This window comes from Lotus japonicus, chromosome 4 (genome assembly GCF_012489685.1).
Source record: "Lotus japonicus ecotype B-129 chromosome 4, LjGifu_v1.2".
Classification (NCBI taxonomy): domain Eukaryota; kingdom Viridiplantae; phylum Streptophyta; class Magnoliopsida; order Fabales; family Fabaceae; genus Lotus; species Lotus japonicus.
Genome location: NC_080044.1, coordinates 16,918,326 through 16,988,667, shown reverse-complemented (window position 1 = coordinate 16,988,667; position 70,342 = coordinate 16,918,326). Strand labels below are relative to the sequence as shown.

The following is a 70,342-nucleotide window of genomic DNA, read 5'->3' as shown; positions in this document are numbered from 1 at the left end:
TTGGTGGAGCTGCAAGCAATTTTGTTCCCAGTGTAACATCGAACGCTTAGAACAACTGACACAAATTGTTAAGATTAAATAAAAGGTTAGAGTCCTTATGATACTTAAATCTTTAATAGGAAGAGTTTTACGTCCCATACTCACTGCGCTTACCCAACATTAGACTTGGGTTTAAAATAGACAAGAACAAACATGGGTGGAAAAATTAACTATCCCTTACAGAATTATTATGAACATTACATATATCCACTATTAAACAAAAATAAAATCATTGCATTATAGTCCACTAAACTATTATAACAATAACAAATTGAACAAGAAGAAGAAATGTGGCGGAGGAGTTTCAGCAGCGTCGCCGCACTGAAGGACAAGAAATGGGACGCCCTCATCATCGGCGGCGGCGTACCTCGCCCGCGGGGGCCTCTCAGTTGCCGTTCTCGAGCGCCGTCATGTGATCGGCGGCGCCGCCGTGACGGAGGAGCTGGTTCCGGGGTTCAAGTTCTCCCGGTGCAGCTACCTCCAGAGCCTTCTCCGGCCGGCAGTGATCAATGAACTGGAGCTGGGGAGTAAGCACGGGTTGAAGCTTCTGAAGAGGAATCCGTCGTCGTTTACGCCTTGTCTCGATGGTCGCTACCTTCTCCTGGGTCCTGACAAGGATCTCAACCATTCTGAGATTTCCAAATTCTCACAAAAAGATGCTGAAGCTTATCCAAGGTCTCTCTCTATTCTATTCTATTCTTCATTCTTTGTCTCATGAAATTGATATTGATATTTTCAGTTCAAAGTATATTTGGGATTGGATGATAAAATGAATAGCACAACACCTTTGAATGCCAGCACAGTAGAGTAGAAATGTAGAATAATGATTTAGAAGCTTTGAGTGTGCAGTAAGAAAAAATTAAAATCTGGTTTGTTTAGTTGAAAATGTATGTATTTCACGAAATTTACTCGGAAATATATTGGTGTTCTTCATTCAGTCTGTGCATTGGCCTTTTGATGATGTGAATTTGACCAACCTTTATTTTCAAGCTGCATTGGTTGTATCATAATCGTAATTTAGCAAGACTTGTGTGTCTGTTAACCGTTCTGTCTCTTGCATTTTTTTGAAGAACTTCATTATTTTTATCATTCAGATATGAGGGTCAGCTTGAGAAGTTCTGTAAATTCATGGATATAGTGCTGGATTCGCCTCCGCCTGAATCTTTGAAGCATAAGTCGTCGCTTAATGAAAACCTGAAGAATAAAATACAGAACTCGGTATTTTGGGCGAGTTGTCTACGGCAGGCATCCTCCTTGGAACAAAAGGATATGGTGTAAGTCTGTGTTTCTTTCTCAGGAATTTGTTTTTTTATAAGCAATACATTGCCTTTACTGTGAATGCTAAGCAGTAAAGGGTGCATGATAACTAGTAATTTGAAATTGTGAATTGAAGCATCAATCTACATGATGTCTGTTTATTTATTTGGCAGGGACTTTTTGGACCTTTTGTTGTCCCCAGCTTCTAAAGTTTTGAACAACTGGTTTGAGGTAATCTTATGGTCTCTAGTCTAATCTAAAGTGAACAACTGTTTTGAAGTAATCTGAAGTTTTGACGAATTGGTTTTGACTTTTGAACATTCTAATATCTTTTCGTTTAGCCCTTCAACATCATACTCTCTGACTAGGCCTTTCAACTTTGAACACATATTTTCTTATTTCTTTGAAATTTCACTTTGATTGTGTTCATATGTAGTGTCTTAGAAATTCGTTGTACATCATTTTATTTTTATTCCCTTTGAAAGATAAGTTCTACAAGAGACTGGCTGCATATTAGAATAATGAATTTCATAAATTAAATTTGCACATTATCTTATTTTCTTCTTTCCATTCATAACATACTCCATCTCATAGTTCTTCCTCAACCCCTTGACATCTATTCCCTTGTTCTATGGTCGTAAGACCCCCACATTGACTCGATAATAGGCAAAGTACCCTTTGCATATGCGCGACTCTCCACCCTTGAACTAGGTTTTGAGTTGAGTTAGGTCTAGTTCACTCTCATCAATTCTCCTATGGAATTAGAGCCTATTTCAGTTCCAATTGTTAGAATATAATATAAAACCATTAAAGTTATCCTTACCCAACAGCTTAAGCTTTTGGGATAAAGTGGTTGTTTGACATGGTATCAGAGCCTCTATGATCAAGAGGTCTAGAGTTCGATCCTTGCTCCCCTCACTTTCTAATTAAAAAAGTGGAATTTAATTAAGCACATGGTAGGTGGGCCTGTGCAGTAATCCACGCTTCAAGCCCAAAGGGCTCTTGCGTGAGGGGGCGTGTTAGAATATAATATAAAACCATTAAAGTGATCCTTACCCAACAGCTTAAGCTTTTGGGATAAAGTGGTTATTTGACACCAATGTAGTGCCACCCGCAGATGTCCTGTCATATGAAATGCTTCACATATTGAGTCTTGAGGGCAGGGGGTGTGTTTAGATGCCGTATTGGCTGGATATTTGGACAAATTACCCGCTTATAATGACCTGAGATAGCTTTTAAGGTTGAGTTAGACACTTTCTGTTCTTAATTCTAATACATTGTTTAATTATCCATGCAAATAAATTTCGAAAGTTAGCTTACTAGTGGTGTAATCTTCAGATTTATTTGATACTATTTATGCAGGCAGATGTTCTGAAGGCAACCCTTGCAACTGATGCTGTGATAGGAAGTACAGTAAGAACAGTTATATTTGGTGTAAAAATGCACTATATTTAAAAAACATTTTCAGATAAAATATATCTGAATTTCTTTATACTTCTTTGTGAGAGAAGTTGACAATAATGGTGCAATTGTGCCACTGAGTTTTCTCTGATGTAAATAGAATAATTGTTTCATCTTTCATCTCATATTGTATTACTAAATCTGTAATGCAGGCCAGCGTCCACACCCCAGGAAGTGGTTATGTTCTACTACATCATGTGATGGGAGAATCTGATGGAGATCGTGGAGTTTGGTCGTGTGTATCTCTATTGCTAATTTGATATCTATATCATGCATCACATGAATGGAATACTGCTATTTGCCAAAAATATTTTTCCTATGCTTTTACTAGTACTTTTTGGGCTATGTTACACCAGTATTGATTCTGAAAAGTTACTGCTGTATGGTGAGTCAAAGGATTTTAGAATACAGAAGATAACACATAAATAGTACACCATATTATTAACAATTTTATTCTAGTACAGCTTGCACTGTTGTAAGGGACTGAATGCTGAGTGGTAATTGAAATATGACAGTAAGTTCTGTGTTACAGAGATGAGAATGTTACAATGATGAACAGTCAAACAAGACAGAGTAGGATTAGGAATGAAAGCATTATTAGATAGAAAATCAAAGTAGCACTTAATGTAGAAAAAGTGATATAGTCTCTTCTGAGGTAGTTTAAACATAACATGTGAAGAAAACACACTAAAGCACTAATAAAAAGGGTAGACCAAATGGAGGGTAGCCTAACAGTTAGAGGTAGTTTGAGTTGCTTCGTTTACATTTTCAAAGTTTTAAAGTATATGAGCAACTTTTCACACCCCCCTCCCTCCCTCCCCCCCAAAAAAAAGACAAGAAACACAAAAAGTTGCGCAAATGTATATTTTTAAAAATTATAATGTGACTGGCAGTTCTATCTCAAGATAAAATAAATTTCCTTACCAATGATTTCTTCATTTTATAGTTGAGTGATTAGCATGTCATTATTCCATGTAGATATGTTGAAGGTGGAATGGGCTCAATATCCAAGGCTATTGGCAGTGCTGCTGTGGAAGCTGGAGCACATGTTATAACAAATGCAGAGGTATGTTAGCTTTCAAATTTACACACTGCATAAATAATTCTTCTATTACCTCCCCCCGCACCTTTTATTTCTCTGTTTTTTCCCCTGCTGAGGCTCTAAACAGCATGATATCCTGTATTATTGTAGGTGTCTCAATTGTTGATCGAAAACTCTAGCACTGTCCGTGGGGTTAGTGTTGTTCATGAGTATACTCAATCAAGAAGGTTTTTAGAGGTGGATCGTAGTAATTAAATTTTAAAGATATGGCTTACATATAGGTGATTTTGGCTGATGGTACTGAAGTCCATTCTTCAGTGATTCTGTCTAACGCGACTCCGTATAAAACTTTCATGGTAAATTCTCAAACTAGCTGCAAATACACTTCTCTGGTACCTATATTTGGTGTTGGTGCTAATTTGAAGTATCTGCCAATATGAGCCAGGAATTAGCTCCCAGCAATGTCCTCCCTGATGATTTTGTCCGTGCAATTAAGCATTCTGACTACAGTTCCGTAAGTTAATTCACTACTTTTTTCTCAATTTATTTTTCTTTTTTGATACCCTCAATCTCTAGTACATGTATTACTGAACTAAAATAATAGGTAACATACACAGTGTGCTTTTATTTTATTGTCTGGTAATGAGGAAGAATGCCTAGAATTCATCCACGGGGAAATCATATCTCTGAGAAAAACTTCAAATATTAATCAGTTGCTAGAACAGGGATAAAGTTCTATGCTAGCCGCTGCAACTATCAAGCAAAATACCTGTTAAAGACAAATTTTGATTTGGCACAATAGGGTTTTCTCCCCCTTTTCTTTCTCAAAATTATGGAAATTATGATAGATTTTGAGGAAGTTTTTTTAGTGTTTTTGTCTTCATTAATTGCCTTTCTTTGATTTGTTAATATCTACTGAAACAGGCTACTACAAAAATAAATATAGCAGTTGATAAATTGCCCCAATTTCAATGTTGCAAGCTAAATCATCCTCATGATGGCCCGCAGCATGTTGGCACCATTCATATAGGTTCTGAGAGGTATGTTAAAATTGAATCATTATCTCACCTATTGTGAAATCATGCTGTTTAGTCAGTACGTACATTTTGCTGTAGTCTTATTCAATATGGACCGTTGCAACTTATTTATTTTCAGAGTACTTATATTTTTCTTTGCCGTTGTTAATTTCTATTCAGCATGGAGGAGATTCACTCTGCATGTCAAGATGCGGTGAATGGAGTACCATCAAGAAGACCGGTTATTGAGATGACAATTCCCTCTGTTCTGGACAAAACTATATCTCCTCCTGGTATGTTGCGTTTAAGAATGTGATGATATGTTCTGTTTATGAGAGTCAGTTTAGCTACTTTGATTTCAATGCATTTTCTGCATATATTCATTTTATTTCTCAGCAATTTTTAAGTGATTTTGTTTTGTTTTCAATGTTCCATTGAACTTCTTTAACTCAGACTGTAACTGTAAACATGGATTGTGTTTCAGCAGTCATCTGGTCAATTTATCTGTATTTGATTCCTTCATAATAGTTGAAATATGTTAATAACATCTAGTTGATGAAATCTGTTTTCTTTATAGGTAAGCATGTGATCAACCTGTTTGTGCAGTATACACCCTACAAACCATTGGATGGTGACTGGCAAGATCATGACTACCGAGTAAGTTTGTTTTGGATGTTCTAGTTTCATATTTTTTTGTCTCACCCTCTGTTGTGCTTTTCAATGTCCAGAGTTGTTTTGTTCTTCCATGGTCACGCACTTGTGTTTGCTCGTTGCCACTTAGTGCTAAAGCTACTTGTCGTTGAATACTTTATATTAAATGTGCCTCGTTATATCTCACCTGTTCTGTTCAGGAATCATTTGCACAAAAATGCTTCACATTAATTGATGAATATGCCCCTGGCTTCAGCTCATCAATCATTGGTTATGACATGCTGACTCCTCCAGATCTTGAAAGGGAAATCGGTTTGACAGGTCACTTTGCCTTATTCACTTAAACAAATGCCTTTGCAGTTTATATTTTTACAAGCTAAATGGCTTTTCCTAGGGCACAAAACCTTAATTGAGAAAATAAGTTGTTTTTTTCCTAATAGGCGATAAAAGAAGTTCATTAAACAAAAGGGTACAAAAAGAACAAAGAAAACATGGATGAATCTTAGCATGAGTTGATGTTCTGCTTGAAACCTGATAGAAACCCAAATCCTAGGGTGGGCCTTGGCGGGCCCAAGGCTTGGAAAGTCTACACGAGGAGGAAGGGAAAAGATGCTGCATAATGCTGAGCTGTAGTTAGTTAGTATAAGGGAATATTGGAATGTCTTTTAGGGGACCAATGATTGTTATCTTTCTGTTAGAGGAGAGAGAGTAAGATCTCTTTTGGGGAGAGACCCATTAGTGCTCCTCTTTGGGATTGTTAGAGTTTTCTAGCAATATTTCTATCTTTCATTCTGTAATCGTTTTCTGTCATCAATACTATCATTTCCAGCACCATTTCATCTTATTAATCTTGCAATTCATTCTGTTACCTCATCAATTGGTCCGATCTGCCGGATCATCCCATCCCACGAGAACCAGTGTTGGTAGATGCCACCGAAGATGACTGATCGTATGGAAGCTCTGGAAAACCAAATGGGTACGGTGACCACGACGCTTCAAGAACTTGCTCTTCAACTGCAACAACAGAGTCTGTTGCTGACTGAACTGAGCAAGCAGATGGGAAAGAGAGTGGTTCATGAGGGTGAAGCATCATCTGGGGATTCCAGTCCCGGAGAATCGCGCCTCGCCGGGAAGAAGGTGAAGCTGCCAGTGTTTGAAGGAGATGATCCAGTTGCTTGGATCACTCGAGCTGAGATTTATTTTGATGTACAGGGCACACCTGATGAGTTGAAGGTGAAACTGGCTCGCTTGAGCATGGAAGGATCGACGATCCATTGGTTCAATCTGTTGATGGAGACGGAAGACGAGCTATCCTGGGAAAAACTGAAACGAGCTTTGATTGCGCGTTATGGAGGCCGGCGCCTGGAGAATCCCTTTGAGGAACTATCGACGCTGAGGCAGAACGGTAGCGTTGAGGAGTTTGTGGAGGCTTTCGAGCTGTTATCCTCACAAGTGGGGAGGTTACCAGAGGATCAATACCTGGGCTATTTTATGAGTGGACTCAAGCCACCGATTCGACGACGGGTGCGAACACTGAATCCGAGTACTCGTATGGAGATGATGCGGATCGCGAAGGATGTGGAGGAAGAGTTGAGGGAAGAAGAAGATGACGGTAAACGGGTTGTTAGGAAAAACGGGTTGGAGCGATCGGGTCAAATGAATTGGGCCGGCCCAACCGCCAATAGAAGCGGGTTTTCAAGTAGAGACACAACCCGATTCGTGAAATCCAGTGGGTCAAGTCTGAATCGATCTTCTAGCTCGTATGGGTCGAACGCGCAACCAGCTTCGTCGTTGTCATCGACGGCGAGGAAAACTGACGGCGACCATCGCACCGGCAACTCTGATCGGTGGAGAGGGGTCAGAAGCTTTCAAGCGGATGAGATAGAGAATCGGAGAGCGAAGGGACTATGCTTTAAGTGTGGGGGAAAATATCATCCCACGCTGCACAAGTTTCCTGAGCGAGCACTGCGAGTATTAATTCTGGGTGAAGGAGAAACCATGGGTGAGGATGGTGAGATAGTGATGCTGGAAGGAGAACTTGAAGAGAGTGAAGAAGAAGAACCAGCGGAATGCAAGCTCATGGGTGTTCTGGGTTGTATGGGGGAGTACCAAACCATGAAACTCGCAGCGCAAGTCGATGGTGTGGCTTTACTTATCTTAATTGACTGTGGAGCGAGTCACAATTTTATTTCCCCCAAGATTACCAAGGCTCTGGGACTAGAGATTACCCCTATCTCCTCAAGGGGAATCAAGTTGGGGGATGGCCACAGGGTGACTACTACAGGATTTTGTAGAGGAATTAAGGCTCAGTTAGGGAAGATTGAGATAGTCATTGATGCCTTGGTCTTAGACTTAGGGGGTTTGGACTTGGTGTTGGGAATTTCCTGGCTCAGTACACTAGGGAAAGTGGTGATGGATTGGAAACTTCTGACAATGCAATTTGTCCATGGGGAAGAGATGGTGACCCTGCAAGGAATGAAGGGAAATGATAGCAACCAAAGTAACCTTCACTCCTTCCTAAAGGATACTCAAGGCAGAGAGAATTTGGAGGGGTGGTGGCCTCAATTACAATCAGCAGAAATCACCAGGAAAGTGGCTGATATACCACTGCAACTCAGGGAAGTAATTGAAGAGTTCCCAGAAGTTTTCAGGAAGAAGATTCAATTACCTCCTGAAAGAAGCAAGGTCCACCAAATTACTCTGAGTCCAGAACATGGTCCAATCAATGTGAGGCCATATAGATACCCACATCATCAGAAAGAGGAGATAGAAAAACAAGTGGCGGAGCTAATGGAAGCAGGGATCATCAGGCCTAGTATGAGCGCATTTTCCAGCCCTGTCATCTTGGTGAAGAAAAAAGACAATACTTGGAGGATGTGTGTGGACTACAGAGCTTTGAACAAAGCTACGGTACCAGATAAGTATCCAATCCCTATAGTAGATGAATTATTAGATGAGTTAAATGGTGCAAGCATGTTCTCAAAACTTGATTTAAAATCAGGTTATCATCAGATTAGGGTACATGAAGATGACATTCCTAAAACTGCTTTTAGAACTCACAATGGTCATTATGAGTATTTGGTCATGCCATTTGGCTTAATGAATGCTCCAGCTACTTTTCAAGCTATCATGAATGACATTTTCAGACCTTACCTTAGAAAGTTTGTGTTAGTTTTCTTTGATGACATTTTGATTTATAGTAGAAATCTGTTAGAACACAAGGAGCATTTGCATCTAGTCTTAACTGTGCTGCTGGGAAATTGTTTTGTAGCCAATCAAGCCAAATGCAAATTTGGCTGTGCACAGATAGACTATCTTGGACACATTATCTCAGGGAAGGGAGTAGCAGTGGATCCTGAGAAGGTCCAATGCATTATAGATTGGCCTGAGCCTAAAAATGTCAAAGGGGTGAGAGGTTTTTTGGGACTCACTGGATACTACAGAAAATTCATTAAGGACTATGGAAAAATTGCAAAACCTCTTACTGAGCTCACCAAGAAAGACAATTTTTCTTGGAATCCAGAAGCACTAAAAGCTTTCCAACAGCTCAAGCAGGTTATGACAAGTTCCCCAGTCTTGGCTCTGCCCAATTTTGCCAAGCCCTTTGAAGTAGAGTGTGATGCAGCAGGGAGAGGGATAGGGGCTGTGTTAATGCAGCAAAGGCAACCAATTGCTTTTTTCAGCAAAGCTCTATCTAATGGCAACCTTGCAAAGTCTGTTTATGAAAAAGAACTTATGGCCCTGGTTTTATGCATCCAGCATTGGAGGCATTACTTGTTAGGAAGAGCATTCACTGTGTACACTGACCACAAGAGCTTGAAACACTTCCTTCAACAGAAAGTCTCTTCCCCAGACCAGCAATGTTGGTTAGCCAAGCTCTTAGGCTATCAATTTGAGGTAAAGTATAAGCCAGGGCTGGAGAATAAGGCTGCAGATGCCTTGTCCAGGTGCTATGATGAGGGTGAATTCCACACTCTGGTGTCTTTTCCTTTGTGGAAAGATAGGAAGAAAATTCTGGAGGAGATTGCTAGTGATCCCTACATTCAGAACCTCACTCAGGAAGTCCTGAAATCTCCACAATCTAAGCCAGGGTTTACTGTCCAACAGGGAATTCTATTATACCAAGACAGATTGGTTTTAGCACCTACATCCCCATCAATTCCTTGGCTGTTACAAGAATTCCATGCTTCTCTTTCAGGGGGACACTCGGGGTTTTTGAGGACCTATAGGAGGTTAGCTGACTCTTTATATTGGCTAGGAATGCAGAAAAGGGTTAGGGATTTTGTCAGGGAATGTGATGTGTGCCAACGACAAAAATACAGTGCAGTGTCACCAGGGGGGTTGCTACAGCCTCTACCTATTCCCAATGCAGTGTGGGAAGACTTATCTTTAGATTTCATCACTGGTTTACCAAAATCAAAAGGGTATGAAGCTGTCTTAGTGGTAGTAGACAGGTTATCTAAATACAGCCATTTTATTCTGTTGAAACATCCTTATTCTGCAAAATCCATTGCTGAGGTTTTTGCCAAAGAGATTGTAAGGCTACATGGGATTCCTAATTCAGTTATCAGTGACAGAGACCCTATATTTGTGAGTCATTTCTGGTCGGAGTTGTTCAAACTGCAGGGGACTAGATTGAAGATGAGTTCTTCTTATCATCCAGAAACTGATGGCCAAACAGAGGTCATTAATAGGTGTCTTGAGAGCTATTTGAGATGCTTTGCTTCTGATCATCCCAAAACCTGGTCCCATTGGGTTCCTTGGGCTGAATTCTGGTACAACTCCACTTTCCACAGTTCCATTGGACAAACACCTTTTGAGGTAGTATATGGTAGGAAGGCCCCTCCTGTGGTTAAGTTCCTCACCAATGAAACCAAAGTGGCTGCTGTTGCTGTAGAGTTGAGTGAGAGGGATGAAGCACTAAGGCAGCTCAGGGCACATTTGAAGAGAGCTCAGGAACAAATGGCTAGCTATGCAAATAAGAAGAGAAGGGATTTGAGTTTCATGGTAGGAGAATGGGTATTTCTCAAGCTCAGGCCCCATAGACAACACTCTGTGATTAAGAGAATTAATCAAAAGCTTGCTGCCAGGTTCTATGGTCCTTTTCAGATAGAAGCCAAAGTGGGTGCTGTGGCATATAGACTGAAGCTCCCAGCAGAGTCAAAGATCCATCCAGTTTTTCATGTGTCAGTGCTTAAAAAAGCCATTGGTAACTATCAAGTCCAAGGGGAACTACCTACAGATGGCATAGAGGAATCTGATGATGTATACCCTGAATCCATCCTCGGGATCAGGACTGTTAGGCATGGAGACAGAGAGGTTCAGCAAAGCTTGATCAAATGGAAGCACAAATCTGTAGAAGAAGTCACTTGGGAAGATAATGAGACTCTTGCAGGCCAATTCCCTGAGTTCTGCCTTGAGGACAAGGCTGTTCTTAAGGGAGAAGGAGTTGATAGAAACCCAAATCCTAGGGTGGGCCTTGGCGGGCCCAAGGCTTGGAAAGTCTACACGAGGAGGAAGGGAAAAGATGCTGCATAATGCTGAGCTGTAGTTAGTTAGTATAAGGGAATATTGGAATGTCTTTTAGGGGACCAATGATTGTTATCTTTCTGTTAGAGGAGAGAGAGTAAGATCTCTTTTGGGGAGAGAGCCATTAGTGCTCCTCTTTGGGATTGTTAGAGTTTTCTAGCAATATTTCTATCTTTCATTCTGTAATCGTTTTCTGTCATCAATACTATCATTTCCAGCACCATTTCATCTTATTAATCTTGCAATTCATTCTGTTACCTCATCAAAACCACTAGTTCATCTTCACTATTAACATTTGATCCGTTTTTTTTTTCTTTCAGGAGGGAATATATTTCATGGTGCTATGGGATTGGATTCTCTTTTCCTCATGCGACCTGTAAAAGGATGGTAAAATAAAATTGAAGTGGCCTGTGATTTAATCTGGTTTAGTTTTCTGACATAGAACTGATATCTACATGGTTGTTTACATTGATATGGGGTTTAGGTCAAACTACAAGACTCCGCTTAAAGGGTTATACTTGTGTGGAAGTGGGGCACATCCTGGCGGTGGAGTTATGGGAGCTCCGGGACGCAATGCTGCTCATGTAGTTCTTCAAGATGTTAGAAAAACAACTTAAGTGGTGATACTCGATTGTAGTTCTCGCCCAAGTTGTTAACGAATGCATACAGGCTTGGATAGATAGATCTTTCAGTGGAATCACATGCAGAAACTTCTCCAAATCTTTTAATGGTGCATTGGATGGAAGAATCGCGATAATGATTTACCAAATATGCTGAACATTTGCATAACAAACTTGCAGATGGTACAATTTGGATTTCAGAAAACTAGAACTTGTAATTCCTTGACAATCTAGCAATTGGTCAATGCATTGATTCTAGCAGTTCCTGTTTGGTACAGGATAAAAGCTCATAAGTTAATTACAATGTGTAAGAATGTATTTATACAATGTAAACATTTCAAGTCAATGCAATCAAATTGATTGACCAAAATTGGTATCTGTTGGGAACAATGTGTGGTCAGAGAAGTTGAAAATTGTTTCTTGAAGCCCCTACGTTAAATCAAATCTTATTCGGGTGTCATTCATTGCTTCAATGCTTCAATAAGAAGCACCTACATCAGAAGAAAAATGCATCTAACTGACTTCCCAGTTCCCTCATCAAAGACGCTTCATTTCACATCTCAAACCCCTCGCATGTGGGAGAGCAGATCCTTGCGCATGAAATTAGACTACCGGGACCTCCAATTTGAAACAGATTTTGAAACAAGATTCATGGTATTGGATGCTGCTTCAAGCCTGCATTAAATTTAAAAAATATACAATTTTGATTAGAACCTATTCTCCACAAAATGTAAATGTAAAAAACAATTTTGATTCATCATATCATTTCATCTGCATAAAAAAACGGTTGAGCTTTTATACTGAGTGAAAAATCCCTGGTTACTAGTTTACCAGAACGTAGGGCTTTCTTATTGACCATGATAATGCAAAAAAGTAAAACCATGTTAAAAACAAGAGGAGAGAGAGAGCACTTTGATATTTCTTCAATAGCCTTCAAAACTTCAGTTGAACTTGTCTCCAACACCTGGCCTCCGAAAATAATCTCATCTAGTATAGTATGTATCTGCAGACAAACTCATTTTTCAGGATCACATAAAAATGGAAACTTAAGATGCTTGGTTCTAGGTATTGACACTATCGAGCTACTGAGCAAAAGAGTAATTCATTTTCCCTAAACTGAAGGACATTTTTTCAAAGCAACCCAAAATGAGTGAAAAATAAATGTTTAACTGAATCGTCAATTTTTTTTGAGTAAAGCGGAACAACTTAAGTCAAACACTTCATGTTCGAAATCTAATCAGCAAAACTGGCAGGTTGCAGCAAACTCTAGCAAATCTCCATAGACAGAAGAAAATGTTTTCCCTCAATAATAATTCAGTTTCTAATTCATTTCTTGCAATATAGTAAATTGTTATATAGTCAGTTTGTGCTAAGAATTCATAATGGAGGGCACACAGCATACAACCTTGCTATAGTTGAACACGACATCAAGCTCACAAACATTTCTGAAGCATTTGTCCATCGTTTCAACTAAGACTGAAGGAAGAAAGGCACAAAGTAAGCAAATTGCCAGTAAATAAACAATCACGTATGAGGCAGTAATTAAACTGGTTAGAATAGCTGTATAATCGTCAGGCAGAATATAATGGATAATACATAAAGCAAATACTTATTCCACCAGGATCCTTAGCATAATATGCAATAGAGTTTAGATATCTAAACAAATGACTGTTTTATGGTTAAATAGATCATTAAAACCATTTACCTTCAATGGAAATTCTGAGAACAATGGAGTTCAAAATGTGACAAATTTAAAATGATCTCAAAAACATTTGGCTCAAATAATAATTCAACTAAAGGCTTTTCAAAAAGGGAGGTTTTGTGCCGATTTGTCATTAGATTTTACATCATTTTCCAATATATGTATCAGCGAGAACAAACAACTTGTATAAGATTCCTTTTACCCCTTCAAAAATCTAGAATTAAACTATTGCACAGGAATATTTTTTCACCTGCTTATAGTGTAAACGATAACTAAGCCATATCCTCTGATGTGTGGTCCTCTACATACATGGATCAAATATCATCATTAAGTTCTACCAAAGAACGGAATGATCAATAAAGTATCAACATCAAATGTTCTTTTAATCAGTTTAACCTGTACACTTGATCATACCGTTTGAGTTTTGATCATTGCTAAAATTGTCAGTTAATAACTTTGATTATTTTCAACAGGATGCTGTAGACACTTTTTAACCTCCTAAACTTAAAGGTTCTATAGATTGTATGTAGCAAAGTTTCACCTTTTTGTGCTTTACACAACATATAATCATTTTGTGAGTGTAAAATAGGGGGGTATCCATCATATAAATGGCATCTTGGTGCTATAAAGCTCCTGCTATGAGTGGGGTCTGGGAAGACATTAAACCCACTATGTAAATCTATAGTAGGCAGGGCATTTGCAAAAAAATTACTTCCACAACTCATACCTATGACTTTTAGGTCCCATGGTGACTTTCAACTGTTAAAAGTTAAAACAGGGCTCCCTTACGTATCATTTTATTTTTTACGTAACTTTTGCAGGGAAGAATTTTAGGAATTTTAATTAATTGTTTCAGTTAGTTTAGGGATGATAAAGGTAGGATTAAAGTCCAAGAAGCACATTATATGAGCTAGGAAAATACTTTAAGAGTTTCTTTCTTGTCATCCAAGTTTTGTTATTATACTTGCTATTAAGTTTCCAAGTATTAAATAGGTTATGACTTCAGACCTACGAGGTTCTGAAACCTAAATAGGTTATGACTTCTAGAAGCCACCTTCTTTTGCTGTCTTACCCTACAATATTGAATTACATCCGTAAAAAAAATAAACAGATCTTCTAGATTTCCATACTTCATGCGATGCAATAAAATATTTACGTAATACTGACAATTTCCAATAAATGGACAGTTGTTTAGGAACCTACCTTGTATCAAGTCAAGCATGGCAAGCTCGTTTTCAGAACTATCAAAAATAAACACAAAGTACAAAGTTGCAAAGTGCTTGTAGACAAGGCGAGCATCCTGAAGAAGAATACAACAAATGAATCCATAACTTATTTTTTCAGATAAATAAGATGAAGAAGCTAAAGTTTGACCCAACGAAGACAGGCAGTCAAAAAAGATAACAACACAGCACTAGCTGCCTATCATAACAATAAAATAGTAAAACCACTATATCCACAATATAGACCTAAGAGCGAGCAATTTTTCTCTTTTGGCTCAATACAAGTATCCTCCCCAAGAGGCAACCCTGTTTGTGCTGGGAACATCCACATCATAGTGGGGCTAGCTCTGCCAGCAAGAGTCTTGTCTATTCACAAAACTCAAACCCAAGACCTTGCTTAAGGGAAATCAAGCATGTACCACTTGAACCAAGCACCCATTGGTTTTAACGATTCTTTAGTTCTCAACAAAGTGCACCCTCGCAACTATTTTCATAGTAGTCTTTCATACTTTAGTTTAAAAGCAAGTTAACTGAGTTCTACCTCTTTTCACCACATGCCAACTTAAATCAATACCATAAATTCCTTTTCACATATATTAAACCACCAAAAAACAATGCCAAGAAAAACCCCAATAAGGCAATAATAACACTTGTTTTCAATATAAATTACTCTTTTAACAACTAGAGTACATACATTATGATCAAAACTACAGCAACTAGAACATGGAAGGATAAAATACCGGGCCAAAGAAGGACTCAGCATCCACAAAATTGCTGACATGTTCAGGTCTACTGCATAAGACTGCAAGAAAAACAAACAAAGTTGACAAACAGAGGCAACATAGAAAAGAAAATCAAACACACACAAACAAAATTTCATGGAGTCCAGAGATTAGGGTGAGAAACCAGCAAAGACATTGCGAATAAGTTGTTGCTGCTTCTCCACTGGCTGAGCTACCACAACATGAAACACACAATGTGAAAATTGCATCAAGTAAGCCAAAAATTGAAATGCCCATATGCCGAAGGTTTGAGAGGACCTGATATTCATAGAATTTGGAGAGACGAGGCTTCCCCTGCGTGTTCAGCACCAGCACTGCCCTTATCATTTTGGGTTTTACTGATCAAGAAATCACAGGTGCTGAGATGGAGAAAAGGAAGGCCAAATTGAACCGGAGGCACCAGTTTAACCGCGCCGGAGTAGAGTCTCCGATCAGATCGATCGCCGATGGGTACACAAACTGCGATGGGCGAAGAAGGATTAGCACTGAAATTTTTTAAACGCAGCGTTTTGTCAAATGTTTGAGGAGTTAGCAACTCTGCAGGCAAAGCATTTTTTTTTTGGTTTTTACTTTTTACTCTTTTTTAATCTTCTATTTTTATTATAATGTTTGATTAATTAAATGCCATTCTTTCTTTCTCATGAAGTGCACTATTTGGTTTAATGAGAAAAATAGAAAAGCGTAGCAAAGAAAAGATAGAAGATGAGTAAATAAAAAAAAAGTGAAAAGTAGTGTATTTTGTAGGTTGTTTTGGTTATTATCACCCGCACTGTCGCCTCTACTCCCCACTGTCGATGTCGCCATTGCTATTACCACTGCTACCGCTGCCACCACCTTCCACCGCCGCCATCATTGTCATTGTCATCGCCACTACCACTACATACCGCCAGAAGCCACCACCACCACCACAATCACCTCCCTGCACCGCAACCACCACTACTGTCATTGAAGGTATGAAAAACGATAGAAAGGGGGGGGGGTTTGAATAGCGTTTTCAATTTAAAACTTTTCCCACTTGAGATTTTAACAAATCTCTTCAAACACCGAAGATAAAAGTGCTAAGATAAGAGTTGAGGAAAGCACACAATGATTTTATCCTGGTTCATTTGATAAATCTCTCAAGCTAATCCAGTCCACCCGTTAAGGTGATTTCTTCCTTCTTAGAATGAAGGCAATCCACTAATCAGAGTTTGTTACAACTGCACTTGCAACCTGCAAAGTGACTAACAATACAATGACTTAGCTATCACTAAGATTCACTCTCTTAGTCTTCTCAAGGATCTAACCAACCTTGGTCTCCTTAAGGAAAAAACAAACAACTGTTTGAGAGTTTGGGTTTACAAAGAATTGCTTCTTAGAAAGCTAAAGTAAACACAATAAGTACAGTTTGAAGAAAGATTGCTAAGAGAATATTTGAATATTGCGTGAGCTTGAACAAAGTTTCTTAGGCGGCATCTTTTATCTTCAGCCTCTTTATATACTCAAAGGATTAGGGTTTAGACGTTTGCATGGAATGCTACCGTTGGAGGGCAGATCTGGGTTTTCCAGGTTCTGCTGTGGCTGAATAAGTTAGGTAAGGTCGTCAGGAATAGTACAGTTGCTTTTGTACTTGGATAGCGACTTGACCTTTAACCTAGATGACTTCTGATCAGAGCGACGCTTCATGTTGGAACTTGTGAAGCTTGGTGATCAGAGTCAGAGGGAAGCTTGGATCCTCTGACCTTTGTACATTCTGCTTCTGGACTCAGATGAGAAGTACTTGGTCTTCAGAGCCAGCTTACTCTTGGACTTTAGAGTATTCACTTCTCAGCTTCTGGACCTTCAGAACTTCTAGACCTTTAGAGCCTCTAGACCTTCAGAGCCTCTGGACCTTCAGAGCTTCTGGACCTTCAGAACTTCTGGTCTTCAGAACTTCAAGTGATCTGAATCCATATCAGAGCTTAACTATCTTCAGATCTTCTGAAGCTTATTCTACTGTTCAGATTGAACATAGTGAGTGCGAAAGCGTTGCGTAGGTTACTCTTTGAGCATAGTGCTTCTGATTTATGTGTAATTAGATCAGAGTTAGAGTCTGTCATTAAAACACTCAGAAAACAACGTTAGAGTACCATAATTGTTCATACACAATAGTTAACATGTAATCATCAAAACATAGAGTTGTACTACTTAATCAAAACTTGATCTTACAGTCATCGCCACCATTATCATTATTGTCACTTTTCAATACCACCACCACGTCATGCCACCTCCACTACCCTACAACAGTGTCACCATCACAATACTCTCCACCAACACCATCCACCACCACCACCTTCCACCATCACCACAACCATTGCCTCCATCACTTCCACCACCATCGTATCGCAACCCCACTACCTACCACCATAAACATCTTTCTCCACCGTCGTCAATTGAGCATCACCACTGTCACCTCTACAACCACTACCATAACCATCGCCGCCACTCCCATCCTTACCACTCACTAAACCACTCTTATTTTTATAATATATTTCATTAATCAATATTTCATGAAACATAAGTTTATATTAATTTAAACGAAATGATAAGTGTCCTCAAATGATAGTTCAAGTGGTAAGAGCTAAGGGACATATAGGTTGGGTGTGGGAGGTCCATAGATCAATCCCTGACCGGCGCTATACATATCTTATACCCACTCTGTTCCTTATTATAAGAATCGAATGAGAGATGGACCTTAGTCTTTTTTATAAGAACCAATTTGGAATTTGTGATGGATTAATTATTTTTGTACAAAAATGCCCTTATTTAATTAAACTTTCTCTCTTTCCACTTTTCATATCATTAATGATGCATATAAATAAAGAATAATAGGTGGAGGGTAACTTTAGAAAATTGATATAATTTGAGAACAAATTTAATATAATTTGTTAATTACTTAAATTAATTAAATTTCTTAAAGATGTGAAGTAATCCCTTGTTTCTTGCGATGGAGACACTAATACAAACCTGGATGGCTGGATTGCATATGATCGTCTCTGTTTTCTAAAAATGAAGGAGGCTTTGGCTTTCGTGATTTAAAAACTTTCTATACAACCTTAGAAGCTAAAATTTGGTGGTATATCTACATCAACCCCATTCTTTGTTTAGCAGAATTTTCAAATCACTTCATTCCCTCACATAATTTTCTGTAAGCTAAGAAAGACTACAAGACAAACAAAGACTACTGTATAATAAGACTGCATGAAAAATAAACAAAGTTGACAAACAGAGACCAAATTGAACAACAAAAAAATGTGGCGGAGGACTTTCACCAGCGCCACCGCATTGAAGGACAAGAAATGGGACGCGCTCATAATCGGCGGTGGCCACAACGGCCTGACAGCGGCAGCGTATCTCGCCCGCGGCGGCCTCTCAGTTGCCGTACTCGAGCGCCGTCACGTGATCGGCGGCGCCGCCGTGACGGAAGAGCTGGTTCCGGGGTTTAAATTCTCCCGGTGCAGCTACCTCCAGAGCCTTCTCCGGCCGTCGGTGATGAATGAGCTGGAGCTGGGGAGTAAGCACGGGTTGAAGCTTCTGAGGAGTAATCCGTTGTCGTTTACGCCTTGTCTCGATGGACGCTACCTTCTCTTGGGCACTGACAAGAACCTCAATCATTCTGAGATTTCCAAATTCTCACAAAAAGATGCTGAGGCTTATCCTAGGTTCCACTCTCTCACTCTATGCTCCATTCTTTGTCTCATGAAGTTGATGTTTTCCATTCAAAGCTATTTGGTCCCGTTTGGGAAAACAGTTTAATTAAACACTTATGGTCATAAGCGCTTATTCATAAGCGCTTATTCATAAACTATTTTAAAACATTTATTTAAATAAATTGAAAATAAACTATATATAAACATAAACTCTTTTTCATAAGCTATCCTGAGTATGCCATAAGCTGTTTGAATAAGCTCTGCCAAACACTGACATAAGCGCTTAAGCAATCTGATCACAGCACAGTAGAGTAGAATAATGATTTAAAAGCTTTGAATAATAGGTAATCAGAAAATAATTGAAGTGTTGTTTGTTTAGTTGATAATGCTGGAGTTCTTGTAATTTTACTAGACTTGTGTCTGTTAACCCTTGTGTCCCTAGCATTTTTTTTAAGAAGTTGTTTACTTTTATTATTCAGATATGAGAGTAAGCTTGAGAGTTTCTGTAAATTCATGGATCTAGTGCTGGATTCGCCGCCGCCTGAATCTTTGCAGCATAAATCGTCTCTTAATGAACAACTGAAGAATAAAATACAGAATTCAGTATTTTGGGCAAAATGTCTACGGCAGGCGTCCTCCTTGGGGCAAAAGGATATGGTGTAAGTGTGTTTCTTCCTCAGGATTTTTATTTTTATAAGCAATACATTGGCTTTGCTGTTAATGCTAAGCAGTAAAGGGTGCATGATAACTAGTTAATTGAAATTATACACTGAAGCATCAATCTACATCATGTCTGCTTATTTATTTGGCAGGGACTTTTTGGATCTTTTGTTGTCCCCAGTTTCTAAAGTTTTGAACAACTGGTTTGAGGTAATCTTATGGTCTCTAATCTAAAGTGAACAACTGTTTTGAAGTAATTGAACAATTGGTTTTGACTTTTGAACATTCTAATATCTCTCATTTAGTTTAGCCCTTCAAGGTTGTACTCTCTAACTATGCCTTTCAAATTTGAACACATATCTTCTTATTTCTTTGAAATTTCACTGTTAGAGTCCCACATTGACTAGAGATAAAGTCAATCAAGTGCTTATATATGGTTGTGCAAAGCCAATCAGTCCTAATATGGTATCAGAGCCTATCCTAGATCCATTTGTTGTGGAGACCTCCCATATTTGGGCCACCCGTTTCATTCCACACTCCAGGCCTCCTAGATCCACTTTGTTTGTGCTCATTTCTAATGTCTTAGAAATTCATTGTACTTCCTTTTATTTTTCATTTTTTCAATATAAACACCTTTTGAAAGATAAGCTCTATTAGAGACTGGCTGCATGATAGAATAATGAATTTCATAAATTAAATTTGCACATTATCTTAATTTCTTCTTTCCATGCATAACATGCTCCATCTCATAGCCGTTCTTCCTCAACCCCTTTAATGTAATCTTCAATTTTGTTTGACATTATTTATGCAGGCAGATGTTCTGAAGGCAACCCTTGCAAGTGATGCTGTCATAGGAAGTACAGTAAGAGCAGTTATCTTTGTTGTAAAGAAAAGATATTATTAAAAAAAACTGTTGAATATCTCTTATTAAGATTGAGTTTGTTATTAGTCTTATCTCATAGAAATAGAGAAACCTTATCACTAGTTTGAATGGAAATAGAGCAGAGATGGATTACAAAGGAGAAAAAACCAGAGCTCAGGGCTCCTACCAGAGGGGAAACCCTCCTTTCAGAGAGAAAACTCTCTCCTAAAAAACTAAGCAATTTTCCAGTCTACCTCACACTCACCCCCCTTATCTCTAAATACCTGAGGCTCTGTTGACACCTCATCACTAATTCCCTTGCTCCCCAAACTGTCCCTATTTTCTGTCTTCTAGAACCTTTTAGAGCCTTTTTGACCCAAACATCAGTTGACTATCATTGTTTACAACCCCAAGTGTGTCTACAAGCCCAAGTGTCCTATCAGATAAGAATAATAACAAACTCAATCTTAATAAGAGATATTCAACAAAATCATTTTCAGAATAAAGTAAATATGAATTTCTTAATCCTTCTTTGAGATAGAAACTGACAATAATGGTGCAATTGTGCCACTGAGTTTTCTCTGATAATAAATAGCATAAATGTTTCATCTTTCATCTCATATATAGTATTACTAAATCTGTAATGCAGGCCAGCGTTCATGCCCCAGGAAGTGGTTATGTTCTACTACATCATGTGATGGGAGAATCTGATGGAGATCGTGGAGTTTGGTCGTGTGTATCTCTATTGCTAACTTGATATCCATATCTTGAATCACATGAATGGAATACTGCTATTTACCAAAAACTAATTTTTCCATGCTTTTACTAGTACTTTTTGGCCTTTGTTACACCAGTATTGATTCTGAAAAAGTTACTGCTGTATGGTGAGTCAAAGGATTTTAGAATACAGAAGATAACACATAAATAGTACACTATATTATTAACAATTTTATTCTAGTAGAGCTTGCACTGTTGTAAGGGACTGAATGCTGAGTGGTAAATTTAAAGATGACAGTAAGTTCAGTGTTACAGAGATGAGAATGTTACAATGATGAACAGTCAAACAAGACAAATTAGGATTAGGAATGAAAGCATTAGATAGAAAATCAAAGTAGCACTTGTTGTAGAAAAAGTGATATAGAGTCTTCTGAGGTGGTTCGAACATGTGTGGAGAAAACACACTGAAGCACTAGTAAGAAGGGTAGACCAGATGGAGGGTAGTCTAATCGTTAGAGGTAAGAAAGACTAAATAAGTTATAGGCCAAATTATTAAGGAGGGGTTGGGATTAAATGGTATGTTATTTGATATGATTCATGATAGGGCACTCTGGCTTCATTTAGTCCATGTAATTGTTGAGCCCATTTCACGGGAAAAGACTTTGGTTGTTGTAATCTTATTCTTGAAGCTTTTGCGTTGTATTTGAGAATAGTTGTGTTCTATATGGAAAATATTTAGTTATTGACTCAGTTTCATAATTTAATTTCTTGATCCAGCTTATAAATAATATTTGAGCTGCTTCTTTTACTTTTAAAAGTTTTAAAGTATATGAGCAACCTTCCACCTCCTCCCCCCCCAAAAAAAGAAGAAATAATTTCACTGGCATTTCTATCTCAAGATAAAATAATTTCTTTACCAATGATTTCTTCATTTTTATAGTTGAGTGAATAGCATGTCATTATTCCATGTAGATTTGTTGAAGGTGGAATGGGCTCAATATCCAAGGCTATTGGCAGTGCTGCTGCGGAAGCTGGAGCACATGTTGTAACAAATGCTGAAGTATGTCATCAGGAATCAGTCTCTATTAGCTTTCAAATTCCCCTCTGCCCCTCCTTTTCTTTCTTTGTTTTTTCCCCTGCTGAGGCTCTAAAACACACATGATATCTTGTACTATTGTAGGTGTCTCAGTTGTTGATTGAAAACTCTAGCACAGTCCGTGGGGTTAGTGTTGTTCATGAGTTTACTCAATCAAGAAGGTTTTTAGAGGTGGATCGTAGTAATTAAATTTTGTAGATATGACTTGCATATAGGTGATTTTGGCTGATGGTACTGAAGTCCATTCTTCAGTTGTTCTGTCTAATGCGACTCCTTATAAAACTTTCATGGTAAATTTTTAACGAGCAATACTAACTTCTCTGGTAGCTTTATTTTGTGTTGGTGCTAATTTAAAGTGTCTGCCAATATGAGCCAGGAATTAGTGCCCAGCAATGTTCTCCCTGATGATTTTGTTCGTGCAATTAAGCATTCTGACTACAGTTCTGTAAGTTGGTTAACTACTTTTTTTTCTCAGTTTGATTTTATTTTTTGATACCCTCGAACTACAGTATGCATTACTGAACTGAAGTATTGGGAAAAATTATAATATATGAAGACAGCATCCTTTATTTTATTGTCTGCTAACGATGAAGAATGCCTAGAATTCATCCACGGGGAAATCATATCTCCGAGATAAACTTCAAATATTAATCAGATGCTGTACCTGGGATAAATTCCCCCAAGTTTGTTAAAGTTCATGAAATTAGATAAAGTCCTATTTAACTGCTGCAATTGTCAAACAAAAGACCTAGCTAAGACAGATTTTGATTTGGCACTATAGGGTTTTCTTTCCCCCCCTTTTCTTTCAATAAATTATGGAAATCAGGACAGATTTTGAGGATTTCTTAGTGTTTTTGTCTTCATTAATTTCCATTCTTTGATTTTTAATATCTACTGTAACAGGCTACTACAAAAATAAATATAGCAGTTGATAAATTGCCCCAATTTCAATGTTGCAAGTTAAATCATCCTCATGATGGCCCACAGCATGTTGGCTCAATTCGTATAGGTTTTGAGAGGTATGTTAAAATTGAACAACTATTTCACCTATTGTGGAATTGTGCTGTTTAGTCAGTATGTACATTTTGCTGTAGTCTTATTGAATATGGACAGTTGCAACTTATTTATTTCAGAATACATCTGTTTTTCTTTGCCCTTCTTAATTTATATTCAGCATGGAGGAGATTCACTCTGCATGTCAAGATGCGATGAATGGAGTACCATCGAGAAGGCCGTTTATTGAGATGACAATTCCCTCTGTTCTGGACAAAACTATATCTCCGCCTGGTAATTTGCGTTTAAGAATTAAGAATGTCCTGATATGTTCTGTTCATGAGAGGCAGTTTAGCTACTTTTCTTTCAATGTAGTTGCTGCCATATATTCATTTTATTTCTCAGCATTATTGAATTTTTGTCTTCAATGTTCCATTGAATTTCTTTAACTCAGACTGGGACTGAAATCATGGCTTTTATTTTAGCAGTCATCTAGTAATTCATCTGTATTTGATTCGTTCATAATGTTTGAAATATGTTACTAACATCTAGTTTATGAAATCTGTTTTCTTCTTAGGTAAGCATGTGATCAACCTGTTTGTGCAGTATACACCCTACAAACCACTGGATGGTGACTGGCAAGATCATGACTACAGAGTAAGTATGTTCTGGATGTTCTAGTTTCATTAAATTTTTCTCACGTACAATTATGCATTTCAATGTCCAGAATTGTTATATTCTTCCATCATCATGTTCTTGTGTGCTTCGTTATATCTCACCTGTTTTGTTCAGGAATCATTTGCACAAAAATGCTTCACATTAGTTGATGAATACGCCCCTGGCTTCAGCTCATCAATCCTTGGTTATGACATGCTGACTCCTCCAGATCTTGAAAGGGAGATCGGTTTGACAGGTCACTCTGCTATATTCGCCTAAACAAAAACCTTTGCAGTTGATATTTTTACAAGCGAATGATTTTTGCTACAAAACCCTGAAGTTAATTTACAGAAAACTAGTTCTCCTTTTAGGGGATAAAAGAAGTTCATTAAAACAAAAGGGTACCGAAAGAACAAAGAAAACATCAATGAAGCTTAACATGAGTTGATGTTCTACTTGAAACTTGAAAGCTCGAGCTCATTGTCACTATTAACATTTGATCCGTTTTAACTTTCAGGAGGGAATATATTTCATGGTGCTATGGGATTGGATTCTCTTTTCCTCATGCGACCTGTAAAAGGATGGTAAAATAAAGTGAAGTGGCTTCTGATTGAATCTGGTTTAGTTTTCTGACATAGAACTGATAATTACATGCTTGTTTTCATTGATTTGCGACTTAGGTCAAACTATAAGACTCCGCTTAAAGGGTTATACTTGTGCGGAAGTGGAGCACATCCTGGCGGTGGAGTTATGGGAGCACCTGGACGTAACGCTGCTCATTTAGTTCTTCAAGAAGTTAGAAAAACAACTTAACTGGTGCATACAGGCCTGTATAGATGGATCTTTCAGTGGGATCCTAGGCAGGAATTTCTCCAAATCTTGTAACGGTGCATTGGATGGAAGAATCGTGATAATGATTTACCAAATTAGCTGAACATTTACATAACAAACTTGCTGAAGGTAGATTGTGAATTTAGAAAACTAGAGCTTGTAATCCTTGATCATTAAGACAATCTAGCAATTGGTCAATGCATTGATTCTAGCAGGTCCTGTTTGGTACAGGATAAAAGCTCAAAAATTAATTACAATGAGTAAGAATGTGTTTATGCATGGTCAAGATTTCAAATCAATGCTATCAAATTGATCAACCAAAATTAGCATCTAGAGGGAACAATGAGTGGTCAGAGAAGTTGAAAATTGTTTGTTTCCCAACAAAATATAGAATTTGATAAATACGTAATCTAAAAACTTATTCGAGCTACTAAATACACATTTAATTAATTAATATTTATACATCACTAAATAATTCAATACTTTGGAAGCAAAATGTGACGTGAATGAATGAAGGTCACCATGAATCAAGTCAAAAGGAGGAAACTTTATAATTGTCAATGAATGAACTACACCATGAGACATTTGCTGAGCCAACGCATCTACAACCATATTTAGCTCACGGGAAACATAATAAGACAAAGTGACTAACCAATCTCGAATGTTGGCTATCTTCTCCCTCAATAACTTTTACGCAGTCAAACCCACATAAAACATCACTATACCCCACTCTCACCTGTGTCAGAGACTAAACTCCACAATAAGTTTCAATAGTTTTTATTTTAACTATTTGGTTTTTTAAGAATATCACCGCCCGTTTGAGAAGCAGTTGCATGTCTCTCGCTGCAAATTTCTTTCTTCGGATTCAAACTTTGCTCTGACCCACCCTTAGAGGAGTTTCACTTGTTTACTACTATACAAACATATCTTGTTCATATTTTTTATTTTAACTATTGAAATAATTCAATACGTAAATTATTAATGAAATTTTAATTTGGCTTAACTGCACTTTTAAGCCAAATTAAAAGAATAAAGGCAGGGACAGAAAAGTAAAATCATAAACACAGTAGAACGAATATAAACAAGGGCGCCCTAACTCGTCGTCCCCGACGGCGCATCGTAAGGTCAATGCGAGCTATCATGGACGACGACGACGAAGAAATCAACCCCTTCACCATGCTCCTATCTCACCAACACGAACCAGATGACACCAAACCGAACCTGTTAGCTTCGGCACCACCGAACCAAGAGCTTCTCCAGAAGCACTTCCTCCATTCGATTCAATCAACGGTCCTCATTCGCCTTCTCCCATCCGAGGGCCTCTCCTTCCAGCTCTGGCCCGCCGCCACCTCCCTCGTCTCCCTCCTCGACAGCCACCGCATCAACCCCCTCACCAGCCCCCTCTCCGCCGCCATCCCCGCCACTCCCAAAATCCTCGAGCTCGGCTCCGGCACTGGCATCGTCGGAATCGTCGCCGCCGCCACTCTCGGCTGCAATGTGACCATCACCGACCTCCCTCACGTGGTTCCCAATCTCAGATTCAACGCGGAAGCCAACGCAGGCGTTGTGGGGTCCAGCGGTGGGGCCGTGAATGTTGCGGCGCTGAGGTGGGGCCAGGGTGATGACGTGGAGGAGATTGGTCGGGAGTTCGATGTTATTGTGGCGTCGGATGTAGTGTATCATGATCACCTTTATGAGCCGCTTCTCGAAACGCTGCGTTTAATGATGTTGGTTGAGAAGGAGCAGGAGAAGAAGAAGAAAATGGTGTTTGTGATGGCTCACATGAGGAGGTGGAAGAAGGAGTCAGTGTTCTTCAAGAAAGCTAGGAAGCACTTTAATGTTGATGTTTTGCATGTTGACACTCCTAGCAATGGTTCTAGAGTTGGTGTTGTTGTTTACCGTTTTGTGGGGAAGGGTTAAGGTTCCAAATTTTCAAGATAGTGTGATTCATAATTCAAGTTTGACAAACACAATTGTAATTTGCAAGTAACATTTGCTTTTTTTGGTTACATTTGGAAAAGAGCAAAGTAACATTTGCTTAGTTTTCTTTATGCTTTTATTTTATTTTTAAGAAACTTTCTAATTTAGGGTCAATGTGTAAAGGAGTGTACTTTGGTTCCTCTCATCACATTTCTCTCCAACACCTCTCTCTAGCGTATTTTCAGCTATTGATTCCGGTAGGGGTGTACAAGGGACGGGTTGGGACGAGTTTTGGTTAACCCTAACCCGGCCCTAAATATTTAACGGGTCAATTCATAGACCCTAACCCGTCCCTAGACCCGAAGCAACCCGACATTATGCGGGTACAATTTAGGACGGGTCTATGTAGGACGGGACCGGATTGGCCCGATGGACAATAAGTCTAAGATTATTTGATACTAATTGTAAAATTTAAAGATAATAACATATTAGAAGAGTTATAAGTTGGAACTATTTTTCGGAAGAAAGAACTTGAAATGATCAAATTCTTTCATAATCTATTGCACTTGTGAGGTTTACATTTTGTTTGATCTATATACACGTGTCACTCATTTTGTTTGATCATTCTTCACTTGTCTCACATGTGCATAATACACAAATGATTTTCTCTTGTTAGAGCATGAAAGTATCCATAGTTTGATCAACGAATTCATAAGGTAGATGTTAAACATTTTATTCTCATCTACATGGTAAGATAAATTTGAGCAACATGTATCACATTTTAATCATTATAACAAATTAAAATTTTATAAAATATATATGTGAGACGGGTCAGGTGACCCGAGTGTCAACCCGAACCCGACCCTACCCGAAGTCGGGTAACTCAAAGATCAACCCGAACCCAGTCTCTTTTAGTGATTGGGCCGGGACGGGTTGGCGGGTGGGGCCGGGTCTTGTACACCCTTAGATTCCAGTATCTTATGAGAATGGATCGCATCTCTGCAACACTTTTGTGGCCGTTCATCTGTACATTGAGCGATTTAGATTGAATCAACTACAAAATTAATTAATTAAAATGTTATATTATAAAGAGTAGCGGTGGAAATGGGCTGGACGACTCGTTGGGGTCTAGGCGGGTCTTATTTGCTAAAAGGTTAGGTTTAGACTTTTTAAATAGCTTTGATTAGTTAAAAATGTTAGACCTAGACTTACAAAACAGCCTATCAGGCCTGATAGGCCGGCCCATTTACCTATTTATTTTTAATTATAACCATGCAATGCATACTAATATAAATATGGCAGCATCTTGTTGAATTTTAATTTTAGTTGTGTTTGTTTTAAATAGATGTATGTTAATGTGCTATCAAACTTTTTGTGTTTGAAGTCTAGTCATAATTTTAGATTCAACGTGGTGCCAACATTCTGTTTGTGTTTGTTGATATGAATTAAAAATAGAAATGCTATGATATGTGTAAAGACTTATAAGTTCGTTGACCTATTAGCTCGCGACCCATTAGCCCCAATACCTACTGGCCTATTAGCCTATTTAAGAGGATATTTTTATATAAGTAAGCTTTCGAACAAACTCGTAGGCAAGGCCATGCCTCCTAGGCCGAGCCTTAAAATTTGGCTTATTGGGCTGCGAGTTCTGATGCAGGTCAAGCCTCAAAGCCTAGCCTAACCCTGCCCATTTCCGACCCTAATAAAGAGCATTGTTAACAGTTTTCACAACGAACTGAATAAATTGATTCACCAATAGGAATGAGAGCATGCTTAGAGAAGAATTTCATCTCATGCCATATGACCTTTTCCTATATAAATGTGATAGTTGTTTTAGAGGTGTTGCACCAAACATTAGCTAGTTAGAAAGAATCTGAGTCACATTTGTTAAGTCCAAACGTTCGATCATATCGTTTATCATGTTTTGTACGATAATAATTTTAAGGGTATATAAGTGAAATACTAAAATTTTCATATTTCAGAAACACTTTATCTTATCGTCTATGCCTATGATGTGCTGTCCAAGTCTAAACAACTTATAAAAACGAAAGTTCAAGATCGTCTAACAAGGGAAGATCGTCTGAAGAATGAGCATGATCTTTGAATCACAAAAAGATCTCAGACAAACTTGGAGAAGAAGTTAGAAGAGCATGTGATCTGACAAAGCTCAATGGCCAAAGCTCAAGTACAACATTGTCACCATCAAAGTGTCAGTTTTGTTCCTCAACGGATAGAAGCAAAGATCAATGGTACCTACCAACTGGCATACTACTTCTTTTTTGCAAAAGGTATTCATCAAACAGTGTCATGCATTTAATGCACCTAACACAAGTACACTAAAGCACCGTTTGATCTAACGACTAGAATCTTTGTGAAGAATAAGCTTCAACGATACAATCTCTCTCACATAAGATCAAGGAGTATAAATGGAAGACTTGAAGATTTGAAGAGCCAACGATCGAATCTCTATTGAATCAATTTACAATGATCAAAGAGAGCATTTTACCCAAGAGTCAAATTGTCTTATCCAACTCTCTTTAGAACTAGAACTCAAAGTACTTCATAGAGTCAAACCTTATTCAATACTTTGTAGTTCTTGTGCTTAGCATTTTCTACGACCCCTCTTGTGCGAAGAGAGCCTTGTAGCGCCAAATGATCTTGAAAAAGATCTTGGGAGAAGCCCTGTCAAATACTTGTTTAGGAGAAGTCCTTGATATAACTTGGTTAGGAGAAGTCTTGGAGAATACTTGGTTGGGAGAAGCCCTGTGTAATACTTTTTTTTGAACGTAACTCAAATATTATTAAGTCATACTAGACATGGAAGCCAAACGATCAACATGCAAAAGATCCAAGAGACCACGAGGCCCCTCCTATAGCCAAACAACGTTGGATAAAGAGGAAGCCTTACGAGCCATAAAGTCGGCACAAGTATTGCCCTGTCTACGGACGAAAGAGAGATCAACATGATCAAATAAATGGAATAACTGGAAACAGACTTGTCTAATACTTGTTGTGGGAGAAGTCCTGTTGAATAATTTTTGTAGGAGAAGTCCTTGATACTTGTTTAGTGAAATATTGGTTAAGCCAAGGACTGGACGTAGCCCCATCAGTTATGGGTGAACCAGGATATATTGTTGCGTCTTTATGGTTCACTATCTTATACTTATATACGCTGCATCAAACGATTGCGAAAAAGCCTTATAAACTTATAATCGTTTGAAAACTCAGGTTTTACTGGAACACAATTCAAACCCCCTTTCTTGTGTTACTCTATTACATTTCAACATTTTTCATATTGACCAATCACTCTCTCATTTGACTAATTTAACTTTTAGATACTAGAAACAGTGGTTAAGAACATACAAGAGAATTCGAGTTAGGCCATAAGGGCAAACCTTGCAATAGAATCAAAAAAAAATAGTAGGCGATTGATCGCCCAATAATTGATAGGGTATAGATGGTATTTCTTAAGATTGTCAAAAAACTTCTTTCCGACCGAAGCCCTCCAAAGCCGAGCTATTTTATGCTGAACTAGTTGGGTTGATTCGAATTGTGGTTCGTTCGGGTGAAGAAACTCGGGTTTAAGTGATTTAGATTGGTCGGTTTTGGCTTGGGCTCTAGCCCGACCGAAGTAGATTTTTTAGAAATAATTGAGACTTCAGCGGGCCAGACCCTCTATTATTTTCACCTTTCAATGGCCCTGGCCCTCTAGCCTCAAATCCCCAACTCTAGGCGCACTCTCCACTCTCTAGTCTCTCTATCACTCTCACACTCAACATCTCAAACCCTAGTTGCACTCTATCACTCTCTCATTCTTTCTATCACTCTCACTTCCAACACTGACGTGCCCCCTCCCCCCCATCTCTCTCCCTCTCTCTCTTGCAGATCGTTGGAAGCTTCATCTCCTCATCCACATCTTGAATCTTTGTCGTAGATCTTCTTACCTTCTCTGCATCTCTCTAATGGTCAATGTGTGCATTACTTTGATATCTTCCCCAACTCAAACATCAAATGCAATGTCAAATCTAGTGCAAACCTGAGCATATATGAGACTTCCAATTAATAGTTGATTCATATGGAATATTCTTCATGCGTTTCCGCTCAAAATCATTTTTCGGCCACTGACTCGATTTGCTGATATAGGCCTCTTTGATAAACCTAAAATACTTCTAGATATTTATCTACAGATCTTGATGCAAATGATATAAGATGTTGCTTTCATATCCTTTATATCAAAGTTTCCAGACAATACTTCTAACAAATACGAACTGGATGCGTCGTAGAGTATTCAAAATTGGTTACATAAAACAAAAATATACTGCTTTTGAAAACGTATGTAGAGAAGCTTCTACCGATATTCACACAACCACTGTCATTTGTGATTTGCCCCTTCCTTAATGAGATATTATTCATCAACTAAAGTTTTCATATACAACATATCCATAATTTGTACAGTGTGCACTAACATAACAGTAACACTGATTAGCATAACTGCAAAACCTACTTCGATACAAACTCTAGTTGATATACATGAGTCGGGGATGTATCATATGAGAGTGATGTTCTTATGTGAGAACATGAGAATAAATCATGACCGTCAGATTTAATCATGAACGGTCAAGATTTAAACAATTTAATGATCATATGACAACTTAAAAATATTTTAATCTTGGTTTTTCATGATTATATCTAACGGTCATGATTTATTATCATGTTCTCATGTAAGAACATCATTCTCTATTGATACATCCTCTACATGAGTCATTGCTCTGGTGCTTATAAATGAAAGGCAACATATTTTATACAACTTTTTCATGTAATCCACACCCCAATTCCACCCTCACCCTAAAACAAATAAAAATGAAAAAGAGAGAAATGATGAGTGACATGATAATAAAAGAAGAGACAAATAAAAAGATAAAATGAGTGAAAAAGTAATAAAAGAAAAAAAAAACAAATAAGTGTATCAAAATTGTTTTCATTATCTTTTTTTTTCCCATTCTCTCCCTGATTTTCCTATCAATCAAATCAATAGCCAACGGTCAATTATGTGAGTAATGTGATACTCACCTGTTAAAATAAACAATAAATATTTATTCACTCCAATCATACCTCCGTCATGAGAGATAAATGAAGAAATGATATGTAATATAATAGAAAAAGAGGAGAGATAGAATCAGAATGAGGGGAAATTTCTGATCTATGCAAGGGAATGCCAACGAATAAATCCCCATCAACTCTTTACATTATTCTTAGTCATTAATTATAAAAACCAATAGTCAATAACTGTTTTAGAAGAAAACTGCAGAGAATCTTTGCTGAGGAGAGTCCACATTCAAATGCTAAAACGCAGGTTAACTTCCTTATTACAATATTTCCAGAAACAAAAAATGGGAAAGGGAGGGAAAAAACTTGCTCCCTTTCAATGCTTAACAAATTTAACCAAAAATACAAACCAATATTTACATTACAAGAAAACAAAAGAAACATACCACGCCTAGAAACTCATCCAAACGAAGATAAATCATAGTGTTGCTTTCATCACAATCCATCGACGTGCCATTCTAAAGCAATGCTCGCACAACCATCAGCTGGTAATGCTTTTTCAGTCCCATTTTCAAAATGGTTTTCTCAATGGAGACCCTTTGGCTACAGCTTTCATACTTTGAGAATCTCGGAAGCAGACAAAATGCACTAGAGTTTTCCCATTCGGGTAGATTGCAAAAACACTAGTCCCTATTTTCTTATGGCACAAGGAACACATGTCATCACCGGTAATCTTCACAACTGTTTTTCTCTTATTGTAGAGTTCATCTTTCACCTATGCAAGCAAATTGAATAATGATAAATATGTGGACAAGGTAAGAAAATAGAAGCATATGAATATGCAAGAGATATGGTCCTCTGTCTCTCACGTTGTATTACCTTAGACCGTGAAAAAAGTATGTCCTTCCAATTTCCATCCTTTTCAAATGTCGGTTTCAAGGAAATTTTTGTTCCTATTTTCCTATCGTTTTATAAGTTCAAAATCATACTAATTAATATTTAATCAATAATATTCTTATCTTCACCTAATTAATTAATTTTTGGGAAAATATATAGAAATAATTTATTAAAGATATAAAGAACATAATAGAAAATTAATATAATTTTAATAAAAAGACTGCTTCATATGAGAATAAAACGAAGGGAGTAGTAAAACAAGCATAGTGTTCAATAAATTGATTCAGAAGTAAGAAATTAGCATGTTTCCAATATAGCCCCAAAGGCCTAACCTACCAATTTCTCCTACAATAGTAAGCAAAATCCTGATTTCTGATGTTTGCTTACCTGAAGGTTCTCACTCTGTCTCAAGCTCTGGACCACCGAGCAATTACGATACATTTCACTAGATTTTCTCAGAAGGGGTCCAAGAAATGAAAGCAAGTTCTGCAGATAACATTCAATTGTTTACTAAATTGAATAAATTAAAAAACAAAATAAATGTCTCATAACAAATAAAAACATCTCCCAACAGAACAGACTCCAGTAAGTGCGGTTCAACCAAATAAAAACAAGTGTCAGCATGTTATCTATGTATGGTACAACAACGTCAAGAATAGGTAAAATGATCAAGAATTAGTAGCCCATGTGATCATCAACAAGCCAAGTCAAATATAGTATTGCATTAGATATGTCTTCAACGAAACAATATGACAGTTCCACCCCTTCCTTTCCCTTGAAAATGTAAAGAAAGAAAAGGAGTTCTTTGAAATTTATTTCCAAATCATACCTGAAGTTTAGTTTCCTTAGGTAAAAGTTTAAGTGCCTGGGCTCCATTGATTCTATCCCACCTGCGGCTCAACAAATCAATGGCCTCATCAAGCATGATAGAAGTACCTCCTTCGGGAAATTCATCTGTGTCAGCATCACTCTTGCTACTGTCCGTGCTACTCAAACTAGCTTTTATGTCCTCAGCAACATCTATGGAAGCAATTTTCTTTGATCCTCGACTTCTAGTTTTTAATAAGATTTTTGAATTAGCTCTTGGAAGGGTTGTACTCCTGGGGGATAATAGATTTGTGATTCTCTTTTCATAATTCTTGGTCGTCCTCCGTGGATTCAAATAAATTTGCAAAAGCATTAGGTATATGTTGCTGGGAGATGTTACAGAAGGCTTATGCGTAGATCCATACACCCGATCACAATAAGACAATGCCAGTTCTGGAACATGAAGCTACAAATGAAGAGGGCATTCACTTATTCCCACAAGATTCACAAATAAAACTTTGATTTATATAACATAATGTGCATGAGCAATCAAAATGCATTTGGGTTATCAGATATGACAACACAATTGTACTTCCTTTACACAGTAAATACAGGATGATATTTACTTGATATACCTTATGAACATACAAAGATAATGTTAGTTCATGTTGGTTCATTTTTCCCAACAATATTGCACGCTCTTCATATAAAGCATCTGATGGAAGACGTTTCAGCAGAGCCTCTGGGTTGTATCCTGACATGCTCTCTAAGGCAGACAATAACTTATTTCTTTTGGGGGAGTAAACTTTCTCGTCCCATTTCCCCTGGGAACTTAAATCAGCCTGCCAATCAAGTACTTCAGAAAGATAGACTTGTACCTACATTGCAGAATACAGCAAGTGAGTAGAGGATTTTCTTCTAATCATATATCAGATCATGACAAAGTAGAACTGCTTTAGTCCTTAGAGCCATTTATGAGATGCTAGAGGTCCTCACCATTTCATTTTGCAAATTTCCAGAAACAGCGTCCTCATTCATTGCAAGCATGAGCTCCAAGTATGTGGCTTGCAAGTTGGGAGCATGTTGCTTCAAATATGAGTTCACCATATGTGCTGGAATATTTCCGGATAGAAAGAGCTCAATAGTTTGGGTTGGGTTGCTTTCAAGAACAAGCATGGACAACTCAAGAACAAGTGTGGGGTCTGTTTCACACAGCGGCTGCATCAGAAACCCCCCAAATCAGAAAACTTAGTATAAGTTAACTGCATAATGGAAATAAATAACAACTTTAAGGAGGATTGGGAATCTTAGGAAAATTTTACCGTGCATAATGGAAACTGAATAAATATTTTTAATTAATTCCTAAGTGGCTGCAAACTTTTTCCAATCAAGCTAGGTCAGAAGAGGAAAATGACTAAATTAGGCAATAAACTTAAGAAAGTCCTCTACAATAACTGTTTTCAGTTCCACTTTATAACTACTAATCAACAAATAATGTTTGATAACAAAAATCCATCTATCAATACCACCAAATAAAGCAAAGAAGCATCCCTTCCTTTAAGCCACAATAAATACAAAATTCACTGTGCACTTAATATCTGATTACAGTTAATATAACGTCGTATATCAAGACACTCTTGCTTCCTAAGCACTATGTAGAATCCGTTATAAGGAAGCAAATACTTAGGCATGACAGCTATTAAGAATTAGAAGAAAAATCTTTGTTAACAAAATTGTCAATCAAATATGGGTTCACCTTGAGATACTCAATGATGGTCTCAGGCTTGAACTTATGTGCAATTTCAGACTGGCCGTCTTTAACCAATTTATGAACAAGTTCCAGAGCTTCCCGGTGCATTGAGTTGCACTTGTAAAGTTCTACTAAAGCAACAAGATAGCCACCTTCTTTAAGTATCTCTTCACATATTTTCAAATCACAGTAATTAAGATCTCCAAGTAAATCTTCAGCCAAAGAAGATTGTCCAGTAAGCAGCAATGCCTGGAGTAGAGCAGTATCCAATACTGAAGCCATCTCCCGAGCTACTGAACTAATAGATGTACTACCACGCCCCTGACACGAATAATTTCGGCAGTCATAACTTCTTCAATAACAACTGTGATGAACACTTATTATTACATCACTTTGATATTTCAAAAAGATTTGAGGACATCATACATCCCAGAGCTTCAACATTAATCATGCAGACACTATAGAAATCCGCAGTATTTTAAAATGTAAAATTACATTTTGTAATGCATGAGCTGTAAATTTTAGTAAATCTACCCCAAAGCACTGGCATCATACATATTGGAAATAAATAGAAATACTAATGGGGCATGTGCCACACTTTAGACATGAAATAGGATCACACAAGAATATTCATACCTTGGTAATTTTCTTATGCCTACTACTGTTATAGGATGCGAAGTTATCCCCAACTGCATCTAAGACAACTTCCTCAGTTCCCTCTGCAGTGGCCTTCTCAATAACACTATATCTCTTCTTATGCAAAAACTTTATGAGAGCCATAAGCATATTATGGCTCATTTTTTTGGACTCAAGTTCTGCATTTTCATCAGATTCTGATATATGCGATGCTGGAGAGGGTTCCATATCATCTGACATAGTCGAAGAACCTCGGGAGAGACATAAAGCATCTTCAAAGATATCCATAAACTTCTCCGGCTCATGAACAATAGTTGTCTTTGGAAGGATAATGGATGGATAGAGAGAAAGAACATAAGTTATATCTACTTGAGACTCGAGAAAATGTTCCATTGCCTCCTCATAGCTGCAATTGTCAAAAAGATGGTGGGCATATCTGTAACATAAAGAGGAGAAACACATTTAACTTTCCAGTGAGTGAAATGCAAAATAAGCAATGATAAACATGTCAAGACTTACGTAATTTACAATATCTGTACTAACTACTGCAGTCCTATTATTATTGTAGTTGTAGGCATCATCATTATGTAATCCACATTAATAGTCCATTAATTATATAAATACTGTTATTCTAGGGCTATAATAGATAGTTTTTTATAGGAAAATACAAAAGGACCTTATATTAGTTAAACTCGCAACTCTGTAAAGTTGAAGCATGGACTGTTAACTTCTTGACGCATGGTATCATGATAGTATAACTTCCCTTTAACTAAATCTATTGTTTCTTACAAAAAGTTTTTAATTTATATTAATTATATATTACTAATAGTTATAAGAATATATATATTTAATATAAAGACTGATATTTATATATACTAACTATGTGACCTACTATGAAATAATACATATGATACTAACAGAGAAATAAAATTATAAAATTATTTTTCAGAGTTTCTATGAAGTTAGATAGTAATAAGTAATAACGCAATATACACTGTTTTTTCTTCTTCTTAAATATAGGAATTTCCCATGCATCATATAACCACGCCCAAGTTATACGATACATGAATCAATATTTTGCTAGCATTTTTAGTACTTTATCAACCAATCAAAAAAGCATATACTAAAATGGTCTTATATTCGAGTGTGGGAGTAGTGACCAGTGGTACCAATAAAATTTATTAACATGATAGGTTACCTACAAAAGCACTACAGACACGAACTAAACTAATATGAGAAAGCAGGCTAACGAGTAAATTTTACAAGGAAAGTTTAGTTATTAAGATAAGATATATAATCATATTGATCTCAAGCCCTAGTCAACACCAGGAGAGCTGATTTTTCAGGCATAACTATCACCGGTTACAACCATTTTACACCAAAACCGGATTTGGATCCTCTCATGTGTCTTTTTCACATGACCATGTCATGTTAACTAATCAGAACCATTCATGATTTTTAATGAAATCCTACGGTTAATATTCCTCCCATATTTTTCAACTTGCCCATGATATCCTACAATGTTCCTGCGTCTTCTCTGTCGGACAAACACAGAAGCTGCATCTTCTGTTCTCAGCCTAGAGAAACAATAAAACGAATGAACCAACGAATACAAGAGACAAACTTTAGACTTATCGGAAAGAAGGTTATTGGGATTCAAAAGATATAAAATAAAAGCTGCTTTTTTGAAGAGGTTGAAAGATTGATTGAACAAGGAAGTGAATTAAGGAAAATCTCTGAAAATAGTAATAATATGTTGCACCTGCTATGGCCAGGCCCAGGTTTGGCAAAGTCTACAATAGGAAGCCCAAGTCCACTGGCATTCTGTCAAATGACAAGGCCTTCTAGAATGTTAGGATTCCTAAATAACCACCTGATGAGGTGTTATTATTAGTAGTACAGCTAGGGGGGGGGGACCACTAGGGAGTGAGAGGAATATATGTTAGTTATGGTGAGAGAATGAGGTAGGCTTGTTTTTGGGCTTAGGATTGGGAGAGAAGAGCACTCTCGAATTGCTCTGTTTATTTTCCTTCGTTTCTTGTATTCTCTAACACAATTTCTGGGTTTCATACCAGAAATTCAGTATAATCAATACAATTTCAGTTCCAGTTTCCTTCATATTTTCTGGTACCTAACATTGGTATCAGAGCTCCCGATCCTGAGGGAGCTTTTATGGTGGTTACGCGAGCTGCAATGGAGTCCAGAGTTGATGACCTTGAGCGATCTGTTACCACGATGAAGGAGATGGCCACGGAGCAATTTGAGGAGCTCCGGCGACTCATCATGAATCGGGAACGGAGGCGCACGCGAGGAAGATCGAACACACCCAGAAACCGGCGACCATCGCGAGACAGAGAGCGAGATCGCGACGCTTCGTCTTCGCACTCCGGGTCGCGAACCGGGTCACGAACCGGGTCGCGTACCTCAGACCACAGCAGGGAGCGATTCGATCACCCCCATCGCGTCCATTTGCGTGCTGTGACTGGAAGAAGGGTCGACATCCCCATGTTTGATGGAAGCGATGCTTATGGGTGGATTAATCGTGTTGAACGGTTCTTCCAACTCAGTCGTGTAGGGGAGGAGGAGAGGTTGGAGATGGTGATGATTGCCATGGAAGGGAAAGCACTGGGATGGTTTCAATGGTGGGAAGAGCAAGCTGTGGAGAGAACCTGGGAACCTTTCAAGCAAGCCTTGATAAGGAGATTTCAACCCACCTTGGTTCAGAACCCTTTTGGCCCTTTGCTTAGCATTAAGCAAAAAGGGAGTGTCATGGCCTACAGGGAAAGCTTTGAAGAGGCAGCAGCACCCATGAGAGGTGCTGATAGGGAGATCCTGAAAGGAGTGTTCCTTAATGGATTGCAGGAGGAAATCAAAGCTGAAATGAAATTGTACCCTGCTGCTGATCTTGCAGGATTGATGGATAGGGCCTTGTTGATTGAGGAAAAAAATTCTGCTCTCAGAGGAGAAAAAGGAAAGGATGAGGACAAACGTGGGTGGAAGGATAAGGGTGGGTTTGGAAGCAAATCTTCAAGTTATGGGGGAAAGCACATAAGTTATAATTCCAGTCATCAGGGGAAGAACAATACTGGACAGGAAACCAAACCAAAAGAGACCCAGGACGATGGAGGGAATGAAACTAAGAACCCTGAGAAGAAGTGGCAAGGGGGACAAAGACTCTCTCAAAATGAGTTGCAAGAGAGAAGTAGAAGAGGATTGTGTTTTAAATGTGGTGAGAAGTGGGGAAGAGAACATGTGTGTGCTAAGAAACATTTCCAATTCATTCTCATTGAGGGAGATGAAGAGGAAGAAGAGGAAGACATATTTGAAGAAGCTGAAGATGGTGAGTTTGTTTTGGAGGGCAAAATACTGCAATTGTCTCTTAATAGTAAAGAGGGCTTAACATCTAACAGGTCTTTCAAAGTTAGAGGAAGACTTGGAACAAGGGAAATCTGGATTCTGGTAGATTGTGGAGCAACCAGCAATTTTATCTCCCAAAATATTGTGAATGAACTAGACTTGGCTGTTGTAGCAACCACTGAATATGTGGTGGAAGTTGGAAATGGGGCCAGAGAGAGAAATTCAGGAGTGTGCAAGAATTTGTCACTGGTAGTGCAAGGAATCCCTATCACTCAACATTTCTTTATCCTTGGGCTTGGGGGCACTGATTTAGTCCTGGGAATGGATTGGTTAGCCAGCCTTGGGGACATTGAGGCCAACTTCAAAGAACTTATTATTAAGTGGAACCTTCAGGGCAAGCAGTTTGTGTTACATGGAGAACCGCAGGGTAATAAAATTCAGGAAGCTTGCAAAAACATAAAGAGCACAAGGAAGAACAAAGACCTGGATTTCTGTCTTTCTCATGAGTTTGTAGAAGGTATCAACATAGCAGTAGCTGAGGTCCCTGCTGAATTGAGAACCGTTATTGAAAAATTCCCTGTGGTGTTTCAAGAACCTCATGGGCTGCCTCCTAAGAGGCCTACTGATCATGCTATTATACTGCAGCAAGGAGCAGCAGCACCAAACATAAGGCCCTATAGGTATCCATTCTACCAGAAAAATGAGATAGAAACTCAAGTGCAGGACATGCTCAAGAATGGGATTATAAGGCCCAGCATTAGTCCATTCAGTAGCCCTGCAATTCTAGTGAAGAAAAAAGATGGAGGGTGGCGTTTCTGTGTTGACTATAGAGCCTTGAACAAGGTTACTATACCAGATAAGTTCCCTATACCTATAATCGATGAATTATTAGATGAGATAGGTTCTGCTGTTATCTTTTCTAAATTGGACTTAAAATCTGGTTATCATCAAATAAGGATGAAAGAGGAGGATATTCATAAAACAGCTTTTAGAACTCATGAAGGACATTATGAATATCTAGTAATGCCTTTTGGGTTATCTAATGCTCCTTCAACCTTTCAGGCCCTCATGAATCAGGTTTTGAAACCTCATTTAAGGAAGTTTGTTTTGGTTTTTTTTGATGATATACTAATCTATAGCAAGAGTTTAGAATTGCACATGGAACATTTGAGGTTGGTGCTCCAAAGCTTGCAGGAAAATCACTTAGTAGCTAATAAAAAGAAATGTTCATTTGGCCAACCAGAATTGGTCTATTTAGGTCATGTAATCTCCAAGCAAGGAGTAGCTGCTGATCCCTCTAAAATCAATGACATGCTGAATTGGCCTCAACCCAAAGAAGTGAAAGGGTTAAGGGGTTTCTTGGGTTTGACAGGGTATTATAGAAGGTTTGTGAGGAATTACAGCAAGTTAGCTCAACCTCTAAACCACCTCCTCAAGAAAAACAACTTTGAATGGAATGAGGAAGCCAGTCTAGCTTTTGCCAAATTAAAGGAGGTAATGACTACTGTTCCTGTGTTGGCAGCACCAGATTTCAGCAAGGAATTTGTGCTTGAGACTGATGCATCAGGAAAGGGGCTTGGAGCTGTTTTGATGCAAGAAGGGAGACCAATTGCATTCATGAGCAAGACTTTATCTGACAGAGCTCAGGCAAAATCAGTATATGAAAGAGAATTAATGGCTGTGGTTTTCGCAATCCAGAAATGGAGGCACTATTTACTTGGTAGCAAGTTCCTAATCCACACAGATCAAAAGAGCTTAAAGTTCTTAGCTGACCAGAGATTGATGGGTGAAGATCAGCAAAAATGGGTTTCCAAATTGATGGGTTATGATTTTGAAATCAGGTACAAACCTGGAGTAGAAAACAAAGCAGCAGATGCCTTGTCCAGAAAAATGCAATTTTCTGCCATCTCATCTATTCAGTGTGAAGGCTGGAATGACTTAGAAGAAGAGTTATTGGCTGATGAAAAATGTAAAAAAATCATGCAAGAGCTATTGACACAAGGGCAATCTCTAGCAGGGTATCAATTAAGGAAGGGAAGACTATTTTATAAGGACAGAATAGCGTTACCAAAGGAGTCCAGCAAGGTTCTCACCATACTCAAAGAATACCATGAGTCTGCTCTTGGAGGCCATGCAGGGGTCTTTAGAACTTATAAGAGAATCTCAGCTCTATTTTACTGGGAAGGGATGAAGATGGACATTCAGAAATTTGTGCAAGATTGTGAGGTTTGCCAGAGAAACAAATATGAAGCATTGAATCCAGCAGGTTTGTTACTACCTCTTCCTATACCATCACAAGTGTGGTCTGATATTTCTATGGATTTCATAGGGGGCCTTCCTAAGGCAATGGGGAAGGACACCATCTTTGTGGTGGTTGACAGGTTCACCAAATATGCCCATTTCATAGCTCTCTCACACCCCTATAATGCTAAGGAAGTGGCTGAAATATTCATAAAGGAGGTAGTAAAGCTACATGGGTTTCCCAATACCATAGTTTCTGACAGAGACAGAGTTTTTCTTAGCACTTTCTGGACTGAACTCTTTAGATTGGCTGGAACCAAACTGAAATTTAGCTCTGCCTACCATCCTCAAACAGATGGGCAGACCGAGGTAGTAAATAGGTGTGTTGAAACCTATCTCAGGTGTGTGACAGGAACAAGACCTAAGCAATGGCCAAGATGGTTGTCTTGGGCAGAATTTTGGTATAATACCAACTATCATTCTGCCATCAAAACCACTCCCTTCAAGGCCTTATATGGGAGAGACCCTCCTGCTATCATCAGGGGAACTGATTCTGTCACTTCAGTAGAGGAAGTGGAGAAGCTTACTGCTGAAAGGAACCTTATGCTAGATGAACTCAAGGAAAATTTGGAGAAGGCTCAAAACAGAATGAGACAGCAAGCAAATAAACATAGAAGAGACATTCAATTTGAGGTAGGGGATCTTGTGTATCTCAAGATTCAACCCTACAAACTCAAGAGTTTGGCCAGGAGGAAGAATCAAAAGTTGAGCCCTAGATACTATGGTCCTTATCCTATAATAGAGAAGATCAATGCTGCTGCTTACAAGCTTCAATTACCAGAGGACAGCCAAGTTCATCCAGTATTCCACATTTCCTTGCTCAAAAAAGTAGTGAAGGAGGGGATCGTCAGCCAACCATTGCCCAAAGATCTAAATGAAGGGTGGGAGCTTCAAGTAGAACCTGAAACCATCTTGGATGCCAGACAGAATGACCTTGGAACCACAGAAGTTCTAGTGAGATGGAAGAATCTGCCAGCTTTTGAAGATTCCTGGGAAGAATTGGACAGATTGATAGCACAATTTCCAGACCATCACCTTGAGGACAAGGTGAATCTTCAAGGGGGGAGAGATGTTGCACCTGCTATGGCCAGGCCCAGGTTTGGCAAAGTCTACAATAGGAAGCCCAAGTCCACTGGCATTCTGTCAAATGACAAGGCCTTCTAGAATGTTAGGATTCCTAAATAACCACCTGATGAGGTGTTATTATTAGTAGTACAGCTAGGGGGGGGGACCACTAGGGAGTGAGAGGAATATATGTTAGTTATGGTGAGAGAATGAGGTAGGCTTGTTTTTGGGCTTAGGATTGGGAGAGAAGAGCACTCTCGAATTGCTCTGTTTATTTTCCTTCGTTTCTTGTATTCTCTAACACAATTTCTGGGTTTCATACCAGAAATTCAGTATAATCAATACAATTTCAGTTCCAGTTTCCTTCATATTTTCTGGTACCTAACATAATAGCAGTGAAGAAAAAGATCAAGAGCAGAGAAGTGGTGAGGATTGGTTGAATTCATGAATTGAATGTTAATGTTGGGTGTTGAGCTTCATTCAACCTTCACAGTTCAAGCATATTTTCTGGAATTGGAAGGTACGGGGTTTGTTCAACAAAAAGTCAATCAACAACGGGTTTCCACGATGAGGGAAATTCGACGAGGAGGGAAGAAAGAAGCATTGGCTGGAAAAGAGAACCATATTTTACAGGGATTGCAATGGAGTTTCGTGTTACCCGGAGAAGATGCAGGAACGTGCTTGAACGTGGTCGCAGAACCAGGGCAAGAAGAGGCGGAAATGTGCGGGAACATGGTAGGATAATGTGGGCAAGTGAAAAAAATAAGGGAGCAATATTAACCGTATGATTTCATTAAAAATCATGAATGGTTCTGATTAGTTAACATGACATGGTCATGTGAAAAAGACACATGAGAGGATCCAAATCCACCAAAACCCAGAGAAATTAACATTAAGACTTCAGCATAAATACAAACTTGGACTTCCAGCTAATTGATTCTGAGAAATATGATAAACTTAAAATTAAAATAAAGGAGGAAAATTATCTAGTCTATTTATTTAACAGGAGTTATCTTATATGACAATGAACCTTATATGAATTGAACCCTCCTTTGCAGCACGAAGATTTGAATCTTCAGGTGGAAGGAGCTTGCACAATGACAAGGCTTCTTCAAAGTTACCAGCAGCTGTTAATTGTACAATCTGCAATGGAATAGTAAAATTCTGAACTTATAATCTAACAATAAAACATTGCAATTTAAGAATAGTATTAGATAACCAAGAAATGCAAAAGGAAGCAAAGTGTTTCACAGTTTTCTCATTTGCACGAGAATCCAAAAATAGAACCACATCATGGAGATCTATCATATCGAAATATTTGCTATACCTGGACTCCAAGAGGAACAGGAAAAAGGCCGTGAACAGAATTTTCTAAAACAAGAATCACAGAATTATTGCTTTGGCGAATATGGCGTACATTTCGAAGAACTATTGTTTGTATCAGTGGATATGGAGCTCGAAGAGATCGAATCTGCAAAATGCAAATAAAGAAATTGCATAGATGCACAACATCTTCCACATGAGGAGAAAAAACGAGCCAGAAATTTATTCTTGACGAGCAAACAGCTTGAATCCAAATACTTAGTTACCTCCACAAATCTAGGCAGCAGTGCTATAGCATATGGCTTCGGTATTACAACTTCTGCTGGGGCCTCTGACCAACAAATCCTACCTTCTGGACGAAGTTTTCCATTTTGGTCCACAATGACGCCAATGTTCTCCTAAAAATGCGCAAGAATATTAGCTTATCTGACTGAAGAAAATGAAAATTATGAAGTAGGATGATTTGAAAAGATGATCTAAACGTAAATAAAACCAAGTAACTAAGATATTGGGTGTTTCAGAATGACAGTTGGCAAGAACCTCTGACCAAATGACTTCCCATTCCAGTAGTCCTCAAATTTTGCCCAACAAATTCTTTGATTGATGTTATTGAAATATGCTTATGATAAACCCTTAAGGACAGTGATCAGCACCATTAGTTGTGTTCTAATTCCAATACTTCTCTTCTATTTGTTCTGTGAATATTTGTTTGCTTTCCTCTACTCACACAGTAGCTAAATTTTGAGTACAAACATCAATATTTTCCCTACGGATCTATCAAAGCTTGTCTGAACATATTCTCTCGAACATTGTTTCTTTTGAAACTGGGGATATCTTGTGTCAAGAAAAGTTATAGGCTAGTAAATTTAAACCAATACTTGATACATTAGCATATTTTTCAAGAGTCAAAGCAAGAAGTAAAAACCTTGCCAAGAAGAAGTTCACCAGAAGGAAGCGAGACAACTAAAGGTGGTGCTATCCTCCCGGAAGTAAAAACCTCAGACAGTGCACCATTCGTGGCATTCAGAATCATATACTCTTTCCTGATGCCCAAGCATACATTCTCACCGCACCAACACATCGACTTCACCACATCAGGAACACCAAAGTCTTTCACCTCCACAAACCCTCTACCACCTAGACAAAACACCAACAACAACAGGTCATCACCACTCATCATAGCCAAAGCATCACAGACACTTCAAAATAGTAATCTTGAGGTGCTATACATATTCATGTTGGAAACTTTGGATACTTCTAGCTATATTTTTACTTTTTACACTTCTATTTTTCAAACAACAATAGTTTAAAAAAATGATAGCATTTTATTATGTTTAAAACCACTCAAGCTAACTTTCACAATATTAATTCTCTCCTTTAGTTGAAGATTTGTGTTCCATAATCTATACTAGTTTATGCATTCTATTATATTCATGTTGTGTCCGAGTAATGATATGTTTACACTTCACTTTCTCTGACATCTAATTTCCACACATTTTTCTTCATATCTCTTCGCATTTCCTGTCACATCACATATTATTTCACTCATTTTTCTCTCTTCTCCTCATATTTATCAAAGGTGGAGGTGGAAATGAATGGTAAACACAACATTATTCATATCATACTAGTCCATAACGCAATAATCTAAATTAATTACAGAATTTCAAAAACCTAATCAACAATGAAATTGAAATTACAAAATAGCATTCATTGGATGAAAGGGGAATTACTCACCGTCGTGTCGGAAGATACAGAGCCGCTTCTGCCTGGCGAAGCACAAGAAGCCTCTGCGTTCATCCCAGCAGAAAGCATGGGCGCCCTTGGCCTTGGTGATGACAGCAATGGTTTCAAACGTGGAAAGCCTGTGAAATGCGATGGATTCTGAGAGCGAGAGGAGCATCTCTCTCGATTCCACCACCTGCATTGACATCACAGGCTTCTTCGCGAAGCCGTTCACTGTCATCTCAAGCGCGTAAGCCTCCTTCCGGAGCTCCTCCGCATCCTCCTCCTCCGTCACCGGCGCGTAGATTTGGAGGGATCCGTCGGCGCATCCGAGGAGGATTTTGGAACCGTACGGTTCGACGGATTCGATCTTCGAAGGGCAATCGGTGAGAAGCTCGAAGGAATCGTAGGCGCTGTGCACCATTTCTGTGAATGTTGATCTCGAAGCTGGTTTTCGTTCTTCACTGTCGTTCGGATGGTTGTAGACGACGCCGTTTAGTGCAGCAATCGCGGGTGTTTGGATCGGAGTTGCCACGCATTTTTGCGTCCCGATGGCGGGGAACGCTTCAATAGAACCATGCGTTTTTTTTTTCCTTTTTTTGTATGAATTCAATAGCTTTACAAAATTTTATACTCATTTCTAATATTTAACTTTTAATTTAATTTGTTGAAAAAAAATTAACTTAATTGTGATATAAGGTAATATAGTAAAATACAATTATTTAAATATTGACATGTTCACGGTCAAAATAGACACTTGCCCGTGCTTGAGTCGAATGTTCTCTCCTTCATTTGGTAATAGTTTTTTTTCTTGGAATGACCGGCAAATTGAAGTTTCGATCGGTGCAGGAGGTGGATCTTGTCCTCCGAAGCATGACCAAACCAAAAATACCATAGGCGAAACTTGATGGGTTGAGAGTTCATGGTATTTGTCATGTCTCAGCTGAAGGTAGGAAAGTATTCTCCTACAAGGATGCTTGTTTGGGCATCAATGGAGGTGGTAAATCCTTGATTCTAGCACAAGATCCATGGAAAAACTTTGAAGGTGGTTTTGATCTATGGGAGACTCGAAGGTTATGGATGGATTAGGGATTCTGGAGGTGAATTTGATTTGTTATGCTTCATATTGAGACTTCAAGTGATGAAAGGAAGAATGTGTGTGAACCCTAGAAGCAAGTCGTGATCAGGGTATTGCTGATCAAAGTGCAAAGTAAACATACCGTAAACTTGTAAAGAAATAATTGCTTCCTTTGTATGGATGTGTGTGTTTGTTATGGAATAGATAGACTTTTCATATAGCTCCCATTGTAAACAATGTGCAAAGTAGACTACTATCAAAGTAGAATAAAAAATCTAGAATAGACTTTTCATGTAGCTCTCATTGTGTGTCACTGCCAATTTATCGTATTAGGTTTTTTTTAGGTTAAAAAGCACTTTTGGCCCCTGATGTTTCAAGTTTGTGCAAATTCTGCCCCTACTATATTTTTGTCGATGTTTCTACCCCTCATGTTTTAAAACAGTGCATCGTCTACCCCTCATGTTTTCAAACAGTGCACCGTCTACCCCTCACGAGGGGTAGACGGTGCACTATTTGAAAACATGAGGGGTAGAAACATCGACAAAAATAGATAGGGACAGAATTTGCACAAATTTGAAACATCAGGGGCCAAAAATGCTTTTTAGCCTTTTTTTTAATATATACATTGTTGGTCGTTCCCAAACATAATGATTTTTCATAATTCGATCTCACGAGTCATTATCATTTTTGTGACAGTTTTATGATATACCATACAAAAAATTGATCACTCATAAACCATACTTTTACAGCTAACATATTATTTATAATATATTAAAATTAATTTGTGAAAAAAATCATTTTAACTTGCGAATTGTATTTTTCTAGATACACGATAAACATAACTACTCGTGTAAGTGTTTTTTATCATTGTTTTTCTTTTTCTTTTTGGTTACCATTTCGGGTTGCTCTCGATAGTAATATTTTGCTCATTCCTGACCACCATGGTGTGAATAAGGAATGAATGATATAATAATTTAATGGCTAAAAAGCACTTTTGGCCCCTGATGTTTTAAGTTTGTGCAAATTCTGCCACTACTCTATTTTTGTCGATGTTTCTACCCCTCATGTTTTCAAACAGTGCATCGTCTACCTCTTATGTTTTCAAACAGTGCATCGTCTACCCCTGACGGAGGGGTAGACAGTGCACTGTTTGAAAACATGAGGGGTAGAAACATCGACAAAAATAGATAGGGGCAGAATTTGTACAAACTTGAAACACCAGGGGCCAAAAATGCTTTTTAGCCTAATTTAATTTTGGCTTTTTGGTCCTTTATCACTACAATATTCAGGGTCCGTTTAACGTGCACCATCCAATTAAGTGGTGTACGCGTCCTTCACCAAAAACTGTCATTAGATATAATTATATAATATTAGACGGACGAGATGAAGATGGTAACTGTATAAATAGAACCTGTTGCTAAAAGTTTATTAAAAATTGCAATTTGGTACCTAAAAATTATTATATTAACTTATTGCCATGCATAAGACAGGTTATTGAATCCACTCACTGCCATCATCACGTGGTATGCTACCAAGGACTAGCAAAAGTAACAAGATCCATAAACAAGTTCTTATCTTTTTGTTTGGATCCATCTTGCTGAAGAGATAGACATCTTAAGATAACCATTGTCCCGGTCAAAGAGCTTCTCAACCAGATTGGCGACACAAAATCCTTCCATCATGTCAGTTACCAGGTCAGAAGACCAACAAGGAGATCTAGAAGGGCCATTGACTTTCTCCTACAAATTCAGAGGGAAAATCGCCGCTCCAAAGGTAGCCATGAATTTTAAGCTAAGTCTCTGCAGATCTATAGCACCATAGCCCAGATCTACAGCACCTCTGTGTGTGGGAAGCGGTGGACATGATCGGCAACGGCAGTGTTTTTTAGCAGTTAGTGGTGCGGTGGTCTTCGTGGCATGCCCCGAGTTCAAGGTTGGGGGTGGGTTCTGGGTTCAGGGTTGGAGGTGGGTTCTGGGTTCTGGGTTGGGGGTTGATTCTGGGTTCTATGTTGAAATCATCTGTCAACAACAGAGCATTCCCGTTCTGGGTTCTCCAATGTCGTTCCAGTCTTTAGCCAAGTCAAAGTTTTATCAGTTCTTTCTCAAAAAATCATTTTTGTGATGTTATTTTTCTTTTCAATTCGAACTTGGAGTTTCCTTTGGCCTTGTCGGTTGCTGTCTCTTGGATTTGAAGCGGCGGATTTTGGGGATAATATGAACTGGGTTGATCGGCTAGGATAATTTCATGTTTTTTTGTTTAAAATATTAATCTTAATTTCATCGCTAAATGAAGTAAGAACATATGATCTACAGAATCGTGTTTTAGATGCTAGTTTGAATTTTTTGAGCATTGTTGCTTGGACCAATTGTTCGTTTGAAGTAGAAGTAACCAAAATTGACAACTTATTGAATAAGTTCTAAGGCAAATAATGAAAATTGTGATTTGTGCAGAAATAAGTTGGTGGATGGAAGTACCATTCAACACTGTATCTTGCTCCAACAATAGGATATTACCATAGATTTACTGCTTATCTAAAAAAAAAACATAGATTTACTGTATTGAGAGGAGGGCAAGATTTGAAAATTAAGTCTTGTTTGGAGGGTAAAAAAAGAATTTCCCGTATAGCTCAAACTTATTCAATTAATAATATGTATAGGGACCCCACATAAAATATATACAAGTCCTTCCCTTGCAAATACGAAAAACTCAAATACAACCGGCAAAACCCACTGCAGTAGGTTATTTTTATGGAGTACGCGTACACCATCCAAGTAGATGGTGCACGTTAAACGGACCCCAATATTCAAACCACTTTTTGTAACAAAAGTGGAAATTTAATCTTGTATAAAAAAAAAAGAGGAAATTAACACATGACGTGAAGTCGTGAATGATGTTTAATGTTTATTTTTTTTTATAACATGGAAGAAAAAAAAATAAAATAGAATGTAGTCAGTAAATGAAAAATTGTTAACGTCAGGATCGAGCACGTGACTAGAAATTATAAAGGTAAAGTCGTAACCAACCAAACTAGCTATTTATTGTTAAACAAATGCTACAGACGTTATACTTAAACTATAGTTTTATTAAAAATAATAACGGAAACATGAATTGGTCCCGGCGGGGCTCGAACCCGCGACCTTCGGCTCATAAGACCAACGCTCTAACCAACTGAGCTACGGGACCTTGATGTTGTTTTAATCTATAAGCTGATATATATAAACACCTTATCTTAGCTCACGATAATGACTTAAAACCCTTCTAAACTTTACCTAAAAAGTAAATTTAACATATGTAATCCGACTTTGAACTTTTTATTATGATATTACAGACTCAAAAGTCATTACCAAAATAGAAGTAATGATTATTTTTGTTACATATTGATGAAATGAATTGGTGATTTTTAAAAGAATATTAATCTCATATGAACCTTCATAACTTGCTTCAAAGAAAGATGCCTGCAACCTTTTCTCTATGCGGAAATCACAATTTCACTTCATTTAATCATATATGACATTGAATAAAAAATAGTTTCTTTAATCCATCTTCCGAACCAACTTTTATTAAACAAACTTCAATTTAATACTTAAAGTGTACATAATTTTTTAGTTTTTGAAGAAAAAAAAACCAATCATACATCAAGGGTATAATATATGGGCAAAATTATAGTTTTTTTAACGAGAAACTGAGCTACAACATCTAGACATAGAAAGTCAATAATTGTGGAAGGAGGAAGTCTTCAAAAACGACGGGGTGAGCACTCCCTACAAGCTTGTTGTGCTAATAAATCAGTTGCGTTGTTATTCTCCCTCTGAATGTAGTCGACCTTCACCTCCCAATCTCAGGTGAGGATGGCCTTGGCTCGTGCGTAGGGATGGCAATAGGTCCAATACCCATTGAGTACCCGCAAAAAATACCCACAATGGGTAGGGTAAAAACCCGCTATATGGGTATGGGGTTGGGTATGGGTAAATACCCGCAAAAATTAATGGGTACGGGTGCGGGTATAGGCACTATAGTACCCAACCCGCCCCATACCCGCACAGATATTATACATATACATACACATAATTAGTAGTATATTTTAATAAACTTAAAGTATAACTTCCTAACTTCTTTTAAAAAATACGTAAGTGAAGTCTTAATATTATATATACAGTTCATAATTATTCTCACTTATTTTTAAAATAAATTATTAACCGACAACTTTAGGAGTTTATTAATAATCTAAATTTATAAATTTAAAGCTTCAACTCTCGCTTATTTTCTTATATAAAATTTATACCTATTCCAATGATTTTACTTCTTAAACATTCGGATGATCGTTTGTATTTTTAATTTATGCTTTTTATTTTATAATAAAATTTATATTTTGATTTTTTAATGAAGAAAGTTAAATTTTCGCTAGCTAAATTGTGGGTAACGGGTACGGGTACAGGCATATAGGTACCCACAGGGTACGGTGACGGACATTCGGGTTGCTACCCACGCGGTTATGGGGACGGGTACAGGTACTTTTTAAAAACGTGGGTATGGGGATGGGTACTATAGTACCCTACCCAAACCCTACCCATTGGCATCCCTACTCGTGCGATTGCATTCTTGGCCCAAAACATGATGGTACTCACAGTATTGCGAAGCATGCTTTAATCCAATCTCAATGGCCAGATAGCTAGTTGCCTTGGGCATCCTTGAGGATCGCAGCACACCCCCATATGTTGTACTTAAAGTGCACATAATAATTTAGTTTTGTTGACAAAGTTAGACGATTAATATTACATACCCTAAACTCACTAGATCCTCATTGATGATTGATTAATTATCAGTCTTCCGAAGATTGTCGTGTAACTCTGAGAACAATCCTCAACGAATTTCAACTTTGTAATGACTTATCTTTAACTTAAAATTTAAGTTTAGAAATCAAATTAAAAAAAGGTCGAGATGCTACATTTTCTAAAACTCAAAGTCCTAGGTAAATAAGTTGTAAATTTTGGCCGGAAAGTTGTAGGGTTAAAATACTCATTTTTTAAATAAAAATATAATTAATAAAAAGTATCTAATTTTGAGTAAGTTCAATCATATCATCTCTTCGACTCATATTACCCCAAAAGCTCGTATATTTTCACCTTTCATTTAATCAGGTAGCATCTCCGAGGAATGTGCATATTTTCCATGAATGGGTGTGGTGGTAGATGTGTATGTTTATAATTTTATGAAATTAGTAGTTCTTTGCTCCATTCCATTTCTCTCAAATTGGAGGGAAATAAAAATAAGAGAAAGCAATGGAACATGATGGAACACATTCCATTCTTTTCATTGGATCTCATCATCTTTTGAATAATAGTATAATACAAACAAGGGATCATTTCCTCCTTCCAATTTTTGTACCAAATTTTTTTCCTCCTTCCACTCCATTTCTTCCTTAATACAAAAAAGCCTTAACGTAATAAATTTATATGGTGCTAAGTTGCTAACTTATGTTTTAGAATTAAGGCATCAACAAGGGGGAGGTTCCCAACAAGGGTTAGGATTTATGAAATTAATGCTTGCGGGTTTAACTGCTAGGCATGGAGTGTGATTGATTGCTTCCTACACTTGTAGCCAAACAAAACCATTGTATCGGTGTCTCAAGGTGGTTGCTTTATCAGCGTCGCAAGGTGGTACTACTTCTGGGAATAGATCCTTATGAATCAAAATTTCATACGACAGTCAGATAAAAAAGTTGTACCTAATTTTTGAGTGAACTGTGAAGAGAGATAAAACCAAAACTTCATATAACAAGGTCTGCTGAACCTTTAAGATGAGAACTGAGAAGAACTTCACTTTGCAGAGTTTAGAGGAATTGATAGATACATAATTGGAACATCAAATCAGAGTTGCAGTCAGCTTGCCTTGAAGGTGACGATTGATAGAAAAGTCTCAACTGCAAAGTTAAAAGTTGGAAGAAACAAAATACTGCTTATTCATCTCCTCAAATTAGTCACTAAATTTTCGGTTCCTTCTGGGCTCAGACATGTAGATAGTTACTTAATTCTATGATAACAACTACAATATGAAAAATTACTCAACCAACTACTGGCGTAACAGGCACGGGTTCTGGTGCTACCTCTGCCCCAATATGCCCATTCATTGTGGTGAAGGGCTTGTCATCATCAAACCCCCAGTACTTGGCAGTCTTCACATCATCCTCAGTCATTAATCGTGAGAACTCTTCATGGTCATACTTTAGAGTAGCTTTTCCTCCAAATTCACTAGGAAGATTATCTATGTCGAAGAGTGATTTCATCAGCTCCACACTGTCCTTATTATTAGGATAAACAAACTTCACCTTCTGGGCTGTCTTGGGATCAAGGAAGTATTTGACGGCCTATCAAAATGAAAGTAACTTCAAATTTGTGAAACGGGAGATAGAAGTGTTAAGAACTCATAATCCAAGCACAAATTCAGCACTATCAAAGCATTAGAAGTTGACTAAAACCTATATTATACAAAATCCTGCCCCCATCCCCTAAGAGAATGAGAATAGTGGCATATGATTGAAAATTCTAATTGAAACTATTGTGCTGAAAGCCAACCGAATTTTCCTGATCTAGTGAAATGATAGATTTGAATATTGACTGTTATCAAATGTTCTAAAATGAAGGGTGATACAGAACAAAATGACACTAACAGGATTAGCCAAGTACTGCATGATCTATAGAAGTAAAATATTAATGAAAGAAACCACAATCATGCTATTTAACCTACCCTCTAAAGACTAGATAATCTAGATAGGCATGGAACAAAGAAGCAGAACAAAAATCACTTGTTGGGCAGGAGAACAAACCTTATAGAAAGCCTGAAATATTCTTGGTGGATTAAACAGAAACGCAATAGCAAGCCTTTCTGGATAGTGGTTTTGCAAAATGTGAATAATATCACGAGCTGTTTTAGGAGAGAGATTTGTACCAAGTGAAAATCCAGTGAAATCTATCAACCACGACATTTGTTCTTGCCCTTCAGAAAGATTAAGGATCGCATTTTCCAGTAGATAGACTAAATGCTTGATATTATCTTCTGGTGATGCTGTGTTCTGTCAAAGAAACAGATTAAAAGAAGTTATCCAGTTATGTACAAGGAGCCTTCTTAACTGAATATATCCTTAATTAAAGTGCTACATCCTAGTTCAAACCTGCATTCCTGGCCTCAAAATAAGCACAGTCCTCCCAAGTCGATCATGAAAGTTAGCTCTGGAGACTTTGCCTGTCTCACCCTCATGTGCTACTTCAGCCTAAATGTAGGAAATCATTCAATTGTAAATGTCATGAATTACCTATCTAAAAGACTTAGGCTATTAGATGAAGACACCATTTTAATTATAACATGTCCCCTCACACAAGAACCATTTGGGTTTGAAGTATGGTAATTGCATAAGCCTAGCCACCCCTGGGGCCGAAATTCAATATTTTATTAGAAGAATAGGGATAACATGAATCATACCATAGACCACATGGTTATTGAGACTGTTATACCATGCATAGAAATTTCAAAAACACATAAATTAATTTATATTGTTTTTGTAATAGTAAAATATAGGTTTATAATACATGAAAGATAAATATCCATCCAAAGAGTACAGTTGATGAAGCCATCCTAGCAAGCTATGCAAATATTTAACACATACAAAGAGTATCATATTATCTTAATTTTGAAACATGTACTCTAAAGACAATGTGTGATCTAAATCAATCTCAAAAGTACAACTCTACAACTCAATTTTGACATTTTGGAATTTAGATGCATATTGTCCTTATATATGAGTAATCTAATATAAAAGTAATGATTTACAGTCCAAGAATTTTATGTTTCTCCAAGAAAACTAGATATGTCCGTGGTATAGACTACAGATTAGTTTTCCGCAGCAGATTATAAAATAAAAGGACAATATAGGAGAAACATGATGAAAAAATGAATTGGGTTAGTTAGTTGTCACAACAAAGAACAGAAAAATACACAAACCATTATCTCAACCCAACAAAAGTAAAACACAAGATGATGAATATCAGAACTCCAGAAGATTCTGCACTATTATGACCACTAATCATCATTGATTCGCCAAATTGTTTGACATAGATCAATATTACAATGATGACAAGTTCACCACCACCAACTTCATTTCTGGCATACTAAATTGAACATGCAAGGTCCAAAACTGGAATAAATGAAACTAACCCAACGAATTTCCTCAGGCTTATAAGTTGACCTCCACTTGAGTGTTTCCTCCAGCATTTTCTTGGATTTATCAACATTCCAGTTCCGTGCTTCCAGATATCTCCTTAGACATGCATCTGTGCAGTACTTTAATCGACGCCCAGAAAGTGGCCCAAGAGCTTCTCTGAGTTCAGCAACCTGTATGTAAATGTGGTGCCACTTAGTGCTCATAAAAGACAGCATCGTGTGAACGTGTTCATTCATGTAGACAAACAATAAAACTCCCCATCATCAAAATCACCACCTCTCTTTTTTTTTGTGGTTTTTCAAGATAAATATTGAATTTCTAAGAACACTTAGCTGCAAATTGAATCAACAAACAATGTCAAACACAAATTGAAATTTACCTTTGCATCTTGTTGCGCGGGACCATTCTCCTGCTGATTCTGGGTTTGCCTTCTAAGAAGGAACATGTTGACTCCCAAAACCTGTGGAAGAAATCATCAAATAAGATTCATGTTCCTTTTCAAACCTAACATTTACAATATCACAGAAACCACCCCAGAAGGTGAAATGAAACAAAAGAAGAAAATAATAAAAAATTCAGAAATAACTACTAAGCATTTCATGTCCATAAAAAATGGATAGCATTTCCAATTGAAATAACTCCACCTGTACTGTCTACTTCACTGAATCACATCACATGCATAGAATAGAATAGAATAGCATCTCCTAATTAGGAATTGAAACCAAACCTAACAAATTGAATGCACCAAAAACTGTCTCAAATCAAAGTCTGTACCAAAACACCAGCTCAAAAGTCACAGATTTTTGAGAACAACGACAAAAAAACCGATTTCACCCTCACCAGCTGCCTAACCTGAACACGTTTTTTTATAGGCAAATGTTAGTTGTTAGTAAATTAGTCCAAATTATCTCTCCTCAGGGTGAGGGTTCCTTCACCTGCAATTACCCTTAGCTCAACCATGTGAGCTACCCACCCCACCCCTATCCTGAACACGTGACAGTCAACCCAACTATTCCACCCTCAATTTTTCATTCTCTTGTAAAACCGATCCTCAATTCACACTCTCAAACCCCAATTTTGACCAAAAAAACACAGTAGCGTTGACTAAAAGCAAAATAATCAATCATCTAAAATGGAAAAATTATACACAATCGGCGAATGATAAAACGTTTTGAATCTGATTCTGACGAGTAATTAATTAAACAATGAAAAAAATGCAGAAATTGTGATGGTGAAATGGATCGAATCGAGTGTGAATTGAGAGGAATGAATAAAAATAACAGAAGAAGAAGATGATGAACCTGGAGAGAGAGCGAGTGAGAGCGTAATTATGAGTTGAAAGTGAGGTATATATATTTGGAGAGTGGGGTTGTGGCGGTGTTTTGTCACTTTCAGTTGAGATTTGAGAATTGGGATGATCGATGAATCAAATCGCGTGACGGAAACAGAGAGCGATGGAGGGAGGAAGAAGACACAGAGAGAGAGAGAGTGCGTATAGGTGGTAGTGAACCTCAGCTTGTCTTTTCCCTTTTAATACATCAGCTTCATGACCATGAGTTCCATTTTTGTTTTTTAAAAACACCTCTGATCCAACAATTAAGGAAGTTATTTTAATAATTATATATTACTAATAATTTTACATAAATATTTAATTGGATTTATTTTTTGATACATCGAAAAACAATTGGATTTATTATTCTCTTATATTCTAATTAACTTTAAATTAAAAAACTACAAAAAAGGATGCTAATTAAATTTACTTTTTATTATGTATTTTATCTTTTCTCACTTTAAAAAAAATGTATTTTATCTTTTCTATAAATTCATTTTTTTTTCTTGCTTATTTTTCTCTCTTGAATTTCTCAAGTTAAGTCATAAGTGTGAATCTGAACCGCGTTACGATGATGACATAAGTTTGAATCTCAGAAGAAATATTTATTAGGAGGAATATGTAATTATTTCCCGAACAAGTAATGACATCTATTAATGACAAAAAAAATGCGTAATTGAAAAAAAATATTTAATCATTTATTAAATATTGTTATGATAAGAAGAAAGCAAGTAAATAAAGAAATGAGCAAGATAGAGACAAATGATGTAATGAGATCAGGATCCTCTCAGTTTTAATTCTCTTAAGTTGAAATTTTGTGTTTATTTCTCTCTTCACATGAATTAAATAGAGGATATTATGATGCGTGGTGAACCTGACATAACCCATGCATGTGTGCCACTAGGCCACATGCATGGTGAACCGACTTGGTGGCTTTAATTTACGTTTTGCCCACGCATGTGCGTGGAGGAGGCCACACACATGCGTGGATGGTCATTGTAAACTCTAAATAGGGATTTTGTCATTTCTTAGATGAGTTTTTTTGGAGGAACTTAGAACCATTTCTACACCTAATCAGGAGGTTCTCTAGAGCTGAAAGGTCTGCTTTGTGGAGATGAAGGTTGAGCCCTTGGATGTGGTGCTTGAGCTCCATGGAGGAAGGTGACAGCTCATCCGGAAGGCCATGTCTCTAATCTACCTTGGGCTTCATCTTTCCTCTCTTTCCTTCTATGTATGTTGTTTACGTTTCTGTAATGTAATTTGATTCACTCTTGTTCAATATACTTTTATACAATTATAATTATGAATTTTCTTTGTTTGGAGTTCCTTTCCATGCTTAATGCTTCTTTTGGTCAATTAGTGTTATAAGAGCTTCAATGATTCATGAACATTTGGAAGATTGATATTGATTGTTGTATGCTTAGTTCATAAAAGGGGAGAGACACATATGTCTTAGGTTTGTCAATTCTCTTTGTGCTTCATGTATCAATTGCCCCTTTGATGATTTTCATGGCTTACATGACAATTAGAAAGTTGGTGTGAGTTTAGTAAATAAGAGGAATCGCCATTTACGTTAGTCATCCGGGAAAATGTTTGTATTTGGGTAGGGTTGAGGTTTTCTAGGTGACAATGAGAGACATTAACCCTTAGGTAATAATATCATGAGTTGGGAATGAGGTATGAACCGAGTGACAGTCGGAATACTCACCGCTAAGATATGATTATCTAGTTAGGAGTTAGGGATCTTATGAGTGACAGTCTTAGATTTCATCCATCTGAATATATATGAACATCTTGGGATAGAAACAAAGCTTTGGGTATGTCTCATCTAGTAGATTTATATTATAAAGTTCCTTTTGTTATTACTAGGACTTAAGGAATTAAGGCTAGGATTCCAATGGGTAGGTTTACCTAGCTAAGGAATTAGTTGGTGAATAGCTCTTATCGGCATCTTGAATGTTAAATCTATCTTGTATGAGTATAATGGTTGAGAACAAGTGGTGAATCAAGCGAAATCTCTTCCTATGTATGTTTTCTTCTTTCACATCTATCATGTTCTTTTCATGTTATCTTTATTGTTTTTCTCATCTTCCTAGTATGTAGCAACACAATTCATATGGAAATGAAATAACCTGATACTATGCTCTGATTGAGTCGTGAAAGAGATTTGATAATAGTTAGTGGAGGAAACCTTATTTTCATTAAAATCCCTTTCATCACAATGTAATTGATGATGTGGACACTGTTTATATATTTTATTATTTAGTTTCCATTCGTGATTGATATTTCTTCTTTGATTTAATTATGTCGCGGTTTGATCAACCGTGGTATACATCTTAGTGGTTAATTCACTATTGACAGAAGGGTTAATTTAAATGAACCGTGAAAGAATCGAGCGTAGGTAAGTAATAATAACTCCCTCTTGGCGGAGGTTTTAGGATTAGTTTCGTATGCTTTCAAATAGCCTATGCTTAGATAGTGAAATTTATGTTAGCTAACCTTTTTGTGCTGCATGCTTATTTGTTTGATCATGCTTGCATGAAGGTTTCTTGTTAGGTAGTAAATTTGGGTAAGACAATGAATAATAACCTGGCGATGAGTTAATTTTTTAAGAGGTATAGTTGGCTTTCATAGAAATCATAGATAGAATATACAAATTTGGGGGATCTTCAATTATTACCGTAACCTTGAGCTTCTTTATCTTTGAAGTCTTCCTTATTTTAATTGATTTCTTTAATTCTTACATGATGATAAACATCAGACAACCTTTCAATTCCCTAAACAATGAACCCTTCCTTTAAAACCAAGTATTCATGCCTTGTCCCTTGCAGGGGCATACCTATGTATAAGTGAGGGGGTTCATTTGAACACCCTGAAAAAAAAAAATTGCACTTAATTTTCTATATAATTTTTTTTGAGCCCCCTGAAAATTTTAAATTATACTAGTAGACTAAGTTTTGCACCTATTTATACCAAAGACTCACCTATTTGCACAACTATGACTTGTATAATTTTTCATGTATAAACATATTTTTTTTTTATCAGCAAAGAAAAGATGTATTAATATAGAAGTACTAGGTGTACTCCAAACCAGTTACAACATGTCAAAAACATGGAAACAAAAGAAAGAAAGACATATTCACATGTTACCTCTAAATAGACACCTACAGTACCTAATTCCACTCACTGAGAGCCTAATGACAAAATCTAATACTGCTTCTGATAACACAACCAGCAGGGCGGAAAAAACAGCAGCATAAACCAGATTTTGTGACTCAAAAAACAGCAAAACAATTCCACACTTGCTCCTTCATATGACAGCAAAGAGGCACACACATAATCAAAACCACAGCCCTCAATCCAAGTCTGAGATCACAGGTTCTCCAAGCACAATCTCGGTTGTGAGATCCAGTCATAAATTGAATAATTGAAGTTCTTGTTTCTCACCCTTATCCAATTCCAAGCTCTCAATTGAGCTAACTCTATAACAACTGCTGCATCCTTGTGATAATTCTTAAACACAATTTTGTTCCTATGTAACCATAACGATCATGCTATTGCTAGCCAAACTGTCTTCATCAGACCCTGCTGTTTTAGAGTGCGAAAATCATTGCCAAACTGCAAGAAATGCACTGAAACACAATCTGGAAGTGCAGTCAGAACTCCTAGCCATCGGTGACATAAGGACCACACTTGGTGAGAAAAAGGGCACAAGAGGAGGAGGTGATTTAGGGATTCTTCCGTCTCCTGACAAAAGGCACATGAGGTATTCTCCCCATTTGTAATAATCCCCCTTCTTTGCAAGTTTACTTTTGTTTGCACCCGGCCCCAAAAAACTCGCCACCCGAAAGCTAGCACGTTGGAAGGTGCTGCCCCTTTCCATAATTCAAGGAACACCGGAATCGGTTCCTCTAACTCTAAGTCTTGCATCACTTCAAAAGCAGATTTTACTGTGTATGAGCCCTCCTCAGCCGCCTTCCATATCCATTTATCAATTCGTCCTTCAACTAGAGTGACTTGATGTAAGAAGGAGAGAAATTCCTGGATAATTTCCTCCTCTCTAGGCAAGATTGTTCTACGCCATTGGAACGACCATGTCCAGCTTCCATTGTCCCAAAATCCCATGGCAAAAACAGTTGCTTGTTGCTGAAAAAGCCTCGTAAATTTGTCTTTGAGCCGTTCTTGACCCGCCCACATGTCATGCCAAAATCTCACTATTCTTCCTTCTCTCATCCTCAGATTCAGGTTTAGATCAAACCAAGAACCATCATCATTCCCAAAACAGGTGTGTAATATATCCTTCCACCAAGGTGAAAATTTGCCCTCAACACCCACATGATTATGCGGAACGGGGATAGAGTATTTTGCTCTAAGCACACGAACCCATAAACTCTTTGTCTCATTGAGGATCCTCCATCTCCATTTCCCTAAAAGAGCTTTGTTGAAATCGCTCCAATCCCTCAACCCCAATCCTCAAGCTCCTTTGGTTTGCAAACTATTTCCCATTTAACCCAAGCCACTTTGTTCCCACCCTCCGATCCTCCCCAAAGAAAAGCCCTCATTATCTTTTTACATTTGTTGAGAACTCCTTGTGGCATCTTGTAGAAAGACAAATAGAAGAGCGGGAGAGCCGAAAGAACACTCATGATCAAAGTAATCCGGCCTCCAAAAGAAAGAGACTTTTGCCTCCATTGTGAGAGCCTTCCTCTGAGCTTAGCAACCACAGGGTCCCAAAAGCCAATCCTCCTTGGATTACCTCCCACCGGCAATCCTAAATAGGTAAAAGGGACCTTCATGATCCGACAATTCAAAAGGTCAGCCAACCTCCTAGTTTCCCGCTCCATAATCTCGATGCTTGCGAGCTTACTTTTGTGAAAATTTATCTTCAAGCCCGAAACCATTTCAAAGCATCTTAGAGCACTTTTAATTGTCAGAGAATTCTGAATTGTCGCTTCTCCAAAGAAAAGTGTATCATCCGCAAATTGTAGCATGGAAACCCCCCCAAATTTATACCCCTTATACTGATCACCACAGATTGCTTGTTGAAACATACCATTGAGGCCTTCTGCCACGATAAGGAAAAGCAACGGAGCCAGCGGATCCCCTTGTCTAAGACCCCTCTCCATCTTGAACTCCACACTCGGGCTACCGTTCACAAGCACTGAAATACTAGCCGAGCTTAAACAACTCTCGATCCACCTTATCCACTTATCATCGAAGTTCATGCGCTTCATCATGTACGCAAGAAAATCCCACCGCACAGAATCATACGCTTTCTCAAAATCTACCTTGAAAATCATCGATCCCTTCTTCTTACATTTAGCCTCATGGATCATCTCATTTGCCACCACTATGCTATCCATCATGCTCCTCCCTTCTAAGAATGCTGATTGCTCTTCGCCAATTACACCAGGAAGGACCGCTCGGAGCCTGTTTGCTAGAATCTTAGCAACAATCTTATACATACAGCCAACAAGAGAGATCAGCCTATATTCATTAAGACCTTGCGGAGAGTCACATTTCGGGATTAGAGCAATAAAAGATGAATTGCTTCCTCTAGGCCAAGCACAATGGTTAAAGAATTCATCAACGAAACTGAGGACATCATCTCTCAATAAATGCTAGAAAGATTTTATGAATTGGAAGTTGAACCCATCCGGGCCCGGGCTTTTGTCCCCATCACAATCCCAAACTGCCGCTCTAACTTCTTCAGGATCCATGGTAGCACACAACCAAGTATTATCAGCATTAGAGATGGTTCTAAATGGCACCCCATCAAGTTTCACCATTGAACGATCCAAAACTTTGAAACGATTCTCAAAGAAATCTTTTACCACTTTCTTTACTTCAACTGGCCTTTCCTCCCAACTTCCATTTACATTGAGGCCCACCAAGTTGTTTATGCGCCTACGCCAATTCACATAAGAGTGAAAAAACTTTGAATTTCGGTCACCATCCTTTAACCATTTAACTCGGGACTTTTGATGGAGGATCGATTCATGGTATCTAGATACCCTCCATAACTCACCAAGCAATTCCTTCCTCTTTGCGCACTCCTCTAGAGTCAACCCTGTCTCTTCACTCTTTTTGTCAAGGACCGCCATCTCCCCCACCAATGTCTCCTTCTTCTTTTTTATTTCCCCAAACACCTCCCTATTCCACACTTTCAATCTCGCTTTCAACGCCTTAAATTTCTCTTTTAAGACAAAAGCGCTCCACCCTTGAACATTCAACTCCCCCCATTCTTTCTCTACAAAACCTTTGAATCTAGCATCCATCAACCAACAATTTAGAGTGCGGAACGGTTTAGGCCCCCAATCAGTATAAGAACACCGCAAGAGGAGTGGGCAATGATCAGAGAAATCCCGGTCAAGCACATGTTGAGTGCTTTCCGGCCAACTCTCAAGCCAGTCATGTTAAATCAGAAATCTGTCAAGTCGACTCATCGCCTTGCCATTCGGCCGAAACCACTTAAAACGTTTTCCAAGGATAGGGATATCGAACAACTCCATCTGAATAATAAAAGAGTTAAACTCATCAGATTCTCTACGCCCATAGGTCTGACTAATTGCCTCCCCCCTCCTCTCAAGCGATGTTCTAACCGCATTAAAATCTCCCCCAATACACCAAGAGGCCACAGGACAAATTTGTTTCAGGTCTTGGATCCCCCGCCAAAGTTCCCTTTTTGCTTCCAAGTCACAAGGTGCATAAACATTTACAATAACGCAATTATTGGCTCGCTCCTTCCACAAGCCAGCTAAGAGAATGAAATTCTGGCCTAATACACAGTTCTGAATTGTGAAAGCATCTTTGCTCCAAATACATAATAACCCTCCTGAACTATTTACAGCCGGAGTATAGCGCCAATCACAATTAGAATCACCCCAAAGGCTAACGCACTGCCTCTGATCCACAACCTGAAGCTTGGTTTCCTGCAACAGTACCATCTCCACCCTCTCCCTCGCTATCAAATCTTTGATAGCCCTCCACTTCACTCCTCCCCCCAAACCACGCACATTATAACTTAGTATTATCATTAAATTCCAATTGCATACCCTACATCAGCATGAAATGGGTTGGCCAGTGCCTGATATCGTTGTTCCATCTCTGTTAGTTGCCTGACAACCGTCTCCTCATCCCTTTCACAAACCACCCCCATCTTCTTTCCAATTTGCCATAATGTTCTTGCTTCCTCCTCATTACTTTTAATCCAAAAACGACGATTGCAAAGTTTTATACCATTATCAGACAACGTATTAGAAAGAGAGGGAGCCAAGGCTCTAACCTTTTTCCTTCTAATTATTGCTTCACGCCTCTGCTCCTTTCTGCCAGGGTTAATGGATTTTCTCAATCTGCTCCTTTTCGTCTTCGTCGTTTTCTTCTTGTGCTGGTGCCAATCACACGCACCGTTCTCCCCCTTGCTGAGATCCCGAGACTCACTTGAAGCTCCTACGCTATCTCCTTCATCTTCAGGTCGTGTTGCATTCACGGTCTCCAAAAAGAAACATTGTTATGTTTTATCGTGACTGTTTGTGGCCAGGAAGCAGCAATTGGAGAAGTTAATTGATGAGGGGACGGTAGGGCCGGGCCAGTGCGTGATATCATATTTTCACACTGATCCAATGTTATGGATCCAAGACCCGCTCCATCCACAAGCTTCTTCTGGGTCCCATCTCTCAATAACAGCGAGATTGGGTCAGCCCCTGATTGAGGCCCACTTTCTTGGCCCACCCGTTCTACCTCACTAAGTCCCCCAACCTTTACTAGGTTTTCTTTAGCATTTTCCAGCCGCACGTTGACTTGGTTCTTGTCTCTTTCATCATCTGCTACACTCTGTCCCACTTCCTCAAGACGTCGACATTCTACCTCAGCATAGAAAGATTCATTTACCACCCCGAGATTGTCACCCTCTGTCTCGTTTAAAGTAGCACAACCTTCTGAAATCATGGCCCCCACATGTGTTTCTGCATCTCTGCTCTTCCCCACGTCACCCACCGATCCTCCTTGCCAACCGTCGTCCCCCAAACCTTCGGACTCCGACCTGATCGACGTCCTACCGCCGTAAGACCAAGCAGACGATAAGTCGTCCTCTTCTCCCTGTGTGCTTGAGCCTCCAACGTAAATTCTGCCCTTTAATCCCATCTCCTCCATCAACCGTAATCCGTACCAAACGCCATTGATTTGCACCCTCTTGAAAACATTAATCAGAATGGGTGTTGAGGTACGAATTTTGACGTGAGCATACTCCAAGTGAACAAGGTCTTCAATGTTTTCGTCAAATTCTAGAAGACTGCCCACCGAATCAACCACCTTAGCTAGGCAGCTCTTGGTCCAAAGATGGAGTGGCAGGCCCAAACATCTCAGCCAGACCACCCTGCATATTGGCACCGCCTCCGGACTCCAAGGCTTAAGGGAAACGATGTTAGCTTGAATCCATTCACAGCTTTGGATTGCATCACTCAAGTTCCGCCCTTCTTCACCAGTGAATAGCAAGAGATCATCCCATAAGGCCCTCACTTTTACGGTGTGCACCCCATCAAGGATAAAAGCGTCCTGCACCCGATGAGTTCCTTCAGGCTCCCGCAACCTCCCTATCAAACTATTTTGCAGCCATCTCCCAATCTTCTCCTCTGCTTGGAAGACATTTGCAAGCCTGAACTCCTTACTGACTCTTTCATCCAACTTTCCATTTGAGGTTGGATGCAGACGGGTGCTTCTCTGTAGATTGTTCTGTTTGTAATCAGATCTTCCTGGACTGATGGATCGTTGGATCCCAGTAACAGCCTGAGCATAGGATACATCTGGAGAGATCCTCACACACCGCGACTTTCCTGGAGAGATCAAATCCTCCTTGTTCACCTCAAAGGTTCCCCTCTAAGTATCAAGTCTCCTCTGTTCAGCATGGAACCTTGGGAGGTTAACACGCATCTTCACGCCTTCCAGGCAGAGCTGGTCCAGACTTGTCATTAAAGCCTTCGGGTCCTTGACATTTAGAAATCGGACAAACTCGAATCTTCTTCCCCGTTTGTCTCTCTTCTCTGGTAAAAATATATCCCACACCTTCCCCCAACGTTGGAATACCTCCCATAACTGTGTCTTCTTCCATCCCTCTGGAAAATGGGAGAAGAAAAACGTGGTGATATGACCCCTTTCCGCCGTCGTACTTCTGGTCCGACGCTCTCTCCATTGCATTGCACCACTCTTGATTCCGCCTTCTTCTACCCTACCACTCTCTCTCTCTCTCTACCTTTCTCTCTCATAATGGGAAACTCATGCCTATATGTATAAACATATTAAAGTTGTTTTTAATTATATTTTTACCGATGAACACATTTGAAAAATTTGAACCCCTGACCCCGGGTCCTGGATCCGCCACTGGTCCTTGGGTTCGATAATCGGGATTCTTCCCTACTACTTATGTAATAGAGTGCACTTTCTCTTAATTGTGTGTGTATTTTAAACACAACATCACTCCACACATTATAATGTCTCAGATACTTTTACATATATGAGAATAAGAATTCTTAAATCAAGGTGATATCTACCATTATCATTATCAGATAATATCTATTATATAACATATTTTTATCATTTCTTGACATTTTAAAAGTATATATATTCCTGCCCCTTTATTTTTTAACAAACACAAAGCTTATGTTTTTTAATGGGAAAGAACACAAAACTTCATTGATACAAGTTTATGATTACAGCGTTAAAATGAAAACAAACAGGCCGGGATTAATACCGAGCTCATAAAGCTCTTTTTCCTCTTAATTTCAGCTTTTCTAGAGCATCCACAAAGAAGCTTCTCGAGATACATGGTAAATTTCCTCAATCTAACCTCACTTTGCAAAATATATAAGATTCAAGTCATTTACAATAAGATCCGCAAAGTCTGTTGCTAGTTGCTGCTACCCTTTCTCTCTAATAATCTCTTTCTTCATTATGAGTCTCTGCTTCACTTATTAATATGTCTCTTCTCCACCTACTTAACAAATTAGCACTTTAATTAGACTTGGAGACATGAATCTCTTGCTTCATTATCAGTCTTCATTTACAGTTAGAGTATCATATTCAATATTGAATGGCATTTCTTTGGGGTGGGGGGAGGGGGCTATAGTATTGGCATATTTTTATGATACAAGACTTTCTTTTTTGGCATATGTTATGATACAGACATTGGTTTTTTTTTTGTACGACTTGGAACGCTGGTGGGGTGACTAAAAGTTAAGAGGATTGGAAATCTGATTAAGCCATAAAAAACATACATTATTGGATTTTAGAGCTTCTGTAGCTCAATTTCAAATATTTTTATTGTAAATTTTTTAATTTAAAAAGTAAAAATAAATTATAGTTAATCGGAAATAACCAATTGAAGCTTCTTTTTTAAATATTTTTAACTTTTTCGTTTTTTTTAATTCATTATTGTAATAATTTTATTCTTAATAATACTACTACTATATAATTTCATTTCATTTTTCATATATTGTCGGTGGGAGATAGAATATAAGGGCGTCGTCGTTAACAATCATGACGAGGTGTGTTCCTTTTTAATTATTTGATGTTCATTCACATTAAGATCCACCGGAGAAAGTCTATGCATGGAAATGGTGGGATCGTGCATGCATAACTACCATATATACTTCATCACATTAAGATTCATTCATTGAGTTGTATTGCTTATAAGAATAAAATCAAAATTTTATTGTAGTAAAACCTATATCGGGTTGTCGTGTTCAGATAATTGACTAATAATACAATGTCGTTTAATAGTTACTTGACTTAAACAATGAAGTTTTTCAAATGATTGATAGTTGTTTGGTAACCAGTTTGAAGTTTAAGACAAGCGAAGACTTAAAAAGGGTTGAAAACAATATGAGAAAAGTGTTGGAATCATTTTCACCGATCTAACTCTTCAATATTCTATGATTAAACATACAAACACTGCCCTATGCATGCTTGACTTCGTCAATACCAGTTCTTATTTTAATCACTAGTTCCCTAATGAGAACATCAACGATCAACTAACCTAATTATTAACTTCTTAGATGATTAACAAAGAATGTTGTAATATGTCCAGGTGTTATATTGACTAACAATCCTATTTTGATCAGTAGATTCTATAACCAATATCAAATTCAAGAAATTAATCAACTTCCACTAACATAACAAAATGTATTAGGTCATTAGGTGAGAACCATTAAGAATAAGATTATAAAATTGATTATTCTCAATTCTCTGAGACTTTTATGAAGGTCTTAAAATTTGCTTATTTTCGATGAAAGTTTTATTTTCCTAGAATATCCTAATTTTTGGTCTAGTCATTGCATATAAACATACATATATTTGTATATATAGATCACGATGAACGCATCAAAGTTGAGAGCTTATATTTACTATAAGATAACTCATAATTAATAATGGTCAAAAGTCGTCAGTAAACCTTAAAAGTTGTCGGTAATAAAGTCTTACCAATGTCTAGAAAGTCATATGTATTGTCCTCATCGGTCGTCAGTACGTAAATATATGTTCATCGCTAAGTGAAATAAAAAATCTCATACTTTTCCATATTTTTTAAATCCTATAGAATTGAAATGACTTTTAGTACTAAATAAATAGTACGGGAAGCAAAATGAAGCATTTCTTCTAGTGGGCACTCTAGCCAAAGGAAAATTTAAGCCAATAAACTTGAAATCCACAAGTTCTTCTTGATAAGAAAACTGACACACATTAATTGAGAAATAAAGTAGCAATTGTTAGTATATATGATATTCAATTATTCATCGATACCCAGCCAAACAATATTGGTGGTTAATACTTCACAGAAAACATATCTATCAAGGTACTAGTAAAGTACTTCCTTTTACGTGATGTGATTGGATAGCCCTAAAATGTATATTCACAAATAAGTAAAAAGAGTGAAAAGTGAAAACTATACTTCAAATAAAATGGTAAATAACCGTGAGCCGTGAGCGTGTGTATCAACTCGCAGTTTTCATCAACTTCATTTAATTAATATATAGGAATCCACCAACACCTTTGACTTTTTTTTATAGATTTTATTTTATTAATCAATAAAATTTTATGTTTGCTCTTCATGGCCCTTCCTGAGCCTAATGGTGATGAGGACGTGCCATTTGTTGGGTTTGATCTACCATTACCAACATCTTGTCTTGAAATAGTCGTAAGCATAAAGCTTAAAACACGCAACCATTTTTATGCTAACCATAAACTCATCCCTTCAAGTCCTCATAACCATAATAATATTGATCCATGTTCAACTTTAACTTAGAGCTACAAGTTTCAAATATTTCACACAGAAAAAATGATGTTTCACATGATAAAAAATCTTCGAACACACGCATGGCTTCCACGATCTCTCTTTTCCAACCTTGGTAGAGGATCAACTTCTCCACTAAGATTCTGCACCCACTCTCATAATACTTTGGATAAGACTCAGAAACCAAGTGAAAAATCTGCAGAGTGAGTTCTAATATTTCTTCTGAAAACCATCAAAAGGGGAAATACTAATTTACCTTGGATGAGTATCATTTGTTATAAATGCATGCTCCAAAAACAGTGTTGTAATTAGTTTTACAGTGGTAAATTTATTGATTTCTGTGTTACTGTAGAGTATATCCCAGATTTACTAATATCAAATGTTAAAAATTGTATGGTACATAATACTTTATTTTTTTTTGAAATCAATATGGTACATAATATTATTCAGGCATTAATTTATTTAGTTAATTCAAGGCCTCAAGGTCATGGAGTTGATCATTTACATTAAAAATAAAAAAAAATAAATATTGTGTAGGGATGTGAATTCATCTGCGGGAGGGTATGCTCAGAGGTCAGATGAAAAAGGATTTGAAGGGGGAAATGGTGGAAATAATGCAAAGTCAAAAATTGAGATGGATAAGTTCATCCATGAAAATCACCCAGGTTTGTATTTTCAAATGAGTTTAATTTTGATAAACTAACACTGATTCAGCCCACATATTTAGAATCAATTATCTGATTATTATTTTAATTTGACTAAATTTAAAATATATTTTCTGACATGTCAAACAATTATTGAATGGCAATGCATGTAAAAAGACTTTACACTGATCATGAGAATGCGTCAACCATTTTCTGTTTTCAACTACAAACACCCTTTTATGTCAATTTTCCCTATTGAAGTTAACTTTAGTTTATGATTTTTATCTTAATTTTGACTAAATTTGAAATATATTTTTCTTACTTGACAAACAATTATTGGATATCAGACACTCATATGCATCAATAATTTTCTCTTTTCAAATACGAACACCTTTTAATGTCAATTCTCTCATTCATATTAACTTCTTGTCTTCAATTGGGAGTGAAATGAAGGGGAAAAAAAGAGAGGTGGTCTAATAATTAACTAATGATTTTTGTTTCTTTTGAAGCTTATGACAAGACGCAGGTAAATGAGTCGAAGGAGAAGAAAAACACAAGACACTAAAAATAAGCCACAATGCCTAGGATACATTGTGATATTATAATGAAGCTATGATACATTGTGATATTATGTAATTAAGCTATGATACATTGTTATTAATTTAGGCAAAGGCATTTATGTAATTAAGCTATGATACATTGAGATTATAATGAAGCTCTTCAACTTTTATTACAGTCAACACAATAATACCTCAGAGCACATTCATACATCTACTCACGTTCGAACAGACATTGTAACATGAGGATGCCGTGGATTAATAGATCAGTTCGACATTGATGATAAAACATTTATCATCAAAGTCATGCATCAACAACACTTTATCCATTTCATCTTTTGTTATACAACCCGTTTAAGGGATCCATATTGTGATATTATATTAGTGTAGCAAGTATATTAGTAAACGCGAGCTTTAGGAGGGAATGTTTCAACCTCATCGTCCAGAGTATTCAAGTGCACCGGCCTGTAGTCTAACCGCACCTTCTCGTTTTTCCAGTATCTGCAAATCAATGTACAAATCAAAATTTTCAGAAAATAATTGAAAAATAAAATAAGAAGATGAAGGTAAACAGATCCGGATCTAAATGGTCACAAAGAAGAAAAGAA

General features: G+C 37.8%; 8 protein-coding genes, 1 non-coding gene and 1 pseudogene across 10 annotated transcripts; 4 read left to right on the top strand and 6 right to left on the bottom strand.

Moving 5' to 3' along the window:
- Positions 1-312: 312 nt before the first annotated feature.
- Positions 313-11,668, top strand: LOC130715880 (uncharacterized; annotated as a pseudogene).
- Positions 11,669-11,810: 142 nt separating this feature from the next.
- Positions 11,811-15,860, bottom strand: LOC130715881 (AP-3 complex subunit sigma-like). Of its 2 annotated transcripts, XM_057566031.1 has the most exons (7): positions 15,581-15,850; positions 15,447-15,489; positions 15,281-15,342; positions 14,521-14,617; positions 13,021-13,091; positions 12,527-12,618; positions 11,811-12,290 (listed from the first exon to the last, which is right to left on the bottom strand). In XM_057566031.1, exons 1-7 carry the CDS (start codon positions 15,647-15,649, stop codon positions 12,224-12,226), a joined length of 501 nt encoding a protein of 166 aa, XP_057422014.1. In that variant the 5' UTR covers positions 15,650-15,850; the 3' UTR covers positions 11,811-12,223. The 2 variants fall into 2 exon arrangements, with proteins under 2 accessions (XP_057422014.1, XP_057422013.1); XM_057566030.1 differs by having other exon boundaries at positions 11,811-12,618; positions 15,581-15,860.
- A 2,594-nt stretch (positions 15,861-18,454) lies between these two features.
- LOC130715517 (uncharacterized) lies at positions 18,455-25,008 on the top strand. The gene is made up of 15 exons (XM_057565623.1): positions 18,455-19,002; positions 19,470-19,649; positions 19,803-19,860; positions 20,462-20,512; positions 21,162-21,244; positions 22,202-22,289; positions 22,410-22,451; positions 22,541-22,615; positions 22,702-22,770; positions 23,229-23,344; positions 23,500-23,612; positions 23,896-23,975; positions 24,111-24,231; positions 24,493-24,559; positions 24,656-25,008. The coding sequence occupies exons 1-15, from the start codon at positions 18,593-18,595 to the stop codon at positions 24,786-24,788; spliced, it is 1,686 nt and encodes a 561-aa protein (XP_057421606.1). The 5' UTR covers positions 18,455-18,592; the 3' UTR covers positions 24,789-25,008.
- An 866-nt stretch (positions 25,009-25,874) lies between these two features.
- Positions 25,875-26,857, top strand: LOC130711858 (uncharacterized). Its single transcript, XM_057561628.1, has one exon. It carries the CDS (start codon positions 25,935-25,937, stop codon positions 26,724-26,726), a length of 792 nt encoding a protein of 263 aa, XP_057417611.1. The 5' UTR covers positions 25,875-25,934; the 3' UTR covers positions 26,727-26,857.
- Positions 26,858-31,989: 5,132 nt separating this feature from the next.
- On the bottom strand, positions 31,990-46,236 carry LOC130714249 (vacuolar sorting protein 39-like). Its single transcript, XM_057564142.1, has 12 exons — positions 45,643-46,236; positions 44,834-45,045; positions 44,175-44,306; positions 43,913-44,056; positions 43,616-43,728; positions 35,863-36,298; positions 35,233-35,547; positions 34,473-34,694; positions 34,112-34,354; positions 33,499-33,942; positions 33,057-33,155; positions 31,990-32,547 (listed from the first exon to the last, which is right to left on the bottom strand). The coding sequence occupies exons 1-12, from the start codon at positions 46,052-46,054 to the stop codon at positions 32,344-32,346; spliced, it is 2,976 nt and encodes a 991-aa protein (XP_057420125.1). The 5' UTR covers positions 46,055-46,236; the 3' UTR covers positions 31,990-32,343.
- A 3,581-nt stretch (positions 46,237-49,817) lies between these two features.
- On the bottom strand, positions 49,818-49,891 carry TRNAI-UAU (transfer RNA isoleucine (anticodon UAU)). The gene has a single exon. It is a non-coding gene; the product is annotated as a tRNA-Ile (tRNA).
- Positions 49,892-52,456: 2,565 nt separating this feature from the next.
- LOC130711830 (uncharacterized) lies at positions 52,457-56,465 on the bottom strand. The gene is made up of 6 exons (XM_057561590.1): positions 56,225-56,465; positions 55,303-55,383; positions 54,917-55,093; positions 53,877-53,975; positions 53,532-53,777; positions 52,457-53,072 (listed from the first exon to the last, which is right to left on the bottom strand). The coding sequence occupies exons 2-6, from the start codon at positions 55,366-55,368 to the stop codon at positions 52,770-52,772; spliced, it is 891 nt and encodes a 296-aa protein (XP_057417573.1). The 5' UTR covers positions 55,369-55,383; positions 56,225-56,465; the 3' UTR covers positions 52,457-52,769.
- A 3,337-nt stretch (positions 56,466-59,802) lies between these two features.
- On the bottom strand, positions 59,803-60,450 carry LOC130712386 (uncharacterized). The gene has a single exon (XM_057562222.1). The coding sequence runs from the start codon at positions 60,448-60,450 to the stop codon at positions 59,803-59,805; it is 648 nt and encodes a 215-aa protein (XP_057418205.1).
- A 2,219-nt stretch (positions 60,451-62,669) lies between these two features.
- LOC130712385 (uncharacterized) lies at positions 62,670-63,290 on the bottom strand. Its single transcript, XM_057562221.1, has one exon. It carries the CDS (start codon positions 63,288-63,290, stop codon positions 62,670-62,672), a length of 621 nt encoding a protein of 206 aa, XP_057418204.1.
- A 5,208-nt stretch (positions 63,291-68,498) lies between these two features.
- Positions 68,499-70,243, top strand: LOC130710638 (uncharacterized). The gene is made up of 3 exons (XM_057559965.1): positions 68,499-68,736; positions 69,071-69,198; positions 69,687-70,243. The coding sequence occupies exons 1-3, from the start codon at positions 68,579-68,581 to the stop codon at positions 69,740-69,742; spliced, it is 342 nt and encodes a 113-aa protein (XP_057415948.1). The 5' UTR covers positions 68,499-68,578; the 3' UTR covers positions 69,743-70,243.
- Positions 70,244-70,342: the final 99 nt, after the last annotated feature.

Bases quoted from the DNA above. Each gene is read 5' to 3' on its own strand.
- LOC130711830 (XM_057561590.1), bottom strand. From the start codon at position 55,368: ATGTTCCTTCTTAGAAGGCAAACCCAGAATCAGCAGGAGAATGGTCCC. The intron at 53,778-53,876 runs GTTTGAACTAGG...TTTCTTTGACAG, and splicing joins TTTTGAGGCCAGGAATGCAG to AACACAGCATCACCAGAAGA. The intron at 53,073-53,531 runs GTTTGTTCTCCT...TCATTTTGATAG, and splicing joins TATTTCAGGCTTTCTATAAG to GCCGTCAAATACTTCCTTGA.
- LOC130715517 (XM_057565623.1), top strand. From the start codon at position 18,593: ATGTGGCGGAGGACTTTCACCAGCGCCACCGCATTGAAGGACAAGAAA. The intron at 21,245-22,201 runs GTGTGTATCTCT...TATTCCATGTAG, and splicing joins GGAGATCGTGGAGTTTGGTC to ATTTGTTGAAGGTGGAATGG. The intron at 24,232-24,492 runs GTCACTCTGCTA...TTTAACTTTCAG, and splicing joins AAGGGAGATCGGTTTGACAG to GAGGGAATATATTTCATGGT.
- LOC130710638 (XM_057559965.1), top strand. From the start codon at position 68,579: ATGATGTTTCACATGATAAAAAATCTTCGAACACACGCATGGCTTCCA. The intron at 68,737-69,070 runs GTGAGTTCTAAT...AATATTGTGTAG, and splicing joins CCAAGTGAAAAATCTGCAGA to GGATGTGAATTCATCTGCGG. The intron at 69,199-69,686 runs GTTTGTATTTTC...TTTCTTTTGAAG, and splicing joins CATCCATGAAAATCACCCAG to CTTATGACAAGACGCAGGTA.
- LOC130712386 (XM_057562222.1), bottom strand. From the start codon at position 60,450: ATGTGGGCGGGTCAAGAACGGCTCAAAGACAAATTTACGAGGCTTTTT.
- LOC130712385 (XM_057562221.1), bottom strand. From the start codon at position 63,290: ATGATAATACTAAGTTATAATGTGCGTGGTTTGGGGGGAGGAGTGAAG.
- LOC130711858 (XM_057561628.1), top strand. From the start codon at position 25,935: ATGCGAGCTATCATGGACGACGACGACGAAGAAATCAACCCCTTCACC.
- LOC130715881 (XM_057566030.1), bottom strand. From the start codon at position 15,649: ATGATAAGGGCAGTGCTGGTGCTGAACACGCAGGGGAAGCCTCGTCTC. The intron at 13,092-14,520 runs GTAGGTTCCTAA...TTCTTCCTTCAG, and splicing joins CATGCTTGACTTGATACAAG to TCTTAGTTGAAACGATGGAC. The intron at 12,619-13,020 runs GTTGTATGCTGT...GTTTGTCTGCAG, and splicing joins TCGTGTTCAACTATAGCAAG to ATACATACTATACTAGATGA.
- LOC130714249 (XM_057564142.1), bottom strand. From the start codon at position 46,054: ATGGTGCACAGCGCCTACGATTCCTTCGAGCTTCTCACCGATTGCCCT. The intron at 45,046-45,642 runs GTGAGTAATTCC...TGTTTTGTCTAG, and splicing joins CTGTATCTTCCGACACGACG to GTGGTAGAGGGTTTGTGGAG. The intron at 43,729-43,912 runs GTATAGCAAATA...ATTCCATTGCAG, and splicing joins CTGTTCCTCTTGGAGTCCAG to ATTGTACAATTAACAGCTGC.